Genomic DNA, 72,089 nt, shown 5'->3' with positions numbered 1-72,089 from the left:
ATGTGCTTGAATGATTAAAACTTTACTACGATATTGTTCCGATATTCTAACTACTATGAGGCTAGGGTTTTTTTACACACGAGAAATTAAAACACGTTGACCAAGTCAACCGGGCCTCGACCGCTGCGAAAATCCGCTAAAAAGCTGTAAAAATTCGGCCCGGGGAAGTTCTGCTGGGCGCGGCCGCGCTAACTTAGCGCAGGCGCGCTAGATGCAGCAGTCTGTAGCGCGGGCGCGCTACAGGTTAGCGCGGGCGCGCTAGTGTCTGTGATGGCACTCCCGTTTCTTCGTTTCTTGCTCGTTCTCGCGTGCATGTCCTTCCTCGCTTCTAGTACCACTTCCGTAGGTGATCACGGTTGCATTTAGCGTATGCAACAAGCCCTTTAAACCCCTAGATAGCTCTAGTGGACGAGTGTGCTCTCGTGAGGGTTTGTAGAAGATGTACCCACAAAATCCCAAGTCGCGGTGAATCCACAATTCTCTATTCTTGCAATTAATGCACCAAAACCAACCTAAAATGATAGAAAATCACTTCATCACCTCAACTCGTGACCTGCACAGAAAAACAATAAAAACACATCAAAAGACACCAAACACTTAAGTACAACCAACCAATTTAAGTGGAAATGAAGGCCTATAAGTGCGTATAAATACCACTTATCAATCATCTTCAGAACATGCGGTCCTACCGGATCACGTTCACCCTGCTTACAAGCATTCAAAGATTTGAAAGTATCAAACCTCTCCTGACGAGCCTGTCCCTCAAACATACGCTTAAGGTGCTCAATCATATCATAAGAATCCATATTCTCATGTTGTTTCTGAAGTTCAGCACTCATGGTCGCTAACATGAGACATTGAACATCCGTGTCATCATCGATATGCTTCTGATAAGCAGTATGCTGAGCACGGGTTGATCCTTCAGCGAGAGGTGTAGGGCGAGGAATATCTATGACATAGAGCTTGCGCTCTTGTTTGAGGACAATCCTCAAATTCCTTTGCCAGTCAAGGAAGTTGGTTCCTGTCAGCTTGTCCTTCTCAAGGACTGATCGTACAGAGAAGTTGTTTGAATTATTTGCCATTGGATATCTACAATATTTCAAATGCATAAGATAAATTAGTCTACAGATGTTTATTAAATTATGTTCAAGTGATTATAAATATATATTCAAAATATATATCTCCCACTATTTTGTTCAAATCAATAGCCCTAACTATTAATTCGGAAAGCATTTCTGTAAATCTTTCTAGTGAGCCAAGATCCATATTTCATCCATGCTTTAAGTTAGCGTGGGCTAATACTCTCAAAACATGACTATTTAGGTAGACAACATTTGTCAGTTATATCAAATATAACTCTTGGATAGTTTGGTGGAGCAACTCTTTGCACATATTTATGTAATAAATCTCACCAAACTCCATGCCTCTAAACCCACAATCCTATTGTGATGGTTTAGTTAAGTTAAACCCAATAATTCAATAACTAAGTACATTTACTTATCACGTCTTCCCATGATTGATTAAAGTACTTTGCTTTGGCAAACCTACTTCTTTCAATCTAGATCTTGACGAGTATTAATCATTGGAAGGCATCTGATTAACTTAATATTTTAATTAGGGATTTTATTAAAACGACCATGATCCTGTCATAAAGAGATCCTCAATTTTTCCTTGAATTAAATATTTCAAATCAATACTCTTTGATTGGTTGAAAACCCGACCTGAGGTGTTGGCACAACGGCTATACTTAAAAACCCCAAATCCGACGGAATCTTCCTCTCATTGAATATCGAAAATCCATAATTAATTCCGTGTTTCATAAACACGAGAATCTCATGATCGTTGTATTCCTTTTTAAAATCTTGAGTCGTTACAGATTTTATCTTGTTTAAACAAGCATGGCATGGGTGTCGTATCGAATACATACATCTTAATCTAATTAAGCATGCATCTCTATAACTACGCATACATATCATTATCTCATGCATCATATATGTAAAGTGCAGTATGTAAACGTGCATGGTTATGGCCTTTATCCTATATGATTCTTTCAAGCTAATGAAAGAATCTAGGTCAATCTATGGTGAAGATGTATAACTATTACAAGTCTTCATGCTCCTTGATTGCCCCTCCTTGTGGATCATCCTTCAATCTTCAAGTACATTACAATGAATAATTGAATACAACCTATTCTAATGTACTTACATGAGAAAACTCGAGTTACATTCGAGATTAAAATTACAAGAATAAATATCACGACATGCAAGTCGTATTTATACAACCAAAACCAAAAAAAAACATTAAACTAGGGGTCCTTAAGGCCATAACCAGCACCATGCTCAAGTAAACAAATAAGAACACATAACCATACAAAGCGGGGGTCCGGGGGCGGCAGCCACCGGGCGGGGGTCCGGGGGCGGCAGCCACCGGGCGGGGTCCGGGGGCGGCAGCCCAGGGCTGGGGTCAGCTCGGAAATTTTTGATTCCTGAATACAAGTGCTATACAAAAATCATCAATTTCGGAACAACAGATCATATCTGTTACCTTCTGCCGCTACTGCATCATATGCAGTTTCAGAAGCATGTATCATATACATGCTGATCGTTCCCCAGTGACTAGATCATGTCCATACACCATCTTGTTGAACAGTTTATATCATTATATAAACAACACATCATATGCAGAACATACAAATCGCATACTAATCAGTCATGGCACATCATAATCATGCTAGTATCATCATATCACTATATTTGACATAACAGAATCATATATGATCAATATAGCATGTTATAATCAACATATCTCAAAACCATATCAAGGCAGATTCATAAAACATGCATACATGCATCGAATACTGTAAACACATAACCAAATCAGCCCCTTATAGACGTAGCTCTGATACCACTGTTGGGTTTCGGGGCAACAAACGCAGCGGATAATCGACGTAAAATCAAAAATTCCGAAACCCTAACCCGAGGATCCATCTATAAAGTATGACTGATCATGGGGATACGAATTAATACCTTGTTAAAGCTTTACGTTAGCGAAAGATGGAGGTCCGAAACAAGCAATCACCACGCAGCCCTCGGTCTAAGGATCGCGTCTCTAAGCAGTCCACACGAACGTCTGATCGCCAAAAATCACCGGAGCCGGTACTAGCCGAATGCAGCCTCTCTCTCTCTCTCTAGCCTCTCTCTGATGTAGAGCTGCTAGGGTTTTAGTAAAAACGAATTTTTATATGACTTAACCCTAAAACAATACATCATTATGTATTTATAGGGAAGAGAGAGATATATGGGCCAAACCCTAATCGGATTTGGGCTTCTCCAAACCTAATCCGATTTTGGTTTTAATATTAAATTCGAAATCCTAATTACTTAATTAAGACCGGCTCAATTAATTAATTTATTTCGAACTTAATCATTTAATTTAAATTCAGAATTTAAATTAAAACTCCTTTAAACGTTCAAAGTGTGTGACCCTTTAGGTTATTATTACGTTGGCAATAATTTTAATATCCAATAATAAAATTATAAACAATGAGCGGCATCTAGTAATACATCATTGCTACCCAAGTAATAATAATAATTGGTGATTCAATTAAACCTTTTGTGAATAATGTACAATGTAATATAATCCCTTTAACCTTATATTATAGATCAGACTCAAGGCATGTATTGTGTCATCCTCTTCATCGTCTAATCCGAATTTCCTTGATCAATGAGTAGACTATTAAACAAATCAATATTTGAGCACGGCCATGCATTTTATAGTCTTACTCAATCAAGAGGCCAATAATATCACTCCTAAAATAGGAGGGTTAAATCCTTTCTAGATCATTCATATTTCTCATATGATTCATAATATACCCAATGTACATTTAATCATCACCCGGTCAAAGGTAACTTTTAGTGCAACCAAAGTATATTAATTCTCATATAGAAATATAATGATATCAAGTCAGAGGATCATTACATCATCATCACAGTGAGAATTTCCAATGACACTTATTAACATGTAAAAATCTCACGGTGGGTCATTCCAGTGCCATGTGTCGATACATGCACTTATGTTCTTGACTTTAGCATCACTATACCTATGATCAATGAGATGTGATCATCAGTCAACAAACATACTAGTCTTAATGCATCATTATTGTCCCTTAACAATAATACTCGACTAGGGACATTTAGGAATATTGATATTATTCTCATAATCTCATTTCTAAGTCACGTACTTAGAGATATAGAATTACATATAATATTCCAAGGACATTTATTATGCTTTCAATTTATTACGCAGTAAATAAAGACATAATAAATATTTATTCAATAATCAATATAACATAATCCATAAATGTCTACAATAGAACACAATAGTATTGTCTCTAGGACACCAATACTAACAATAATAAGTTATGTGCAATTATTATGCCATTATCATTTTTAGTTGTAGATATATTTTATTCGTGATTGCCTGTGATTTGTTGTCGCCTTCTTTTTCTCTGTAAGGGAGAAGGTGGTGGAGGTAGAGTTGTAATAGCAGCCACCGGTGCACCTGCGTTGGATAAATCCAACTAAAATGTATCAGCGTTTTGGTCATTCAACTGACCGGAAATTTTCAATTGGGTCATCCAACTCAAAAAGCTGTCAGTCACATCATTATACTCTTAAAAATTTTCATTCAGGTCACTGGCCGTTACACTCCGTTAAAAATTTGACGGAAAGCTGACTAAGCGTAGTGACTTGGCTTAAATAAATCCACCGTGGCATGTACAGTTAGCTGAAATGGCATTTTGGTCACTCAACTGACTACAAATTTGCAATTGGGTCATCAAACTCAAAAAACTTTCATTTAGGTCACTTATCATAATATCTGTTAAAAATTGAAAAAAGAAAGAATTAAAAGCTATCATGCAACACCTTTTTTCTCCCTTAAAATATCGAAACTTATTAATAAATGAAACAAATACACACACAAAAAAAATCAATAGTTTCACCCATAAAAACTTAATCTTTGTTTATCTTTTATCGTTTTATATAACTTATGGCCATTTTGGAAAAACTCCATACTTATGAATCTATCGTCATTTTATAATATCTTTTGGTCATTGTGGAAAAGCCCATCAAACATTTAATGAGTTTTTCCAAAATGGCCTCAAGATATATACAACGATAAGAGAAAAGAAAAGATTAAATTTTTGTGGGTGAAGATATTGATTTTATTTGTGTGTATTTGTTTCATTGTTATAAGTTTCGAAATTTTCAAGAGAAAAAAAAAAGGTGTTGTATGATAGTTTTTAATTATTTTTTTCCAATTTTTAACGAATATTATGAAAAGTGACCTAAATAAAAGTTTTTTGAGTTTGATGACCCAATTGCAAGTTTGTAGTCAGTTGAGTGACCAAAATGCCACTTTAGCTGACTGTACATGCCACGGTGGATTTATTTAAGCCAAGTCACTAAGCTTAGTCAGCTTTCCGTCAAATTTTTAACGGAGTGTAACGGCCAGTGACCTGAATGAAAATTTTTAAGAGTATAATGATGTGACTGACAGCTTTTTGAGTTGGATGACCCAATTGAAAGTTTCCGGTCAGTTGAGTGACCAAAACGCCATTTAACCCATTGTTTATATATGTTAATATATTCATGTATATTTGTTATGCGATCAAGATCTTCTCAACTGCTTGCTCTTGAAGATGCTTTCACCAAACTGTGTTTCGATGCTTTATATAGCCAAAATAGGCCCTCAAAAGTAAAGAGGTTGTTCGTCAGCTATCTACCAACCGCCCGTAAAAATTAGCAGGAGCATTTAATGCATTTAATATTTTGTTTCTTGATGTAATCAGTTTACTTTGTTGATCTTATTATCGTCATAAAAAATGCTAAACATAGTGAGAGATAAAGAGAGGAAGAAGGTAGCGAAATTTCTTGCTACCAAACCTAAACTATTTGTATGTGGCTATGGTAACTGCTTTATACAAGTTTATCGGTTATGATGTACACGCGTGTGTGTGTCGCGCTCAAAAAAGAACTCATCCTTAAAATAGAAATTTGGAAACATTAAGGTTCTGCTGCAGAATCCTAAATCTTAAATAGATTTGCGGGATCTAGATCTAAATACATGTTTTTTACATTTTTGTGTGTGTTCAAAAATAATTTTAAAATACAATACACAAACACAACACTTTTTGCATGTGCAGTTTTGCTGGAGAACCCTTATTAATACTAGAAGGTTTCAAGGCTAGGTGGTCACCTAAGCCCCACAAAGTGGGGCTGGCAATTTCAGGTATCGAGTTGGGTTCGTATAGGGTAGACAGTCACGGGTCAAAAATTTTACACAACCCGACCCGAAATTTTAATGGGTCAGAATACCCAACCCGACCCGCACTACCCGTGGGTAACCCGAACCCGACCCATAATATTTATTAATAAATATTTTTTTGAATAATAAATAAATGTTATTTTAATCTAAATAAATTAATTTTCATTAAAATAAATAATTTTTTTATTAAATTTACATAATAAATATTACAAAAATAATATAAATATAAATATTTTATAAATATATATAATATTTGTATTATATATTAATTTTCAGGTTATTTTGGGTCAGTTTCGAGTAACCCGAAAATGACCCCTTTTTTTAGGGTTGATTTTGAGTCAACCCGAATTCGACACGAACTCGAAAAGCTCCAACCCGAATTTGAATTTTACGAGTCAAATTTGTGTCGGGTTGTCGGGTCAGTTCTAATATTGCTAGCCCTACCACGAAGCTTTCTCCTCTTTCAAAATAAATTTTTAAATAATTTTTTCATAGGTTATCTTTATATACTTATTTTCAATATTTGACTAATTTAAACACAAATGACAAGCTAGCGTAATGGTATAAAAGAAGTGTATGTTAGTGGATGCACTAAAGTTCGATTCTACGAAACCCCATACTTTTTGACAAATATTAGACAAAAGGATTAATCAATCTTCCACAAGTTATTAGATGTTTCAAAATATTATTAAAAAAAATTAAATTGTTATATTACATATTACTCCCTTCGTCCCAGCCAATTCTTCACATGAAGTTTAAGAAATAAGCATAAGGTAGTGGAGAAGATAGAAGATAAAGGAACTCATTGATTTTTAATATATAAAAGAGAGATAGGGGAGTAAAAGTAGTGTAAAAAGGGAGGAAATGTGGGAAACTGGTGAGACCCATTGACTATTTTTAGTAATTTTTGAAATGTAAAGAATTAACGGGATAACCAAAAAGGAAAACGTAAAAAAATGGTTGGAACTGAGGGAGTATCCAATTTCGAAGAAATCCCAAAATTCTATCTTTTTTTTTGACAATGCAGGCTTATATGCCTTACAAATAAATATTTGTTCTAATAATTTTCTGGTCCCGGGACAACAGGATAAACCCACCACTAAGCTATCCAATCTGCTCCCCAAAACACTGTCTTAATTATAAACTTATAACTTTTCTCCAACTATATAATCATAATTACTACTACTTCCATCTCATTTTGTTTGAGCTTTTTTGACTAACGCAGTTTTTAAGAAACGGATGGTTGACTCATTTTCAACCACATAAAGAGGATTACTGGATATTAAATGTGTGTAGTTTATGAATGTGTGATTGTAATAATTTTAAAAAAATGCTACAAATAAAAAGTTTTATCTTTTTTGGAACATAAAAAAAATGGTTTCACAGACGGGAGTATATATATTACTCCCTCTGTCCATTTGATTTTTATACACTTTCCTTTTCGGGATGTCCCATCCGATTCTATACATTTCAAAACTTTCCCAAAATAGTAAACTTTTATAATATAAAAATCCCATCCACCCACTAGTTCAATCTATTTTTTCAAATCTATCAATTAAATATGCATGGGTCCCACCACTTTACCTACTTTTCTTTTTCTTTCTCATTACTTTACACTATTTTATACATTTTTTTAGTCTTCATGTCCATTCCAAACGTATGCATCCCGAACGTATGCATCCCGAGAGGGACGGAGGGAGTAGTATGTTACTGACGAGATTCTCTTGTTTATAGAACAAAGAAAAAGCAAAGAAAAGAAAAGTAGAAAGGTGTTATGATATGAGTGGATGACTTTTGATTTTTCCCAAAACTCTTGGCCTTTTGTTTACCCTCCATAATATGTATGACTTTTAACTTTTCAAAAAAAAAAAAAAAAAAAAAAAAATATACATGCTCTTCAGGAGGTTTATACATGCTCTTCAGGTGCATTATACATGCTCTTCAGGAGCCTTATACATGCTCTTCGGGAGTCTTATATTTAGAAGAATATATAATGAGACATTCTATATAATAAAAGGGAAGTTAAGAAAATGAAGCAAGCTTTTCAAGTTTTGGGGGCATAGCTGTCATTTTCCATCCTAATTTTAAGGTTCACATCACTTTCTTTCCTTATTATAATTAGCATATATTTATATAATTTTTATGGGTAGAAGTCCTTCCCTCTCTCCTTACTTGAAAACGACTGCAAGCAACCTGTGGTCTACTTTCGTGTATATCCACTTCACACACATAAATTATTATAAATCACATTACCATTATATAGACACGCACACATTCTGCATATGCTCCACTAAAGGAGTCATATTTTATTTTTGTAAACTAATTGAACAAAAAAATAGCAGGACTTTCAAAAGTTTAAATATGTGGAAATAATTCAAAACTATAAAATTGCACTGCAGTTCTCACCCTGTTGGTTTTGATTCGACAGTTTAACTGCAATATAAAAATGGTGACAGTGATGGCATGAAATTTGATTAGATTTCGTTGTTTTTTAGCACGCATTTTGAGATATTTTATAAAAATATAATTTCATAATATATTTTACAAAAATTCTAAATAAAAATTAAATATTTAAATTTTTATTAATAAATAAATTAGCAAACATTATATAACTATATTCTATAAAAATTTCAAAATATATGGAAACAATGAAAGTAAACTATTTGTTGGACGCAGAGAGAAAAAAAACAAAAAAATGTATTTTATTTATTTAATGAATTAGCGGAATATAATAGAGAAAAGGACTTGATTAAGAAAAAGACTAGGGGAAGATATTGCGCGTAGAATAGCAATAGATAGATGCAGAGGTGTGTCATGTGTGTATATAAAGGGGGCATGTATGTAATGTACAGGAGACCGACTCAGACCAAAGACTAGAGCTCTTTCTTCTAAGTTTCGACTAGTTAATTACTCTATTTTTCTTGGGTTTCTCTCCATCTATCTCTCTCTTTTTCTCTCTCTCTCTTTCATTTTGCAGAATATAAAGTCTAGTGCGTGGATTTGTGGATCAGCATCACCAAAATCAAAAAAGTGGATATCAGAATAATGGGGGATCTTGACGCAACAGTGTGTTGTTTGTGTGGGGATATCGGCTTCCCTGACAAGCTCTTCCGCTGCAGCAAGTGCCACAATCGCTTCCAACACTCGTATGCAAATCCCCTCTCTTCTTCTCTTACATCTTTCTTTATTTATATATGCACACAAAAACCCATCTATCGTATGTCTTGTCTCCTCTCTTTTGTTATGCTTGTGACCTGTTGCTTTTATGTTAGCTTCTCTCTCTCCCTCTCTCTCTATCCCTCTCTCTCTCTTATTCTCTCTCTCTCCCTCTCTCTCTCTCTCTTATTCTCTCTCTCCCTCTCTCTCTTATTCTCTCTCCCTCTCTCTCTCTCCCCCTCTCCCTCTCTCTCTTACTCTCTCTTGTTCTCTCTCTCTCCCTCTCTCCCTTACTCTCCCTCGAAGCGCACATAAAATTTTGTGTAGTCGTGATCCTAGTCTTCCGTTGATTTTATGATAATTTACCCTTTACGCGGGGCTGGGATATGTAGCAATTTACATATTATTATTTCTAGCATTATTATATTGAGCGAAAAAGTGTATAGAGAAAAAGAAATAGCAAATGTTAAAGATTGAGAGCAACCTGGTGATAGATGGTATAGAATCAAAGATGTGCAATAGACTATTGCTTAGGCGGGTGTGTATGTGGCAAGACACACAGTATAGTTATGATGATGTATGCTCCATTTATAATTATTGCACACACTGGCCCATCATTCAAATCTATTTAGAATAATGGATCATACATACGTTTACATGAAATAACACATCTATATTTCATTATCGTTACAAAATATTATGTATCTATATAAATTCATGTTAATTTGGGACTTGGATTTTCACCATTATTGATGGTATCAATCTTATTATGCATTTAGCTATTGTTGCTTAATTGTTGTATATATATGGATGAATCGAGGAGTTGTATTTCTTTACATTGATCTGGTGCTTTTACTCAAAAGTTGAATCACTCATGTTGATTATATAGGTACTGCAGCAACTTCTATAGAGAATCACCGGAGGCGATAGCAGAATGTGACTGGTGCCAAAGTGCGGCAAACACTTCAAAACATGGAGGTTCATCGAAAAAAGCAATGGCCAGTGGCCTAGTGATCACTAACCGTCCATCATATTCCTCAGGCGACAAATCAAAGCAGCAACACGAAGACGACAACAAGGGAAAGAGCCCGTCCCCATCGCCCAGGACCGCCACTCGCAGGTACAAGCTTCTCAAGGATGTCATGTGCTAGCTACCTAAATCATCCAATGTGCATGCTGCCTACTTAACTAACAGCTTGATCAACTTTTATGTGTGTGTACAGCTATATATATGTGTGCGTGTGTGTGTAAATGAGCCAAGTTTAGGTTATCTTGTAATGTTTCTTCATGTTTTGTTTTAACTATGCTTTATCACAAGCTGTTATGTAAATGAGCTAGCTATATTTTCAAGTAAAGAGTGTGGACAATTTTGTACATGCAATATGCATGAAATGTGTCGAGACAACGTTAATTTCCCAAAGTTGAGGGGTTGATAAGGTGTGTCACACGTAAATTTATGTGTTTGCCGGGAGATGATGATCTTCATCGATCAATTAGCATAGCTCCTTTTTGATTATCTACAAATCACAATGCTTTCTGCATTAACTAATTTTTTGTGGACCAACTTATTAAGGCCCTGTATAGTTTTTTGGGTTACGGAAGTCAGCTCATACGGTTTTTGATTTTTGACACGTTATTTTAAACAAGTGTTTTTATTCCTATGACTGGAATTATTATTTTTAATTGTTATCTTTATATATATAATTTTAGAATATTTTATTTTAGCATATCATCAATCAAGCTTGTAAATAGGTTTCCAAAAAAAGAAATTAAAAGCCTATTAATATATGTGTGAAAAAATAATTTTTTACGGCATGTTTGGTTGTAGTTAAACCATTTTTGTGTGTGTGTTTAACTAAATTTGTAATTCTCTTTAATATCTTTTAGTCTTAAGTTTGCCTAATAAAATTTCTTTTTATCCATTCCCCCACCCTCCAATATGCATTTCTTTCTTTTTACTTAAAATTTATATATGAAATTATTAAAAATAAAGCAATAAGTGTAACATTCTTAAATACAAAAATTAAGTTAGTTATTATATTAAAAATGATATATTTATATATTATTTTATTAAAGAAGGTAATGATATTTATAAAAAAATTATATTAATTTTTAAAATTTAAACAAATTAAATTTTTTTATTCTTTCAAAATCATATAAAATCAGAAATTTCAAAATCATATAAAATCAGAAATTAGATGCGAAAATATCCTAAAATTTTTCGTTCCGTTTCAATTTCTTTTTTTTTCCCCTTGACGAACCAAACGATTCTTACTCAAGAAAATAGGTTTCTTGGACTTTTTCATCTCTCCGTTACTCGTGCCGGAAAAGGGTAGAGGGTTTTATTTATGAGAAGCAATCAAGCAAAGCGTATAGATATGGGCAGCCGGGGCGGAGGTATCAAGAAAGGTAGTGGGACCTCTTTTCTTAGAGTACTGATTGTAAAAGTTGACTGATTAAAACTTATATATGTATTTTATTGGGTAAGGTTCAAAAGAGAACATTAGAGAGAGAACTCATAGAACTCTTACTTTATTTCTAATATTAGTTATGGTTCAGCAGTAGAATTTCACATGCAAAAAATGTCAATATCTATGTATTATACTTTAAAATTATTTTTGAACACACACAACGATGAAAAAATATGAAAAAAACATGTATTTAGATTTAGATTCTAAAAATCTATTTAAAATTTAGAGTTCTGCAGCAGAACCTTAGTGGTTCTATGTCTCTATTTTAAGGGCTGGTTCTCTCTTAAGCGCGACCCATATTTTACATTATAATTTTAGCAGAAATGATTTGTTAATTTTAAGTCGGGATGACAATGAGTCGGATGAGTTCGGATATCTAAAAAATCTAAATTCAAATTCAAATTATTTTTAAGAGTAAACTTCAGAATTGTGGTCAAAATTTACACTAATTTTCAAAATGTTGGTCAGAATTTCAAATTCTCATAAAGGTGGCCAAATTTTAGCCCAGCTTTTTAAAAGTGTGGCTACCGTTAGTGACATTTAAGAGCATCTCCAACGGTGTTGGCTATAATCGTTGGCTAAATTGGATCTGTAAGACATTATGTAAAATTTGCTGAATCCGTAAGACATTTTGCTTCGATGGTATTAACTATATTGGTTGGCTATAATTTAAAAATAGTATGTTATTAATATTTTGATTGTTATAAATAGAATATATCACTTTAATATGATAATAAGTAATGTATAATCTTCCTACGGACCTAAAGTGGATCGACAAATATAGTCATCCCATAGGTGGTTGGCTATAATTATAGATAACATCTGCGGATGGTTGGAGCGTGAATTTTTAAAGTCATTAGCTATAATTTTTATTTTTGGTATGCCAAGTAAGATTTTAGCCAATGGGTCTTAATGGTTGGGGATGCTCTAACGGGAGCCAAACTTTTATAAAGCGGCGTCAAAGTACCCCTTTCTGAGAATTTGGAACTCTTTTTTATATCTCTTTGTCCGTTACTCTGTTAGTGACATTTAACGGGGAACCACACTTTTAAAAAGCGGAGGCAAAGTTTGGTGTAAATTTTGACCACAACTTTCAAGTTTACTCAATTTTTAAAATCCAAATTTAAATCCAATCGGGTTTCACATGTCAAATTCAAATCCACGGGATCGGGCTCATGTTCGGTTTATTCAAAACTCGAATTCCAAAAAGCAACTAGTATCATAGTAATTTTATCTTTAATTTTCTCGCGCTTGAATTTCATTTAATTTATATTTAAGCTACATTAATATATAATAAAGTATACATATTAATAAAATTTTAAATCGTATTTAATAATTTTTAGATAAAAATCTTCATTATATGGAGGCTGCAATTTTGAATTATTTCATTAATTAAACTAAAGAAGATACTATCATCTAGGAATATACACATCCATACTTATTTATATATATATCATAACCAAAATTCAGTATATCTAAAATTGAAAAAGTACATTAATATATTATATACTTATATAAATGTGTGTGTTGGATTTTTTTCTGGGTTTCGGGTTCGAATAAAATCTGGATCGGATATTGGATTTCGGGTTCGAAATACCTAATATCCAAATCCAAACTCTTCCGAATTTAAAAATGGATAATCCAAATCCAACATATCGGATTCTGTAAAATTTATTCGAGTGGAAATGGATCGAATATCCATAAATTTTTTTTGTCAATCCTAATTTTAAGTTTTTATTTTTAGTTACCTGAATAATTTTTAGAATAAAATTCAAAGAAATATTAGAAAATGACATAGCAAGGAAGTCTAGTCATAGGATACTTGAATTAAATGACAGGAACAGTGTTAAGTGTTACAGAAATCGAGAATCAGACTTAATCAGTTGAGCTACCGATTCAGGGATTAATCAGAAATTGGGGATTAATCGGAAGGTTTAATCAGAGTGAAAATCGGATTTATTTTAATATTAAAATATTATTTAATATTTAGTTATTATTATATCAACTATTTAGTAACTAATACATTCACTATATTCATAAAGTCTATAATTATTCATATTTAAAGTAATATAGTACTACCTCCGTCCCTATTTACTTGTCACTTTGACTTTTTGCACGTAACTTAAGGTGATTAAAGAACATATTTCTACTTATTATTTTTAAAATTTTCTTTTTCTGAATTAAAGTTTATAGTTTATATTTTTATTCACAAAAAGAAAATTTTAAAAATAATAAGCGGAATTATGTTTTTTAGTCACCTTAAATTACGTGCAAAAATTCAAAGTAACAAGTAAAAAGGGACGGAGGTAGTATTTTAATTTTAATAATTTATCATATATACTTCGATTAAGAAATATATATAAGGATTAATCGGATTTCGAAAATCGAATCGGTGGCTGACCTTGCAGGGGATTAATCGGGGATTAATCGGTTGAATCGGGGATTTTTAGAACACTGGTCAGGAATGAATTAACTATTTTAATCTTTTTAGACTTAAATTGAAAATATATAATATAAAACATATAATTTTATTTCAAGCCCCAACGAAATTTAAGTTCCAGTTAGCCAGTGTAGTCGAGATTGACAAGATATACATACAGTAAAAGAGAGCAGTGGAGCTAGCTAGGTTTCTTAAAATGGTAGGGTTTTATTGGTAGGGTTTTTGTCTCTGTCAAAAAACATGTAGAGGATTGTAGGTGGAAGCTGCATACTCATTGCTTTATTTGGTCTTTTCATGGAAAATTCAATGCAATTGGGAGGGCTTTTTGCCAAAGAAAAATTCATAGTACCTAAAGGCCAAAGCTGCCAACTTTTCTGATTCATTTAAAGTATACTCCTCCATCCCAAACTAGATGAGCTCGTTGACTTCGGACACGCACTATAAAGTCCATTGACCGTATAGCTACATTATTTATTTTTGAATTTTTATTTTTCCAAATAAAAATTTAGATATGAAATTTTCATTTACAAAAGAAAAATTAAAAAAATAAATTTCGGAACTATATGGTCAATGCACCTTAAGTTACGTGTGCAAAGTCAACTAACTCATCTAATTTGGGATGGAGAGAGTATATGAGTACCAGTACGTACTATTCATTTCATTACATGTTTTACTCCCCGACTGACATGTATTTCACTATTCTGATTAAGTATTATTTTATAATTTATTATCGAACTTTTTTATGAATAAATATTTTTTTTGAAACCAAAAAAAAAAAAAAAATATTTATTCATAAAAAAGTTCGATAATAAATTATAAAATATTTAAATATTATATTTAAATATTTAAATATTTAAATTATGAATAAATATTTAAATATTATATTTTCACTCACAAAAGAATGAAAATAATTTATAAAATTATATTTAATCAAGATATTAAAATATATGATCAATCTCCGTAATTCAATATAAAGAAACTGCTGAAAGAGGGGGAGTACCGATATTCATGAGATCCTTTCCATCTCTATTATTGTTGTCTGCCTGTATCAAAGAAACGCAATCATAACAGACTAATGGTACTAGTCCCATTTTAAGACTCCTAGTAATAGTGTTAATTATAGTCTTAATCTCCTTTGATTTTGTGGGCTCACCCTTTTCGAGTTTGCTTTTTTTATTTTTACTTTTCAAGACATAAGTTGGTTTATTCGCTGGCCATAATATCTACCGGGACTTTTGTTGCCCATTGCCATTCTCACATTGCACGCAGTATCACCCACGATATTTGAGTTGCATTTGGCAGATTCTAGATTCAAATAGATCAAGTTGAATGAAGTTCAGTTCATATTGCTTAAAATTATATAATTGCAAATTCGTTGAATCATCAACTTTTTGTTTCAATCAGATTTGAAAAAAATCTAAACATTTTTTAATAAGCAACTTTTATTAAAACACTCAAGTCCAACAAGAGAATGGGTAAGTATACACACGATCTAGAGGGGAAAGCCTGAACTTGAACCTAAAACCAACAACCAGAAGCCTACAACAACCAAACCTATGAAAAGTTTATGGTTTTGTCGGTGATCGAAAAACTCCCGAACTCCCAGGAAGAGTTTGCTCTCCTCCTGAAAAGACAGAATAAAGAGATCACCTGGACTAACCTGATGCCGGACATCTCTGCGCAGGAGTAGCATAAGTCCAAACAGGGACATGTGATGCCAACTGAATCTGGCAGCTCGAAGGTCAATTTAGTGATTGTGGGGACAGAAAAGAAAGTCTATCGCTAAGAAGGAGAACACTAAGCCCAAAACTGACAAGGGCAAGGCTAAGAAACCAAAGGCAAACAACAGTCTTGTGGACAGGTTTATCATTGGAGTAAGGACTATCCTGTTAAGAAAGCGAAGAAAGTTGAAGTGGTAGCACAAGCAAATACTTTGCTTGGAACCACTGGTATGTTAATTACAACCCTGAACTACTTTCCACTTATCTGTCTAATGAGTGGTTGATTGATACTAGAGCTAATGTGCATATTTGTGCTGATATTACTCTGTTTGTATCTTATCAATAGATTCATGGGATGATAGCGACTATGGTGAATGCTAGTGCTGCTCAAGTTCTTAAAATAGGAAACGTGGACCTGAACTTTGGTTTTGGGCATGTTCAATCCCTTAGTAGAGTGCATCATGTTCCCGAGATTCATTGAAACATTATTAGTGGTAGTTGTTTAGTTAAAAATGGATTTGAACTTTCTTTACAGTGTAATAAAGTTGTTATTACTCAGACTGGTGTATTTTTGATAGAATATAATTATATATATATTCTATATGATTTTATTTCCATATTTAATTATATATTTTGCACTGATTTGGATATTTATTTAATTGATTTCATATTTTTTTACTGTAGAGAATAAAGAATTCCAAGTTGAGAAGGATTTGAGGAAAAAGAACTATTTTGGAGATATATTCTAAGGAAATTCGGATTTATTGGGTTCTACCCAATCTCTGCACTGTTTGGGCCATAACTTGAGTTCTGGATGTCAGATTTGGACGATCTTACAGCCCACGCGAAGCTCTTGGAATTCTCTTTAATTTAAAAGTGGTCCAAGAATCAAATTCCAACTGAAAAATCCCGAAATCAGAGCAGAAAAGAAAGCTACGAACTTTGATACAAAATCCTATTTGGTTTTGGAGTTTTATTTTATATTATTTCAAACATTAAAAAGACTTTTATTATTGGAGAGAGGACTAGTTTTTATCATTGTACAATGTTAGATTAATATTAGGGTTAGAGAGAGACTAATGGAGGAACTATAACTTTCTTGGATGACAACATTAAAGGTTACAAGTTTTCTTCTCTAATTTTCATCTCTTTTCTTGTTAGTTTAATTATGTATTTTGAATATTCTAGTTGCTTTAGTTGTTTATTTATTTTTGAGTAGTGTGTTCTAGGGCTCAAGGGGAAGCCATGTTTGCACTATGATGTTGGCTTGATTTTCATAGTGATTTAATTGATTGGTTATTCTAATTGATATGTTTTAATATTGATATGTGTAATCGGCCTATATCATGAATTGATTCTACGGCGAATAGGAGTATGATCGAGAGATATACTACTAGAGTCACACATACAATTAACAAAATTGAATTTGAGTGCGAGAGCATCATTGGATTTCTGAAAGTATTAATACTCGAGAGAGATTAACCTTGCTTTAATTGTCCGATTAATTGAATTACTAAAAGTGATTATAAAGTAATCATGTTTAGAGAGTGTTGATATTTGAGAGAGATTAACATACTCTTGTTACTTTGACCATTTTAATTGCTTTAGCTTAGAGCCAGTCATTGTGTAAGCATGGTCGACCTGATTGTCCTGGATTTTTTATATATTAATTTAGTGTCTTTTTAGTTAGTATTGATTTAGTGATATTAGTTAGTTAAATATATCTTTTATAATCGCTTTGATCAGGAAACAATTGACTGTAACTGAATAAAATTAATAGCATCGGTCTTCTTGAGGACACGACCCGCATTTGCCAGTCTGCACTATAATAAACACCGTGCGTTTGCGGTTAGTTATAAAATAACACATCAATTTTTTGGCAAGGGTTACTTGTTAGATGACTTGTTTTTAATAAATATGGAGCCTTTTTTGGGCGGTTTTATTAATGTTGTTCCTTCTGTTAAATGTGTTGAATTATCTGATTTGTGGCACTTACGACTTGGTCATTTAAATTTTGGTACTCTAAAGAATATGATGAACTTAGAGTTGATTCCAAAATATGCCATTGATAAGAAAACTAAATTTCAAGTATGTGTGACTGCTAAACAAACAAGGAAACCTTTTCATAATATCGTTAGGGATTCAGACCTGTTAGATTTAGTACACTCGGACATATGTGAATTTGGTGGTGTGTTGACTAAGGAACACTGTAGATATTTCATTACTTTTATAGATGATTGTAGTAGATACTGTTATGTTTATTTGTTTAAACAAAAAGATGAAGCACTTGAAAAAATTATTATATTTAAAACTGAAGTTGAAACACAAACTAGTAAAGTACTTAAACGTTTGAGATATGATAGAGGTGGTGAATATACGGGAAAAACTTTTAATGAATTTTGCAGGAACAATGGTCTAATTCATGAGGTGACTCCACCATATACACCTAAGTCTAATGGGGTGGCAGAACGAAAAAATAGAACTTTTAAAGATATGATTAACGATATGTTGATTTATTCGGGGTTTCCTAAGTACATGTGGGGAAAGGCTTTGAATACGGCTTGCCATATCCTGAACAGAGTCCCTCTGAAACATAAGAACAAGACACCTTTCGAATTATGGAAAGGCAAGAAAACTAGTTTAAAATATCTTTGTGTGTGGGGGTGCCTTGCTAAGGTACTTGTCCCTGAACACAAGAGAAAGAAATTAGGGCTGAAAACTGTTGATTGTATCTTCTTGGGCTATCCTCAGACCACTACAGCTATGAGAGTTTTAGTATTAAAATCTAACAGATGGTACAGTGGCAAACACGAGAGTTGAGTTTCGTGATGCAACATTTTTTGAGGATGTGTTCCCTATGAAGACTGGTATATCTCAAAGTTCTTCTAACGATGATCCCACTCACACATCTAGTTCCATTCCCGATCATGTGGAAAGGATGACAAATGTGGGGCGGATCCTGCTAGCAGCTCTACTCCTAATGAAGTAAAGGAACCTAGAAGGAGTAAGTGGGCACGACTTTGGAAGTGATTTTATCACTTACAATGTCGAGAATGGACCTTTGACTTTCCGGCAGGCCATGGATTCTTCGGAGTCTAGGCACCGAAAAGGCGTTGTAAAGAGTGAAATTGACTCAATTGTTTCTAACCGGACATGGGAGTTGGTTGACCTCCCTCCTGGCTTATTTGCACAGAGGCATTTGCATCCCCAATAATTAGTACAAATGGATGATCCCTTCTTCATTTTCTTTGAGGTGGAAGAGATTGCCTTGATGATGTTGCTTCATTGTTAGAGTTCAAATTAACATTCTAAAATGCTCCCCCTAAGTTGGACATCTCATGATTCCTAGATGATTGGAATTCTGATATAGTATTTCAATTGATGTATCTTGAGGAATTTAACCTGATGCTTCAACAGTGTTTTCAACGGATGTAGGGTCATCCGCTGAAATTGTTACGTAGGAAGATTCATTTATGCACCAGGAGATCATCACAATAAAGCAACAAGGAACAATATATACAATTCACAGAAACTGAAAAATAAATATATACAATATTTATGCATCAGTAAGCGAATACTTGATCAGTATCGAGTATAATCTGTATCTGATAATTGAGTTTGAGAATGAAAAAAAAAGATTGATACGATATAGCTTATTTATAGATATATACTTCTGGTTGAGTAAATCAAGTTAGTAATAGTAGAAGCTGTGTACTATATAAAGACAGATTATTAGGTCTTACGAAGAAAAGAGTAAGAAGCACAACACGAGTAATATTTGTGTAACCTAGCAGCTCTTGAGTACATTTTTCTTGAGAGAGTATTGTAACAGTTCTTATAGTGATTAATAAGAGCTGAGTTTATTTGGATCTTGTTTGTTGTCTAATCAAGCTTATCCGACATTCGATTGATCAATAGATAAAATTTCGCTTAAAGTTTATTGATCAAATCAAGGCCTAACAGAAACCTCATCCGTTGGAATATTGTTTCCATCATTCTGAATGTGTTCTTCACAGTCATCATCACTATCATAAAGATCACCTTCATCTTCATTTTTAAATTTGAGATTGTCATGAAATCCTTCATCTGAGAGACCTTGAAACTTATTATCATCAAAAACCACATGAATTAATTCCATAACAATGTTGGTTCTCAAATTGTAAACTCTATGAGATTTTCCACAAGAGTATCCAACAAAAATAGCTTCATCTGCCTTTGCTTCAAATTTACCACGGTTTTCACCTTGATTTCTCATAACATAGCACTTGCATCCAAATACATGAAGAAAGCTAATTAATGGCTTCTTCCCTTTGTAAAGTTGAAACAGAGTTAAGTTGTGCGACTTGGTAATTAGAGAAATATTTTGAGTGAAGCAAGCAGTGCTGACATCTTCAGCCCAAAAGTAGGTTGGCAATTGTGCTTCATTTAACATGGTTCTTGCAGCTTCAATCAAGTATCTATTCTTTCTCTCAACAACACCATTTTGCTGAGGTGTTCTTGGTGCAGAAAACTCATGAACAATTCCCTTTTCTTCACAAAATTCTTTTATCACAACATTCTTTGAATTCATTCTCATTATCACTTCTAATTCTTCAAACTTTGACTTCTAGATTGTTATCTAGTGCCTTGATGTGATTGATAATAATAATCCCAGCCTCATCCTTAGAATGCAGAAAGAAAGTCCAAGTAAACTTTGAAAAAACATCAACAATCAGAAGACAAAATCTCTTCTTGGAAATGTACATGATGTTAACAGGTCCAAATAAATCCATGTGCAAGAGTTGAAGAGGCTTGACAATTGATGATTGAATCTTGCTTTTGAAAGAGCTTTCCTTGTTGACAAGCACCACACAAGCCTTCCTTTGAAAATTCCAATCTTGAAATTACTCTAACCAAATCTCTTTTGACCAAGTCATTCATTGTCTTAAAATATAGATGAGACAATCTTTTGTGTCATAGCCTCTCACGTAATTGTCATACCAATCCCAAGCTAATTCAAATTCAGATTAGACAACATTCACAACGACGATATAATTGTTAAAATATCGCTAACAGTGTTGTAAATATCAAAAATTGAAATTAATTGATTGAGCTATTATTTAATGATTAATTGAGATTGGGATGAGTTGAAATGATTAATCAGGATATTAATTAGATAGATATATTAAAATAAAATAATCTATATATAATAGCACATCATGCCATATTATATTCACCGATTCAATTATTCTTTTAACCTTGTCTTTCATTGATACATATTATTAATAACTTGTAATTAATATGCATAATTATATCTAAACATTTAATGAGTCCATAATTAAACATGTAATTAATGTGTACATATAATTAATAACTTGTAATCAATATGCATCATCAAAGCATGTATAACAGAATATACACTCTGTTTCAAATTACATGTCCACTTTAAAAAAATCACATAATTTTAAAAAGTGGATTGTGAAAAAGAAAAAGGTATTAAATCATTAATTGAACATAACATGTGGTGTATGGTTGATCTTGGAAATATAAATTTGTAATATGTGAAGGAGAGTTGATTTTGGAAATATAAATTTATATTGAAAGTTGAAGTGGACAAGTATTTTGAAACGAATTTTTTTTCTAAAGTGGACATGTATTTTGAAACGAAGGGAGTAATTAATTTATAGTCAAAAAATATGCATTTCAATAATTTTTAACAAAAAAAACATTAATTAAGTTCATGGGTAAATGTCTATCAAAATCATCCAATTTTCAACAATATCAAACCAAAATATGAATATTTAGTAAAAAAGGATCCTAAATACCAACAAGATACTTCACTGTCGGAGAAGTATTAAGATGATACGTCACAACCAGTTGAATATCAAGGTGGAACTCCACCAGTAGATGTATATCATTGTGATACTAATTTTTAACTCACATCTACTATATCTATTATACGAGAACAAGTTATTCAACCTGAGCAAATTAATTCCTCGCCTCGGATATCCCAAGCCTAACCGAGCCTACTTGCCTTCGCAGATTAAACTGTGTGTCTTTATGCATTACCCATGTACAGACAAGCATCTCTCCCGCTTCATATGCCCTGTGCAGCTCCTCCCGCTCCCCCTTAGCAACTAATTAGCGTGTAATTGTATCACTACGGTCTACGGATACTCATCACCTTTTGTGTCCAGTGTCCTCATAGCAGATTAAGGTTTTTTCGTGCAAATTAGAAATTTTCCGATTTTAATTATCTCAATCCATCATTTGTTGACAATCTTTGTCATCGACAACCTTCGCTCAGGCTCCAAAGATGCATATTATTTTTCATTCAAGTAATCATAATTTCCTTTAGTTATTTGTGGCTTTCGCTATGTGTGTATTGTTAGTTTCTGAGAATAAATTTTAGGCATATTTTTTTGTCTAATATTCTTTGATATGTAACTAATGTAATCCTCTTTGTTAAGATTTTTGCAGATATATTTTTTCCTTTGTCTCAAAGTTGGCTATGGATTTTTAGATTTGAAGCTCTTTCCATTTAGCTCTAAAATTCTGGGTGAAAAGGGTCAATATTTTTACTTGTTTTGTTTTGACGGTGATCATGTAATCATCCAGGGTGTGTTATTGAATTTCATATTGCTTAATTTATACAAAAACTGTGTTGGTCACTTGTAGCTTGCTTTGAAATACTTAATGTTTCTGCCTATTTGCAGTTTGAGATACATGATTGTATTGTGGTGCTGATTAATATAATATTATGATTCTTGTCACTTCTCTCTTTGCTGGTGTGGTGCTTCATTGTGTAAAATTTTTTGCTGGTAAATTGTACAATTTTGCAATTTCAGGATTGTAGGCCTCCGTCTTTCCCAGTGGGTGTTACATAGCAAACAGTCTAGGTCATGCTCATCCTAAATTAAATCAGTTGGTTAGCTTCTTTTGCTTAAATATAAAGGAAGCTTAATTAAGTCTCTGAGATTAATGATATGGTAATTGGTAAGGTACATGTGCATGCTTACTAATCTTAGTCTGTTTTTTTTAATGTATTGATGATATGTTAGCTCAAAATTACTAGCTTTCAGAGATCATTTGTTCTGTTCTAGAGTCGACAACTGAGAATATAAGATTGTTGACATGCTATAGGACTGGTGTGCCTAGATGCTAGAAAAGACAACTTTTGATATAATATCTATATTGGGCAATGTGTAGCGCAACATTTCTGAATTATTAATGATCTTGAGGGTGAGAGCTTAATAAGACTGCAGAGTAATAATATTGCTCCCTGAATAATGACTTGCAAATTACAAGGGTATTTATAAATATAAAAAATATCCATAAAGCTATAGCACTTGCTTGACCTCTGAGAAATGTGTCTTGTAGGCATAATCAATTGCCTCTAAAGTTGGCGTATCGGTTATTAAATAAATATTTAATTAAGTACTTATGCTAACAGGTCACACAGGTCTTTTTCCAAGCAGGTAAATGGAGCAACCTCCTAGGAAATGATGCAGCCTAGAATTGTTGTTACAGAGGATGTTCTTGAACAGCGTAGACTGGCTAAACAACATAGTAACGCTGCACCTAGAATAGGTAAGCATAACTACTGTATTTATGTAACTGCCTTTACGCACAAACTGATAAATTCCTTGATTTACCTATGCATTGATCCCTTTGTATACAATGTATCAGCCGATCCATCCGGCATAGCTCCACAGACTTCCCTATAGTACTATTATTTTAACATCCATTTTTAAGTATTGGAAAGTGTCGGTGGTTAGTCCTTTGCCGCCTTATGAATCTAGTAAGCCTTAGGAATAGCTGGGGTGATTTCTTTCAGCGAACTTAGGGAACTGGTGACATTTTTCTTTGTTGATTGAACCTTTGGGTAAGAATTATTGCTCGGTAATTTATAACATCTGTCTTCAATAAAATGCTGGGGTTTGGAGGTAAAAATTGTCAGTCACGTTAACTAGAATTTCAATTATAGAAGGGGCAACAGGCTTGCCAAAATTAAGGAAATAAAGAGTTTATGTACTTGAGGTTTAGTCGAGAGATGGACAGTTCAATTGAAAAAATTTCTCATTGATAACAACTGGTCTATTAAAATTGTGCAGTTTCTGATTTTCATGGAGACCCGAGCTGTGTAGAGAAAGCTGTAAAATCCAGATTCAAAGTCTTAGCTCATAATATTGAAACAGTTGAAGAGCAACAAAGTACGATCCGAGACCACCATGCCAATTTAAGCAATTTATTGATGTCCTAATGAAAGCCAAAGAAATGCTCATGCTGGGACTCTGACTAAAACATCAGCGATGCTGGGATGTGGCGAAACACCAGAACAAGTAGTGAGAACCATGGAGAAGGTGGGGGAAGCAAACATTGATGTGATTACGTTTGAAAACTTGAAATTGTAATGGAGGTAGGTGAATAAAGGCCGTCTGGCTACAGGTTGTTGCCTCTCTGAACACATACATGTGTATTATTTAAGAATGTGTATTCACTCTTCTACTGTTATTTTATTTCCCTTTTTTTACTTTTCAGAGATCATGTTTTGTTAGTAATTCTTCTATCCATTGTTCAAAGCAAATATGCATCCTTTTGCTTGCTATCATATCCTGTTTCCTGATTGATTTATCATACATGTTTATTGGTGTTTAATCTCTCAGACACACATTTTGAACTTCTTTTCTTTTCTTTGAGCAAATTTACAAGTACATGTTTGATTCTTCTTGCATTTTCGGATGTCCGGAAGTCATCACCGAACAAGAACATCGCTTCCCTCTGGCCAGCTATGCCGTCTTAGAGAAACTGAGGTGTATGGTTCAAGTTTGAAGTTTCAGAATAACCTGAAGTATGACCATCGTCCATTGCCAAGTGATTATTATATTAAAGACAATATTATTCATTTTAAATTTATTTCATAATGGTTAAAAGTAAATTGGGTATCTAACATTTCGTATCAGTACTTGTTTAATGTTCAGGTCCAGGCACTCTTATAAAGAATACTACATCAACTGGTTCTGTGTTGCAGGTAAATTCTGTTTCCCAAAGTCATATTTTTTAACAAACTTGGAATGTAGTAGTAGGAGACACTTAGAAGATTGTGTATTTGACATTGCTGCCAAGAGATGGGAAGTCTGTGACTCAATTCTGGCATTTACTGTTTGTTTTTTCCGGACTAAAGCTATAAGGTAGATTGTGTATTTAACTTTAATTATCAGTTGGAGCATGATATAACCTTTTAACATTTCTATCGCTTCAAGTATGTGCAGAAAGGTTATAGGTTTCTCAGCCTCATTTTTTCATTCTAAGATTTTGGAAATTATCTTCCTGAACTATTTATTTATGGAAATCATAGGATAGCCAAGTGCTTGAGCAGCACAGAGATGGGTGGCAATTTGAATCAAATGTTCTAACAGTACCACCTTTATCCTACGGAGAAGCATTTAAGGATGCATATAAAGTAATTTTGATCTTGGATGACCGTGAGAAATTTACCATGCAAAGGTAACTAGCTTTTACTTTTGATATAATCTGCTCATTAATACTGAAAAATTTAAATTCATTAAAGTTCGTTTGGACACAGTGCTCAAGTTTCATGATATTGTACTACTGAAAAGAATGTGTGTGTATATATGATGTTTATGTGTGTGTATCAACTATTTCAAAATGCTAATTAATTTTTGTCTTCCAGGTCAAAATGTAGAAAAATCAGTGAGAACATCTCGCAAAAATTCAATACTGAAATAGAAATAAGCTAAATAATGATTTATAGAGCCATATAAAGTTCTAAATTATACGCGAACCCAACTCAGATATATTGGCCCTAACATCATCTTAGGCTTATTGAACATAATAGTTTTTTTGATTATAATATTGCAAATCACTTATATACCAATTAGCAGCTAAAGTATATCCACCTTACATGTAAACATGCACATTTTGATACAATGTTTTCCTATTTCTTTTAGTATTATTCTTCAGTTATTCATTTTAATCCTTCTGTAGGTTAGAAGGCTTCCCGTTGGAGATGCCATCTGGGTTTTGCGCCATAAACATTTCCGTTCTGAGTATGTTCTTGATTTCACAGTTGAGCAGAAAAAAGTTGATAGACTTACGAAGGTCAATCAGGGATAATCGCTGTAGAGATTAAAAAGTGCGGCTTTTGATATGATTCTATTTAGGTTCTGTACATGGTTCCGTATCTAAATGTTACTAATTTAGCAATGAAAATGAGAAAATGTTTTGTATTGCAGGACTCAACCTCTTAACTTGGTTATATCCTTCTTATTCATATTCAGCTAATACATGTTCTTCCTGTTAAGCTCTAATAAGCTGTGTCAATTTGAAATAATATGAGATTCATACCAGGCTCGTGCCTTGCACGGGCATTAATGCTAGTTAATGATTAATGTAGCAACCAAGTAATTAAAAGACATGTTTGCATCGGACTATAAACACTTTATCATCTGCATTGTTGGTCGGTGAGAAGAATAACAATATCCATTCACGTGTATGAGAACATGCATGTATCTCAATAATATTCAACAAAAATACGAATATTCAGTGAAGTGGACCCTAAATGCCCATAAAATATTTTACAGTGTAAGAGAATTATTACGAGAATACGTCGCAATCAATTGAGTATCATGTGATATTTCAATAAGAGTGGAGCAACATATATATTTAGAAAAGCTTAATTAAAAAATTCTTGGGTGAACGTCCGGGCAAAATAACCCATTCTAAATAACGTTTAACCAAAATATGAATATTGAGTATGAATTGACCTTGAATACCCAGCATGATCGTGCCTCAACAACATTTAACCAAAATATGAATATTGAGTATAAAGGTTCCCAAATATCCATAAAAAAAATTTAATTATAAGAAAATTATCATTGTTATACACCACAACTAGTTGAGTATCAGGGTGATACTCCACGAGTAGAGGAGTACCAGTGTGATACCCCACTGGTAGTGGAAACAACATATATATATTTACAAGTTTAATAAAATTCTTGAATTATCAGGGTGATACTTCACGGGTAGAGAAGTATTAATGTGACACTCCATTAGAAGTGGAGCAACATATATATATTTGTAAGTTTAAATTAAATTCTTGGATAAATATCCACTAGAATAGTAATTTTTAGCAATATTTGACCAAGATATTAATATTTAATAAAAAAGGCCCCAAATACCCGCTATATATTCCACTGTCAGAGGAGTATTAGGATGATATGCCACTACCAGTTTAATATCAAGGTGATACTTCATTGGTAGAGGAAATATCAATGTGATAATTGTGTCGCTCCTTCTCAGCATGAGTACCAACGCCCTAAGCCACTACACCATATTTGGCCTATTGCAAGCCCCAAATGATTAAGGTTGCATAAAGTGTTGCTATAGACTATAAATTTCCAAATCTACTGTAACAGTTTATAATGTGTTACAACAGACAAAAAAATGCTGCACTGATTGTCAACATTTTTTAAGAGATTACAAAATCGTGGGCAATTGCAATGCTTTAAGAAAAGTGTTGCAAGAGAGTTTACACTCAACTTGACCGAATTATATGTTAAGCGGGTAGTTTGAGTTTTCATTGGGCGGGTTCTTTTTAGTACCAAATTTTTTCTAACACCAAAATCTTCTAATTTCTTCCATTTCAGTCGACTCTCTCATTTCTCTCTCAGGTCTCTCTCTCTCTCTCTCTCTTATCTTCCTCTCATCTCTCGAGTTTCATTTATCTCTCTCAAGCATCATCTCAATTAGGGTTCATCTCTGTCAATTAGGTTTCATTTCTATCATTCAACTCTCTTAATTTGTGCAGATTGAAGGTTAAAGACCCGTGTGACTTGAAGGTTAAGGGTGCATCTCTCTCATTAAGTCAGCAGTTTACTCAATTAATATATATTTTGTGCTATTTGAGGTCAATAAAGCGTATATATTTTTGATTATATGTATATATTCTCACTTAAGGTTTATATGTGTATTTGCTATGTTGGGTTGTATGTATATTTGTTTGTTGAGTTATATATTTTTCCAATTTCGCTCACTTAGGTTATATCTACATTTGCTCTGCTAGGTTATGCATATCTAGTGTGTTGGTTGTTGCTTTTGTAATTATAGGTGTTAATAATCCTAATGTCAACAATTTTCCGGGATAATGAAAGCACGATAATGAAAGCATGGATGACACATAGGTCTATTGTTTTATGACATTTGTGGAATTCGATTTATCTTTTTATATAACTGTTTCCTGCAACTTTGATGTAGAGACTTTTAACTGCGTTAAGAATCTATAAGCCCTAAAGACATAACCTGTCAATCCTCAGTGACAATACTAGTGGTGAAGTGAAGCTACAGAGGTATGCATTTGTTAAAATTCTTCTAAAAGTGAGTTTTTTTTTAAAAAAAAAATCATGATTGAGAATATAAGATAAATTATAGATTTGTTAGCAATTGCTATTTTGATACTAGTTTGCCCTCTTCTGGTTGTGTATCTGGCTTGTTTTTCAGCAGATTTTGGCCGAATAATAATAATAATCGGATGTATGTCTTGAAGGGGGTAACTTCTTGTATACATAATATGCAACTACAATCTGTCCATAGAGGTATAAAACTATCTTACGGTTTACTACAAGATTATTAGTGCTATATATATATTTTCTTTAGTGTTCATTTAGTATCTAAAATTATTTAGTATCCAAATGGTTCTTATAATCATTAAATGCAATTGAAGACTGTTGAAAAATCACAAGTTTTCGTAGATGCTGAAACTTGGGAATGAGCTACGAGGATGGAAATAAGAAAACAGAGAATCCAGAGTATTTCCCCGTACCTAACTACTGCTTGTTTGGTTTAAGATATGCTGGTATTCAATACTAATATTTGACATGTACTTATAGAAATGCTGAGTATAGTCATTTGGGCTTACAATTACTAATCAAGAATAGACCAACCTATTGAGTATCGACTTTGATTTTTCAAATTGTTTAAAATTTGTCCAGCAACTAGTCAACCAAAACAAACTGAGTTTATGTTCCGCATATTCTTTTGGCTTTTTATAATTATACACATATTGTAGTTGATGCTTCAGTTTGCTTAAAGCTAATGGAGCTACAGAGTGATAAGGGTGATACTGCTCTGTATATAGCTACTGAGAAGAATCATGAGAAAATGTTTATTTATTTGCTCTAGTTTTGTGATCTCAAGATTGTTAAGATCAAGTCTAAGGCTTCTGGTTTAGATGCTTTTCATGTTGCTGCTAAGCATGGGCATTTAGGTAGTCACTTATAAATCTCTTGAAATATATATATGAATTTGTGGGTATATTTTTGTTGGTTAAGTTGTTTCATTGTGTTTATACTTGTTATGTTTTTTGTTTTGTTCTGTGTTTGTTTGATGTTGTCCATATGATTTGTTTCTTTTGTTATTAAGTTCTGTCACTTATACTACAAATAATAAATAATTATGTTTAAAGAAATTAGTGAGGGGCCATATGACTTAATTGCACCACTTATGTGTAACACTTTGGCAGTGTATATGATCTCATCTTTGCTAGTTAACTATTATTAACTTGTGGCAGTGACATATTAATCAAGGTTAGTTTAAATAATTATAAATGTATATATAATTGACATATTTTAGTTCTTGAAAGCAGCAACGTATGTAAGAACTTCCTGCAAAAACAGGTTTGGGATCTGGCAGCTAATTGTCAGCTAGTATGGGTTATTCAAGACTGTGATGCACCTGCGTACTCTCTGTGTCTTGTTGTTTGTGGTGAAACTCGTGTAAGTGTCAGTACAGTGGTATATTTATTTCTACCTAGTGCATATGTCTATTATATATGGTGTATGTATTCAACTAAATCCACTTTGTAATGTTTTTGTTTTCTCTAGTTTCTCGTATCACATTCATTTGACGGGCAACTGAAGATATGGAGCCAGCACAGAGCAAGTCCAAAATGTTTATTTCGTAGTTGGAAGTGCACTACAAAGTCTTATACTGCCGATAGTAAACGGCAGTCCTGTTAATTGGAAAAGTTTTCCAACAAGGATGGAAGTCTATTAGCTATGACGACAAAGAATAATAGAATTAAAATCTTAGCAGCCAGAGATGGCATGCACGAGTTGGGGTAGATTGAAGTGTTGGAGAGTAAGTTGGCCATCTCGATTAGGTTTTTAATTCCATTTTGGAGCTATAAAGTCTTCGTGGATTTTTACAAACTGGCTTCTTCACAATTAGGAAATCAAGGAGAACCAAGTAGAAGTTGGTTGTGTATTTGACTTGTGATATTTGTTTGGTATATTAGTTTGAACTTTAAAGGAGATTTTGGTGGGATGTTTTGACTTGTGCTTTAGTATTTTAATTTTTAATGGTTGATTTTGTAGAAGTAGGTGGTAGCTGCAAAAAAAAAAACTAAAAAAATATGCTACAATAGACTTTAAAATATTATACATAAATGGTGCAATTCATTAATATAAAAATATTAAAATGGGCATAAATAATTGTAAAAATGCTCATTAAAAAATCAAATAAGTGTTGCTTAAAAATGTTGCATGGAAAACTATGAAACGTTGTAAAAAATCAAATAAGTGTTGCACAAAAAAGTTACAATAGGCTATTGTAACGCCTAAAAAGTGATACACAAAGGGCTAAAGATGTTGCAATATCAAAGTTATTGAAAGACCTTTAATGTGTTGCGTTACAAGGAAAAGTGTTGCATTTGATGACCTATTGCAACGGCTGCAAATGCAAGCCCTAATTTTAGGTGAAATGTTACAATAGACTCTATTGTAATACTTTTAGGGCTTTACGCAACATTTTTTCGGGCTTGCAATAGGCCAAATATGGCGTAGTGAGCGCAAGGTCAAACCATCAGTTAGGATGCATGAGTATGTTTGAAGTGGGGTCACAATTATTGGCTATAATACTCCCTCCGTCCCACCCAATTCTTTACATTGGGTTTGGGCACGGAGGTTAAGAAATATGTATAAATTATGAAAAAGAGAAAGAAAAGTGGGTGAAGTGGCGGGACCCACTGATTTTTAATATATAAAGAAGAGATAGTGAAGTAAATGTAGTGTGAAAAGTTAGGGAAAAGTGAGAAAGTGATGGGACCCATTAACTATTTTAGGAAAGTTTTGTAATGTAAAGAAATGGGTGGGACGACCAAATAAGGAAACCGTAAAGAATCTGGTGGGACGGAGGGAGTAGTTTGATTGACAATGATAAGTAAAAGATACTTAGAATATTACTCCCTCCATCCCATTTTAAGTGTCCACTTTGCCAAAAAAAAAATTCCCAAAATATTTGTCATACTCTTTAACCCATGCATTTTTTACTAGTTCCAATATGGTATTAAATACAACCAACTAATTCCAATATGAAGAAAGGTCAAATACATAGTAGAAGTGATGCTATATGTAATTAATATTTATAAAAACCAAGGTGAATAGGTGTGTGAAGATAATGATAAAAATATTACATTAATTGTTTCTTAAGATGTGTGAAATTTGCAAAGTGGACACTTAAAATGGGATGGAGGGAGTATTAGTTGTTCAACTTAGGTGTTTTAAGTTATCGATTAGGTGAATGAAGTTATCAAATTAGGTGTTTTTATTTATTAAGTCACTCTTATCTCTTATAAATAGGAATTCTTGTAGGCAAGATGAGTACTAATAAAATTAGTATTGAATTTTCTTACATTACTTCCCTGAGAATAGCCTTTTCGAAGAGGCAAACCTAATGTTGATTTTTCCATTCACGCATATGAGAATGTTCACAAAATATCTGACTATAAGAGGTTTATCATGGTGATACGTCCAACTAATTGAGTATCATAGTGATACTCCAATGGCAGAGGAGTATCAGTGTGATATTGCATTCGGAGTCGAGCAACTTATATATTTATAAAATTTTAATTAAATTCTTGGGTGAATGCCCCGCTAAAATATCTAATTTTCAACAACAATTGATCAAAATATGAATATTTAGTAAGATGGGGTCCTAAATACCAAGCATACCCGTGTCTCAACAGTATTTAACCAAAATACGTTTATTCAGTTAGGAAGGCTTTAAATACCCAAAAAAATTTGACTATAAGAGGATTAAGACGATGATATGTCATAACCAGTTGAGTATCAAGATGATACTCCACGGGTAGGGGAATATCAATGTATTTCTCATGGGGTGTGGAACAATATATTTATAAACTTAATTAATTTCCTGGGTAAATTATCGGCTGAAATAGCCAATTTTCAACAATATTTAATCAAAATATGAATATTCAATTAGAATTGGTCTGCTATCCACAAGATACTCCAATATCGGACGAGTAGAAAGATGATATGTCAGAACCAGTTGAATATCAAGGTGATACTACAGTAGTAGAGGAATATCATTGTGATACTTTGCTAAGGAGGGCTCTAAATATTTGTAAAAAATTTACTATAAAAGAATTATCATGATGATACATTACAACTAGATACGTATCAGGGTGATACTCCATGGGTAGAGGATTATCACCGTGAGACTCCACTAGAAATGGAACAACATATTTATAAGTTTAATTAAAATCTTAGGCGAATTACTAGTCGGAATAGCCAATTTTGAACAACATTTAATCAAATATGAATATTTAGTTAGAATGGGCCTTAACTACCCACAAGATAGTCCACTATCAAAGTTGAATCAGGCAGATACGCCACAACCAGTTGAATATCAAGATTGATTGAACTTCATTGGTATAGGAATATCATTGTGATATTTTGTTTACATTATATTTGGGATAACTATTTTTAGCTCACATTAACGGTTAGTGCACGCTCAAAAAATAAAGATATATTTACACCCCACTACAACAAGGATCCAAAATTTAAACTCTCCATTATTGGCATTGCCATACAATAATAAGAATAGCAATATCCATACACACATACGAGAATATGCCCGTGCCTCGCATGGGTTACAGTGCTAGTTATATTTAATTATTAAACTTTTTATATTCATTTTTATAACATATGCCATTATAAATGAGATACTCCCTCCGTCCTATAATACTTTTCCTGTTTGCCTTTATCACGTTTGGCAACACACTTTTAATCATTAATATCTTTAATTTCGTGTTAGTATTAAATATAAAAGCTTCACTCTATTAAAATACTCATGAATACAAATTCAACAAAATCACTTGTGACTAAATTTAGTCTTATTAGTAACGTATCACGCTCTAAATATCTGCAAAATCGATAATTGCTAAAACAAATCAGTGACTATATATTAATAACAATACTGATGCAGATGGAGTCGATGACAGAGTAACGAAACTACACGTATACATGCTTTTTAAAATTCCAGGTATGCATCTTGTTATTACGAGATTATGAAACTCTAGGTGCACATCTCGCATAAACTTGAATCCACGTATACACGTTTCAGTCGATTATTTAACATGTACTCCCTCTGTCCCATTTAATTGTATACGTTTCTTTTTAACTGCTCGACACGCATTTCAATGCTCTTATAAAATATAGTTACGTAATTTATTTTTGAGATTTTCTTTTTCTATATAAAAATATAACATCCAAACTTTAATTCAAAAAAAGAAAATTTTAAAAATAAATTACACAACTACACTTTACAGGAGCATTAAAGTCCGTGCCGCGTCCCCGTCCCCCAATGTATACTACTCAGGGGACGGAGGGAGTATGATCTGTCATATGCAAAGTGAGATATGATGGATATATCGATACTAAGCGTCAAGTCAAACAGGGCAAATACCGTGAAATCAACAGTAACGCGCAATAGTTGCAGTGAATCTTTTGTGTGTGTACAGAGATGTGACGGTAAATTACTTCCCATGTTCCCCACATTCTTTTCACGCTCATCAATACTCATTTAAAGCATGTGTCTATTAAATATTGTTTAAATTTAATTTTTTTAAATAAAAATTTGATATATTACATTTTATTCAGAAAAAATAAGTTTAGAAAAAAAATATTATAAAATTGCGTGTAAACAGTTAACGTAAACGAACACGAATTAAATATTTGTGAAGTTATGGGCAAGAAAATAGTGAGTTGCTTTTTCCATAAAAGAGGAGGGTCGTCTCTGACCTGAGCTCAGTTTCACAAAGTCGTAAACTGAGTCTAGCAATCGTAGTCGTGTACTTTTCGATTCAAATTACAACACTTACATAGTTACATGTCTCTTTATTGTTCAGAAGATTGCTGATCAATCATGATTATTTATATTTTACATGAATTAATTACTCCTTCCGTCTCTCTAATTTCTATACATTTTCCTTTTCGGAATGTCTCATTCAATTCTATACATTTCAAAACTTTCTCAAAATAATAAATTTTTATAATATAAATTGTAAAAAATAATAATTGTTTGATAGAAATGAAGCTAATATATGAAATGGGTTATTTACCTATTATATAATTATATTTGATAATAAATTAGGGTATTATTATTTTTACTTATATAAAATATATTTTTTATATTAAAATTAAATAATATTTAAATACATCCGATTAATGTTATAATTAATCCTTCCGATTAATCTCCGATTTATCGATTAGTCTCTCAAAGGTACCCCACCGTCCTGGCCGGCTGCCAGTTTTTAAACAGAGGTATAAACAACCTAATAAGTTACTGTACACTATACATCACTTCCCTCCGTTCCCCTCGATTGTTTATACCGGGGACGGTGGCTCGGTACGCTTTCTAATACTCTCATAAAATAAAGTTTAATAAATTAATTTGATATTTTTTCTTTTGGAATAAATATTTATTATCTAATTTTTTAAGTAAAAAAAGAAAATTTTCAAAAAAAAATTGTGAAACTATATTTTATTTAAGCCTTAAAATGTGTGTCGAGTAATACAAAAAAGTGTAAAGAAATAAGAGGGACAGAGGAAGTATATTTTATGCGTGTGTGTGTCACAAAGTCAAAATAAAAATTTAGAAAAATCGGAATCCTTAAATAAAATATAATTTATTGGTCCCTAGATATCGCCAAATCTAATTAAAATACACCCCTTCCACACATAATCCCATACAATCTTCTTTGTTTCTAATTTGAGCCTGCAAAGATTTTATTATTTTTCTCAATATACTTTCTAATGATATAGTTTTTATTATTTTTCTCAATTATTCGATACATGTAAAATTCAGTCAAAATATAGTAAATTTGACTGTCAAAAGTCAAAATGGACATGTAAAAGGGGAAGGGGGGAGTATATCTTAATGTAATTTAAAAATTATATATAAATATAGGGTGAGATTCGAATTAGAACCCATATTAAATTAGAACTTAGAACTCATATGAAATCAATGTAAAATCAATGATCATGATCAAATACTACATTTAATATTAGTTGTTTAATATCTTTTTTCACTTGACATAGGTAATTAATGAATGCATTAAATGCAATAATTATATGTATTAAAATTTAATAATACCTTCTAATCAAATTGCTTGTTATATTTGAGATAATATACTTCCAAAGTTCTACAACTGTATCGGTATAATTGAATAATATTATTTAAAATCTTTCAACATTAATATCTTTTAACATTAGAATCTAATATATTTTGTATTTTCCTACAAAAATATTGCATTATAAAATCATTTTCTATTATATTAATATATGTTCTACATCAATATGACGTAGTAATTTGTTTTTCCTACAATCATATCGCCTTATAAAATCATTTTCTCTTATATTAATATATGTTCCGCAGCAGTATGATGTAGTAATTTGTATTTTTTACAAAAATGTTATATTATAAAATCATTTTCTATTATATTAATATATGCTCCGCAGCAGTATGACGTAGTAATTTGTATTTTCCTACAAAAATATTGTATTATAAAATCATTTTCAATTATATTAATATATGTTCCGCAGCAGTATGATGTAGTACTTTGTATTTAAGATCTTCATACATATATACTGCAGCAGGACAAACCTACAAGTAATATGATTGAATTATATAATTTTAGAAAGTTAAATTAATCATGAAATTAAATATTGGTTATATAATACATTTAACTTAGTTACCACATTAAAAACTTAGTTTATGTACTTCTCCAACACAATTTTAACCATGTTCAACAAAATATTTGTTAAAAAATATTGAACTCGGATTATATATGTGTTGAACGCATAGTTTATTTATATGTTTTCTATTGGTATAGTGACGAATTTTCAATATTTTCAACATGGATATCTTATATAACTAATAATTAACACATACGAAAAATAAAAAAAATAAAAAAAAGTTTGTAAGTTTGTACCAGAACCTTCCCCTTTATATATATAGAGTTGTAAACGAATCGAACTGTTCGGTAAGCTCGTTCGGTTCGTATTCGAGTCCGGTAAACTCGTCCGATAAGCTTACTGAACATGAGTTCAAACAACATTTTCCATCCGATAACCTTAACGAACCGAAGCGAAGTTTTAGGGTGCTCGTCGTGTTCGGTTCGTTAAGTTCGAGTTCGGCACGAGTTAGAGAAGGTCGTGTTTGTTCGACAATGAATAAGAATATTTATATATTATACGTAAATATAATATATAATATCCATAATTTAGGTATTAATTTTATTTTATAAATGTAGATTTATTTAAAATTTATATTGTATATGTTGTAAATATATAAATACAATATTTGGGTTAATTTATTCATTAAATTAATTTAAAAATAGCCTAAATATTATTTTAAAATATACATTGTTGCGAACTGTTGTGTTCGGTTCGGTTCGACATGTTCGCGAACAATTCGTGTTTGGTTCAGTTCGTTACCGAACTCGAATTCAGACAGGAAAATTTGTTCGATAAAATTATCGAACGTTGTTCGGTTTGTTAAGATTTTGTTCAAGTTCGGTAAGAGTTCGTCTGAGTTCGGTTCATTTACAGCTATATATATATATAGGGTACTGCTCCAATACAAACTACTAATATACAAACTAAATACAAACCAACGTGATTAAGTAGAATGGCAAGGGTTTCGGGATCGAGGATGGACCCCTAGATGGGTCTAGACGGGGTCTAAGTGGGGCCTATTGGGGCCGGGGCGGAGCCTAGTGGGACAATGGTGGGGCCAATTTTGGCTTTTAAGGCTGTTTGGAGCCTGTCCAGGGCCTATGAGGAGCCTTAGCAAGTCCCTAGCGGGCCCCGGGTGGATTGCGTGGGGGCGAGGGTGGGCCCCGGGTGGGTGATGACATATAGGGGGTGGTTAATGACATATAGGGGGTGGGCGATGTCATATAGGTATAGTTTCTCTTGGTTTATATTTTAATTTTTATTTTAGTGGTTTGTATTTGAGCAAATGCCTATATATATATATATATATATATATATATATATATATATATATATATATATATATATATATATATATATATATATATATATATATATATATATATATATAAAGGTTTAGTCGGTTGGTACTTGTGTCGAATTATGGGCCTATTTATATCATTAATTATACTTTTTAACTAAAACTATTATTTTTTAATATTTTTTAACTAAAAAAATCAAGTTTCTAAAAATAACATTGGACACTATAAAAATTATCCTTTTTTAACTAAAATCATTATTTTTTTTCAGATTCCTAACAAAAAATCAATTTTGTAAAAATAACACCTGCAACATACATGTCAAAAAGATAATATAATTATACATAATTATTAATATAAAAAAGATGATATGTTTCGACTAAATACATTAATATTATTTTTAATTACTTCATGTTATCACTTTAAAAGTAATATCATAGATCTATACTATCTATTTATACTTTATATTATTATTATTATTATTATTATTATTATTATTATTATTATTATTATTATTATTATTATTATTATTATTATTATTTGAAAACTGAAATATTAATAATTTTATTAGTCGGTCGAGTTTTATCAGCCGCTCGGTATTATTCAAAGGGTCTATTTAATATATAACGTGTTCTAATAAACCTTTTTATCATCAACTAAACCAAAACATTTAAAAATTTGGATTGTACGATCGGTTTGTATTTCAATTAAATTTCAATAAGACGATAAAATAACAAATATTATAAAACCTCTTCCTGCTATTGTGGTCGGTCTTGCTACTTCTTTAGTTGTCGCCCCCTACTTGCTCATTCGCAATGACTACCGGAAGGAAGTCGCTCCTCTCTCTAAAGGGGCTTATGCCCTCCACAACTTTATTCTCCTATGGGGTCTCGAGGACTTCATTTAGCTGCCATCCCTAGCCAGCAAGCTGAAAAAGTCATTTCTCCTTTCTCTCATAACGAAAAAGGTCAGCTTCATAGCTCCAACCTATACAAGAGGTTGTCGCCGCGCTTACTAAGCGCTGGTTCTAACCCGGCCAAACAACCAAAGTCGAGGACCTAGGTGAGAGAATAGTGATAAAAAGAGAGGGGGAGGAAGCTATAGAGCACCTAATTTCATTTCCAGGTCTGTTTGTTTTTTATATTGTTCCTCGATATAACCCATTCAAAATGGGATCATACATTTTAAGGTTCTTGTTCCTGCTTGAGCGAGTAGTTCGGGAGAAATGTTGCTAAGAGCTCTAAGAAAGGTGGGTAGTGGGTAGGAGAGATGGAGGTTTGGGCTCTAGAAGTCCGGAAGATCTACTTCGTTAGGATTGGGGAATGGTAAGATTTGAAAATCGTCGTCAATACAATACCTCAACCCAGGTCCTGAAAAATTATTATTTAACACAAAAAATATTTCATTCCGAGTTAAGACATCACATTCCTTTTACTAAAGGTATGTCGTGAACCAAGCATCTTTTATTCACTGGGATAAAGCTTTTCATCTTTACTTCATATTAATTAGTCAAGCACACTCACTCTAACGGCGCACCTTTTGCATGACGGCCTTATCCGAATCTAACTACTGACAATGGGTTTATGAGCCCTATCCCTGTAGGCCCACACCTGTGTAGAGTTGATTGTTCAACACCTGCGACATAAACCCATTTTTTACCCATTGGTCTCAGTATCATAGGCGACCGAACAGTCGCCCCCTAAATACTAGACCGACCTGCTATAATAATTCCATATACACCTATCGAAGATGTGGAAAACAAATAAAGTAGCCCTATGTTCGGATCTGACAATGCAATACCATAATTAAAAGGCAAAGTCGAAATCAGAATTAGCCAAGGAAGGAAAGTATGGAAAGCGGGAAGGGTCCGATGCAAAGAAAAGGGTTGTGAGGTTTAACGATTTGGAAGGCGGGGGTATATGCCCGTAGCTTTCTTTTGTCACTTCTTTCAGATCAATGAAGTTGAAAAAGTAATAGAGTAAGGGACCCTTGTTTAAACAGTTTTCACTCCAAGAACTCAAAGTCAAGCCCACCTCCTGGTTGTCATCGCTCGATCACTTTCTTTTCCACTAAGTGATTGCTTAGGGACATTAGCGTACGATCTGGGCTGTTTCATTCTCGACTTTAGATCTTAGCACCCAAAAAGTCCGCCTGTACAAATGATCTAGGCCTATATTCGGAGTTTCCCTGTGGTTGGTAAGGCGAAATGGGCCACCCTAGGCTTATATAGGGGAATCCATGGACGGTCATCAATTAGCAATAAATTAGAGTTTTCCAAAGGGTGGGGTTGGGGTCAATAAGAACCTTATTTTTTAGGAGCATTTGTCCGGCTAAGTGAGAGCCTATTCTGACTTAACCTGTCTTTTTTTTAAAGAAGCGCTTCTAGTTCTGTCGGTGCTTGAAACTTCCTATACTCATGAAATCCAGAGCAGGTTTGAAAGTAGGAAGTTAAATGATGTTGAACAGAGGTATAGTACTCATGAGAAAGAAATGACTCGTTGACCTATACTGTATATAGCCGCCTGTGTTCCCACTCTTGGACAGCTAACGATTGGAAGCCGTAAGCGTGGACACGCTACCTGTGTGCATTTCTATTAGAAAATAGGAGGTTTCCAAGTCCAGTAGTCCACAGCCAAGTAGCTTTCAACTGAGCGGTAGAACCGACACGACTGACAGATAAGCCGACGTTTTAGATGGATACTGTTGTGCCATAAAATCTCCCTGGGCTTATTTTATAGCCCATCATATTATTTGGGCTTCACTTGGGCTTATTGGAATCATTTGGTTAAGGATAATGGGCTTCGCCATAGCTGGGTGAATCATTGAATGCGTACAAGAAGGTACATGGACTTACACTGGGGGCATAATGAAGGCTGCCATCAGAATGGGGTTGCACCTGAAGGCGCTTTAGGGGTTACCGTTGCTAGGGGTTACCGCTAAGTGCGTCCTGGCTTGCAGTTACGGGGCTGCAGTTAGGGGATGCCGCTGGCAGGGCTTCCGCCGCCTGGGCAGAATGGCAGGCAGACTCCAAACAGGACTCTTCTTCCTTGTTTCAAGGGGGACGAATTGGAGACATATTGGGAGTGTATCAGCTATTATTTATCTACGAATTAAGAGATAAATACATGCATTGTGGGGATAATTACAATCGGGGAAGATAATTCAAGAATATTCGGATATATGTTGAAGATGAAGGCTTCAAGTGACCTACTTGGAGTGGGATGCCGCTGGATAACTACTGAAAGAAGGCTGTTTTATCCTAAACTAGAGGGGATAAGAGCTTATCTCTTCAGAGTCCTAAATCAAGAACTACATGGGCTTGATCCCTATAAATATAGGGTATGTAGGCACCTTGCAAAGGGACTTGGATCATTTTCACGAGTTCTACACTCTAAAGAGAGGCACGTGTAACCTTTGTGACATATATTTCCGGGCAGTTGCGGGACGGAATTCCGTAATTCCGGCCTCATTGTTTGGTTCTTTGCAAGCTCAGCCCTTAAACGCACTTGTTTCTCATTTGTTTCGTTAGTTTATGTTAACGGTAGCCCCTAAGAGCTAGCCGTGATTTTCGTAGTTGTAACAGATATCCCTATAATTGTGCTATACAGTTCTGGGGGTGTTGTATCAATTCCTCTCACAACAGATACTAAAGAAGGTTCGACCTTATTTTTTGTTTCCCTCTTTACTTTTTCGTGTAGGGTAATGGAGATACTCTAAACCTTTCATTGGTTATGGATCAACGTTCCAACAAACATACTTGTATGCATCAAAAACCCCATGTTCAAAGGGGTCGAATAGGAGTTTCCGATTAACAGTACTTGCTATTTACTTTACTCTCTTATCTGAGCTGAGTTGTCACATCTTTAAATACAAATAGGCTGAACATATGCCTTTCAACTTGTATATCGTATTTGGCCGAAGAAGCATCAGAAAGGTTGGAGTTCTTACCTTCTTGGGACTCCATGGACCTTCTCTAGTGCATTAAAAAGTAGAGCCATTGTCTTTATTATATGTAAAGTTTCTACTTACTCCTCTATGAAGAAAGGCTTTTCGAAAAGAGCTAGCCGGTTCGGCCAAGAACCGCAAATCCTCTTGAAAGAGAGGGATGCCTTTAGGAACGCGTTCGAGTTATTGGCTCATCCGAACAGCAGCAGCATTCATGAGTCTCTCGTTCAACTGTTCCTCAAAGACACGGTCGAGAAGTACCGTGCATGGTTGCCCCCCCGTCCTTTTTTTTCTCTTGGTCTCACTCAGCAAGATACGGCCCAGTCTCAGGTAGACAGTTTCTATGGGGCGTAGGTCTCCAAAAAGGTAACGGAGGCGTGCAAAGATTTCCTCAGGACGGACGGAGATTGGCCCTCGAGTGCAAAAGCAGAAGGGAGCTTGATTGCAAGACTCACTTATTGCCGATACAACGATTGTCAATACTAAGTAGCAGTCAAAAATTTGTATCCATTTTTCATGATATTATGCATGTATTAAATATATCTTGGAGAATTCTTCAAAAAAAGTTGTCCTATATGTACAAATGAAAATTAGGCGGACCTTAGCCGGAGTAGAGAATAAACCTAAAAAAATTAATAGGGCCCATTCAAGAACTTTTTTTTTTACTTTATACCGGTGTGAGACCTCCTTTTTTTTATTCCTTGTGCGAACCATTTCCAGGAATGGATTCCATTTTATAAAATCAGTGATGATTTTTTTCTCTTTTCAGTGTCGTACCAGTCGAGGGAAGCATGAGCCGCATGCGGGGAGCCCCGCATGTACAGTTTTTAGGGGGATTTGGTCGAAAGATTGGCCGGCGCCTACCCGATATCGTATTTTAACCACAGATTAAAAAAATTATAAAGAAATACAGAATAAATAAGAAAAATGGTAAGAACCTTTGAGGCATGGGGAAGAAACAACCAATGAATGAGAGAAATAGTAAATTATGAGAACTTTTCCGAAGCTAAAAAAACACAAGATCCGGGAACAGGGTCCCGGGTGATAAAGAAAAAGGGAACGTGTACGCTAAACATTCCATTAGTTATGTATCAACGTTCCAACAAAATTACTTGTCCAACTGTTGCGCCTCAACGCATTTCGGGGAGAACCAGCTAGCTCTAGGCAGTGCCTAATATGGCTTTGCTCCTGCCTCAGACGGCGTTGAGGTTCCCATTGATCGATTACAGAGGTGCCGCCCTTCGGGTGTCATATTTTGGCCGAGTTTCTTGTTTAGAAATTGGTTAATCGATAAAGATACATGTATTGGGCGGTTGGTGGCCCCCTCGAGAGTTGTAGGTCATTTGCGCAAATAGAACACCCTTTACAAGTTAAACTGGTGCTTGTTGCACCCGGAGCCGTCATGGCACGAGTTATAAGATAGTATATATAAAGGTCCACCAACCAGATAAAAATCAACTCATCTCTAACCGTGCAAAAAGCCAAATTTATATATATATATATATATATATATATATATATATATATATATATATATATATATATATATATATATATATATATATATAGAAGAAAGTTCTATGGAGACTATATTTTTTGGAGGCTTTAGAGACTTAATCACAACCATCCATTTCTTACACATCCAAGGGCTGCAGATATTTGTCATACACATTCGTTTTCTCTCCCTATCATGTCATGCACTTCTACATCAGTGAACAACAAGCAGTATTTCTAAATCCTGCAAAACATAAAATAATAATTCCATAATATTGGTGTTCAATCACCGAAATCCTAACAAATAAAAATAATAATCGCATACTAACAAAGATGTAGTTGGACATTGCTATGATTGGCACTGAACTCATTGTCATTGTCCTGCAACGAATTGAATTTGTTGCAAGACAAAATAACACTTAGATAAATCACAAATATGCGGCAAAAATTATTAATATTACATTAGTAGAAATGCAAGACAAGAATAGTGTAAATTATAAAGATAGTTTTGAATTAAAACTAAAACAAGAAATGCAGGACAAGAATATTAATAATACATTACTAGAAATGCAGGACAAGAATAGTGTAAATTATTAATATTACATTACTAAAAATGCAGGACAAAGAATATTTAATAATGTCCATAAATGCAGGACAAAGAATATTTAATCATGTCCATTAATTGTCAGATTATTTTAACGGTAGATCTTATAGTCTCTAAGGACTCCAAAGTTTTTGGTCTCCATTGAACCCAACTCTATATATATATATATATATATATATATATATATATATATATATATATATTTAAATATTATACATAAATATCTTTTATTATTATGTTATCTTAACCGTTTATCAAACAATAAGATCCGACGCTTCATATTTGTTATGCAATATTGTACTAAACAACCAAATTATCCTCCTATATGCTTGTTATATATAAAGGATATATTAGTAAGATCAAAACTGCTTAGACAAATTTGAAATAATAGGCGTGTTTTGATCCCGTTTTTCATGAATATAAGAATTTATTTTGAATAAAATAGATATTTATATAATATTTTTAATGTTAAATATTTAATAGATTTTTAACGTTTTTTAGTCGCTGAAGTAAGTTAATTGTTTCTAAAAATATTTCACATTAAGCGTGTTTTTTCACAAAATAAATGGCTTATTCTGAAAAATAAGAAAATTCAAACAAAATCAATGATTTAACTTGAATTAAAAGTAAAAGTATTTTAAAATAAAAAGGTGTTTGGCTAATCTTATATTATCTTGTTGTATTCTCATATTAACTTCTATCATATAAAGTCATCAAAATAAAATAAGTTACTCAGAAAAATGTCTCATCATATTTCAATACTTTAAATTGTTATTTTATCTCTATATTGGTTTGTGACTTATACTTCCAATAAATCACATATATTTTTTAATGTTTTTGATAATAATAATTTTAATTGTACCGCTAAATGATATTTAAATGTGTGTCAAGAAGTCAAATAAACTGTATTTCAGGGGGGAGAGAGAGAGTGATATGTACCCCCTTACTCGTTAATTGTCCAATTTTGACTATTCATAAGCTGATATGATCAGTTTTCGCCCCTAAGGGTTGGTTCAACTAGTTAAAAGAGGGGACTTGTATCCTCTTGGTCGCATGTTCGACTCCCGAGAAGGGAGCATAATTCGTGATTATGCCTCATGGACCAGAGCCTGTCGCTTAATTGGGGTTTACCTGGTTCACGTAGTTTGCAGGCTATTACGTGAGCTCGTGGGTTTACCCGGTGAGGACCCGAAGGGTAGCGGCTACGGGTTCCTACGTAAAAACGTTATGATCATTTTTCGATCGAATATTAAAAAAATGTTTTTTGTAAATGTTTCATTATATAAATATATAAATTTATCAAGTTTTAACAAGGCTATAAATTTTTAATTATATAAATATATAGATTTATCAAGTTCAACTCGAATCGTTTAAAATTCGACTCAGTTCGTTATCAAACTCGAGTTCGAACAACAGATTTTGTTTGTTAGGAAATTCGATTCAAGTCAAGTCGAGTATTATTAGTGTTCGACTAGATATTGACTCGTAATCAATTTGGACTCGACTCGTTAAATTGGAGTTCGACTTGTTAAAGCAGCAATTTTAATATTTCAATTCCGAAAATATAAATGAACATTTTTTTTGATATGTTTATAAAATTATTAAAATAAGTATATCCCAACATTCATAAAAAAAGAAATCAAACATTGATTTAGGATCAAACATATCTTAAGCTTTAGTAATTACTGTTAAGATCCTACATCATATATACTTTTTGTTTATCGATATTTTTTGATATCTTAAGCTTTTAAATGTGTAAAAAATTCTTTTTTGATGCAGGATATGATGTTTATGGGTTGGAGTGAAATTTTGATATGGTGTGTAGTTTTCACATCAAATTGGTGTCATGGGTTGAAGATGGTCTTAAAAGATCAATAAAAATGCACCAAACTCATAAAAGTTAATGTTTTATTGTGTGTCCGTGGACACATCATAGAAAAACTGAATTATCAGAAGAAAACAATCATAACACCAGTCATGGTGTCTGTTTGGTTCCAAGAAACAGTAGCTGCTTCTGGCTTCTGACTTTCATGACTTGTTTATGTAAAAAAATAGAAACAATTTTAAAAAGGGGTTAATTATCAGATAGGGCACTCACTTCACATCAATGTATCATTCGGGACACTCTCGAATTTTCGATCTCATTTGTAACATTATTTTCAGAAATTATATCAGTCTTAAAAGTAAAAAGTTAAATTCGAAAACAAATCGACAGTTTGAGATGCGTTACACATGGGGGTTTAACACAATAGGCTATAGAGATTATGTAGGCACAATTAATTGAATTTCTGCATTCAAAAAATGGCTATATGTGTATTATTAGGGTTCTTCATAACCCATTTTTTCCACCATCAATTTTACCCATTTCTTAGACGCGGAAATTCAATTAATTATACGTACATAATCTCTATAGTCTACTGTGTTAAAACCTCATGAGTAACACTTCTTAAACTAACAATTTGTTTTCGAATTTAACGTTTTATTTTTAAGACAGATACGATTTCTGAAAACAGTGTTTCAAATGAGACCGAAAATTCGAGAGTGCCCCGGATAATATATTGGTGTGAAGTGAGTGCCCAATTTGATAATTAACCCTTTTAAAAAGTTAAAAATGCTAACTTCTCTCTCAAAGTTTTCATTCTTTTCCAAACACTTTATTTACTTCCTTATTTCTTAAATCTAATTCACTTCTTTACTTTAAAACAAAAAATCATTTTTTTTAACTTTATCCAAACGCGTCCATAATATTTATTTATGCCCGGAACATCCGCACAACGTGGCATATGACATTGATATTAGTCAAGAATGAGTGGACACGTGTAGGGACTGATAAAAAGGCAAGGAAAATAAAAAGGACCGGAGTTTGTTGAAATGCTTTAAACTCAGATTTTGTGGTTGAAAATGATGCATGTTCCACATATCTACCAAACACGTGGAAGACTACCTTATCACTGACACCGCTGCACTGACTATTCCTTTTCCACCCTAAATATCCAGATTCCACCAAACTGACGACCAAGCTTCAATTCATAAATTTGTGTGGATAGACTGCTCGTAATAGTCCCCCCAGCTGTTCATCGTTCCCGCTCTAAAGATTAAAGGGCAGATACTATTACTCTACAAACCAACCATGCATGCTCATATTTCCGGAGCTAATTATAATTGGGACCTCCTATTTTTTGCTCCTCATAATTTTTGAAAACTCAAATCGGACCCCATAATTTTACATTCTAAGAACGATATGCACCCTTTTCGTTAATTGTCGTTAACTTCTTGCAACTGTTGTTAAAATACTCCTTCTGTTCTTTTTTAGTGTCACGTTTGATTTTGTGCGGGCTAAATTGACCATAGTTTAACTGAAATTTATTGATATTTGATCAATAAATAACATAAAAAAAATAAACCACCGACAATAACTTTTATATAATAAGGATTACGACCAAAAAAGTGAAATATTCTTCTCCAGAAAAAGACAGGACAGTACCATAATATATGTCAAGGACATTCTCCTACTATAAATAAACTACTCCATCCGAGAATCCCGATAAGCATAAAAAAAAATTAAGATCCTCCTGGTTTTTGATTTTAACTTGAGTCCAATATAAATTTTTTACATTTAAAACTGCAATTGAAATTGATTAAAATGTGACTTCCGATTCTCTGAATAAAAGGTTATGCTTTAGGCTTACTAAATATGGCAAGTGATCAAATAGAAACTAATGTTATTCTAGAAACTAGAAACCACTCTCATGATCACTATTTATAACTACTAATATCACTCGTTTATACGCTATTTATCACTATTTTATGCAGTTAAATTAGCAATTTTTATTGTTGATAATTGAATAAATTTACTTATGTTTGCTATTGGTTATCGATTATTGATGATCAATTATAGTTGTAGGAGTCTATGATGGTAAAAAAATGATGAGATGAGGTGTGTGGTGGTGGTAAATAATCACTAGTAATGGCAAGTTATGGTGACAAGCGGTGGTAGGTCAATCGTGGTTATAGGTGACCGCGGTAGCAATGGAATGGGTTGATAATGATGCTCGGAGGTTCATCAATGTGGTATGAGTGAAGACGATGATGATATATGTTGTGTATATGTATATTTATATATCTATATTTCTGAGATTTTTTGTATAGGAAATAGTGATTTGTGATGCACAAACGAGTGATATTTGCAGTTAAAAATAGTGATAAAAAATTGGTCAGATACTAGTTTCTAGTTTCTAGGCTAATTTAGTTTCTAGTGGGATAAACCCCTACTAAATATATTACATTTGCGTGTCTCTTTGGAGACTTGGAATACAGTGTCCTTAAAGAGTATAGTGCCAGCGACTAATTTGAATCTAAGATAATCACCAAACAAAGAAGTAAATCAACTAATTTGAATCAAGTAAATCAACTAATTTGAATCATGTTGATTTGATATCCTTTAAAAATCTAATTGACCTCTCTAAGTTAGGCAATCCTTAGCTCGGAACTGTATATAGCTGGGACAAAAAACTTTGCTTGGCTGTGGCTTATATATTTATGTAATACATGTACTACTATAAAACTATTTCATGCATTCTGTCTGTCTTAACTGCACAGCTACTTTTTTCTGCAATCTTCTCCAATCATACAGCAAAAAAATTGATAGTTTAGTATTATCTACTCAATGTAGGATTCTTTACATACAGATGTGCCATACCCAGAAGAAGATTGTGCAAAGTTTATAGCCACTCTTGGGATGATGATCCTTAGGATGATGTCCTTAGAGCATCTCCAGCAGATTAGCTATATGAGATCATAAGCTATTATTTTAAGAAATATGCATAAAAATTCACTCCAGTAGAGTCCCTACTCATCCCCTAAATGTTAGGATACAATTTCCATTTCTCATAAGTAGGGAATCTCTAACTCATTCCTCATTTCATTTTTAATGATTAAATATTCAACTCCCACTTTTTGCACACTCTTTCCCACATATTTTTTGTTATCTTTTTATTAAAAGAATTTGAATTTAATATTATAATAATAATAAAGAAGACAAATAGGGATCATTGTTGGAGTTGTCAATCAATATAGGATCTCTATTATTTAGAATTTGAATTGTTTATTATATATTTAGAGAATCTCTTTAGGACACTGCTGGAGATGCTTTTAAATTTTGTTGATTCAATTTTGACATTGAGCTGGAGAGCTTATAATCGTCATTATAAAGGTGAATGAACCGAACTTGATGATCCAAATCTGAATGTGGGTTGGTCAAGGCCATGCCGACTTTGGACATAACAGCCCACAAAGGTATAAATTCTTTATAGTGTTCGAGGGGTGAACCTTTAGGCTTTGCCTTCAAGTGTATATAAGATATAATTTTAATTTTATATAAATATTTGGATATCAAAATTTTATGTATAAAAGAAAGTTAGAAATAATTTATGAAACGATAGTTTTTATACGAGTCCGTGTATGAGGGAATATTATTTTGTTGGGTTGAATTCCAAAATTTCACTCCTTTTTTATAAAACAAACGGGATGATTATATTTGTCAATTGTACGGAAAGCCATAAAGATGGTTAGGAACCTGATTATTATGATTGTTTCATTACGTTAGTTACAATATGTTGAAATGGAAATAGCCAAAGAGCCTGGTTCACTTTATTTAATGTTTTGATTAGGATTTTTTTTGACAGGTTTTGATTTGGATTAACAGAATAAAATAGGTGAAAACAATAAAAAATAAAGGGAGGCTTTAAAAAGAATTTCGTGAACGCAAATTTTGTATGAGATCTGGGTAGAAATTAAATATGGTTAGGAAGTTATGATGAGTATAGGACATTTTTTCACAAAGTAGTTTGAGGTCTAGTTCAATTTTAAAATTGGTAGGAATGAACTAATAAGGAGAATGAAATTATTAATTATTTAACTAAATTGTAATTCAGATTTTATTTGAATCACTAATTTTCATTTATTCCAATCAAACACAAACATAAGTTGGTAAACTTCACGAAATACCCGTCCATCAAAAGAGTTGAGGGATAAGTAAACCGTAAAATATACTAAAATGAGTGCTCCAAGTATTTTATTTGTCATTTGAGTATAGGAAACTCAAAACTGTCGTCTGAAGTCCTCCCAATACAATTTTACTAAACAAGGCACAACTCTGCTGATGTTTTAGTGTATCTCCCAGAAAATTCAGAAGAAGTGTTAATGAAGGCATGAATAAGCTAATGCCTTCTCCTCAATAAGCTCTTCAGCTGTTGCATCCATCTTAGCCCTCGAAAACTCATCGATTTTGAGCCCTGACACATTACAAAACCTCAATTTCACGTACCATGTAATCACAGTATTTACAGGGATCTGGAAACATATATGAGAATTGTAGCAGAAACCACACCTTGTACAATTGACCATTCCCCCTTTTCACAAGTCACCGGGAAAGAGTAGATAAGTCCAGGCGGAACGCCATAAGATCCATCAGAATACACTCCCATTGACACCCATGTTCCCTGGTTTATGCAATTACAGGAACAATTTTGAATTGAAGGATGAATTTTTAACTTAATGCAGTATGAACTACAGGGTCATGTTATCGAAATATATAAGAAATTTAACCTTGGGAGTGCCAAGAACCCAATCACGTATATGATCACAGGCAGCACTTGCAGCAGATAATGCACTGGAAAGCTTTCGGGCTTTAATGATGGCTGCACCACGCTGCTGAACCGTTGTGATGAACTCTGTGTTCAGCCTATATAGCAAGTTACAAACAAGATTTAGAAGCTGTTAAAATTATGTTTGGCATCGAAGGAAAGGTCAGAGCAATCAAACAAGAAAAGCGAGGTGCCTACCAGTGATCATTGTTGACAAGTTCTCGCACATATTTTGTTCCTTTGTCTGTGGATACAGTTGCATGATTCACATCTGGATACTGAGTTGAAGAGTGATTTCCCCATATGATTACATTTTTAACATCACTAACATGAACATTTAGTTTCTCTGAAATCTGGCCTAAAGCTCGATTGTGATCAAGTCTTGTAAGGGAAGTGATGTTATCTTCAGGGATTGATGGAGCAAATTCTTTCAAGATCAGGGCATTAGTGTTAGCTGGATTAGCCACCAGTAGCACCTGCACAAAAAGTAATTCATTTTCTATGCCGTAAAAGCTAGAAAAGAAGCATTCTGAATTGATGAAACAGAAATCTTGGAATCAAAGAATCTGACCTTGCAATTTGATGAAGCATGTTGCTCTAACACTATGCCATAAATGGCTTTCAGCAACATTACAAATACGTTGCCAGAAGCCCATAAACTGTTGCAGCAGACCGAAAATTTTCAATGGCAACAGTTTCTGGCTGTTAGTATTTTCGGCGTTGCCGTAGCTTGCAAAGCCAACAGTTTATATCCAAAGGCAACATCTAAAATTTCGTTGCCAAAAAGGCATAATTTTGAAAAAAAATGTGGGACCCACCAAGCAGTGGGTCCATATATTAGGTCCACTGTTTGGTGGGTCCCACTACTATACTGCGGGGTCCGGCACAATTGCAACAGTTTCTAACATATAACAACTGTAAATATAAAGCAACTACAAGACATTTTATACTAACTGCAATAGTTTTTAAATTATCAAATTAAAAGGTACAGTTTGAATACATAAATTTCCTTCCATTCCAAAATCAACATCCACAATATACATCCCTAGTCCCTACTACTACTTGATGCCAACACTTAACCAAGCAACAAGAATCCGAGCATCGCAAACATTGCAAGTCTTCTTGACCTCCTTTACCTCGAGAAGTGCAGCCTGATCAAGGTCATCTGCTAGTCCCAATGGATCAGATGGACCTCCCGGGTGAAGTTTGTCCTCCAAATCCTATAAATAAAGAGATTTTAAAGTTTTTGCTCCCCAGATCTTACCACTACCAAGGCTCCAACATGATTGTACATATAGATTTATGAAAGAAATTGCATAATTTTACATATAGATTTAAGAAAGAAACTGCGGAAATCACATTTTACAGGACACATTGGTCAACTATTGTCATGAGCATTGAGAATCAGCAAGTACCTCGTCAACACCAGCTACAAACTGTTCTCTCATCTTAATAAGTTTATCATCCAAGATAGCTGTCATTGCCATGAAACAGTTCTTAGCCAGGCAATTTTTAGAGCTAACTAAGCTCAGGTCTATCATATTACATTTATATTCTCATCAGTGGAACGCATATCTTTTTTTGCATTTATATTACATTTATATTACATTGCTGATGATATTTTTAAAAGCACTAGAGAATTCATATAACACAGACACGTAGAAAGCTATTCTGAGTATACTTTATATCTGAAGAAGTTTAGAATAGAACAACTGATTCATCGAAAAACAGATATGGTTCCTATAACTCTGTTCTTTCGCTTTCAAGTTGAGAATCTAATCCGTCTAAAAGAACAAAGAACTCTTCAAGGCTTCCTATATAAAGGAAAGTGCTTAGTCCAAACAAGATCATAACCAAAGGAAATTAGCATTACAAGTGTTGGTAAATGGGAAAAGATCAAGTGAAACCTAGAAAATTAGCATCTCTGGAACTAACTTTAGTATATTGTTTAAAGATAAGCTTGTGAATTCGTGTACCTCTTTATGTGACGATTCCAGCAACTGCATTTTGCTCCCCAGGTCTTAGCACTACCAAGGCTCCAACATTGTGCTAAGTCATCTGCAAATGACATTATACATTGACAAATAATAATGCTATCAATTTACTACCCATTAAGAAATCTGTATAAAAATGACTACAAAGCTTGTGCCTAACTAAGCTACATGAATAAGTGAAGCACAAAGATACATACCGACTTCACAGCATCATATACAAATTACTATTCCTGCCTATTTCAACTAGAGGATATTGCTCAAGAAATATTAAGCTACATATCCTCAAAACACCATCATTCTGGTAACAAAACATCAAGGACAAGCACTGCAATTTTCCTCAGAGATCTGTAATATTAAAGTAGTCATTATATATAGTCTAACAGATAAAAATTAAAAGTTAAAACCATCAAAAAGAAAACAAGTGATAACTATTTCTTCAAAAAAATTTATAATCAATAACTAATGATTCACAGTCTTTCTTACATACTTCTCCCATATGCCAAAAGCTATGAACAAAAATTAAGAAATCATTTACCACTCATAAACACTTTGGCCTGAAATTCTTGGTTCCTTCTTGGGATCCAATCCACCTTTTACCACATCTTCGTATACCACCCGTCATCGAGTAGACGCCGTCGCTGCTCATCCCCACGCCGCAACACTTCCGGCCAGAGTAAAGCCGAGACCGCATGTCAATTCCCCAGCCACACACTACCATTTACCCCAGAAATCAAACAAATCTGGACGCCTCTCGTGTCCAGATCCTCCTATCAGCTATAATCCCTCCGATTACTGACGGCGTCGCCTCTAAAGCCGTCCTCCGCCGCTAGAAACAAAAACATCACCGCCGCCAAAGAATACCAGTAATCATTATCCCCAATTATACATACAAACTATACATATAGAGATAAACACACGCACACAATTAATCTCACCTCTGATTGAATCGATCGGCCAAATGGGTTTGAGAACCCTAACCTCTGTTTTTATCCCCAAATTGAACCGACTACTCTGCTTGTAAAGTGTAAACTGGTTTTAACAAATATAAAAGCTATATATAACAAATAAATGAATTTAGGAGTCCATAAATATTTTTCAAATTTAGAAAAATTCTAAAAATCCCGAATATATTATGTTTGTAAAAATAATATTTTTAAATCATTCTTTTATTTTCACAAATAAAGCTTAAAACAATTTTTTAAAATTATTTCACTTTTCGGGCTACTATTCAATTAACGGGGGATAAGTAGGCAAAGATTTGATCACGGAATTGACACTAGATAAAATGTCATTAGAGTGGCCTCAAAGTGACACCTCATAAATAAAATAATAAATATTATTTTTTGGCAACATTTCTTAATATCTATGGCAACATTTTAGAATATTGTTGTGATAGAGAAGAACAAATATACCTACTGCAACAATTAGCAACGGCAACAGCAGGCTAAAACGTTGAGAAAAGCCATCTATGGTGTAGTGTAAGGCTGAAGCTTGAGCCTTGTATATGGACACATTTTTTGACATCACATCCTTCCTCTCCATTCCATCTTTGCGCGGGAATCCACCTACCATAATTGCGATGTCAACGTCTGTACAAGCTTCAACGACATTCGTTGTAGCAACAACACCTTGTAGAATTTAAGAAACAAAGACCATCAGTTAAAGATTTGAAGATTTGCACCAGATCTTTGTTTGTCCAAAAATCTGACCTTTTAAAAGAGGAAAAGCCGCATCAATCAATTCCATTTTAACTCCATTTAAGGCCTCAGCAGCAGGTTCAATGTCAAGCAAATGTAGAATGACAGGCCGATTAGGACCCAACATTTCCCCTCTAGCAATCATGGGAACAAGAGCATACCCAATTTGGCCTGAAAATATAAAGAATTAACAAAGCAGTAGGATGAGATAATGAAACCTATGTTATTCAGACATTTCATTTTACCTCGAAATACCCGTGTTGGACACTCGACACTCGGATGTAAACACTTCGACACATACACTTATTTTAGACCAAAAGCATGTACATTTTTCAAAATTATCGAGTCCGACACATAAACACGTATCAGACACTTCTAGCCGAGTCCGAGTAGTATAGAATGAAACACGAGAAAAGTGTGTGCGTGTGTGTGTTATTAAAAGAAACATGCCTGCAGCACCGGTGACAAGGACTGTAACAGGATCCTCCTCCACCTCCAAGAAGCTCCAAACATATTTAATTATCCTCCATGACAAATACAAACAACCGGATACAACTGCAATTTGTTCTGCCAATTCCAACTTATCCATTTACAAGGACTAGAAATGTAATATATACAATTTCCTCTTATTAATCAACATTTATAGAGACCCAAAAACCATCAACAGATAGTTGAGACAAGAAGACAGCAGAATACCAATACAAAATGTATAGGCAACTGTATAATCTCTTTGAGGGAAAGAAAAGTACATGCAGCAGATAGTATTATTGCGTGCATGAAGCAATGTCTATACTATGCCGTATAATTGAGTTTATCTGTAGAAACATAAAGTATTTGAATATCGTTATTACAATTGCATGCGTGGTGGAAGATGAGGTGGAGCAGTCACGAGAAGTCTGGTAGGATGCTTTGGCATTTGACAGAGAAAGACACAAGTAATAGGATGGTTGGCGGTTTGCTCACATGAAGTATTAGGATGATATGTGTCCAACTGTGAAAAAAATCGGAAAAGAGAGGGTTTGAATTCAAATCTGACAAATAACCCCTACCACGCACAGTCTTTCTATATTATTTTTTTAGTGTGTATATATTAATTTGTGTTATGAAATATAAAGGTGGATGACTTTTGGCTCTTGGATTGACCTCATGACTTTTGGCTCTTGGATTGACCTATCAATAATGTATGTGACTTTTGACTTTTCACTTGTCTTGTAACTTATCTACCAAGGACCTATAAAAGCCACTTGTTGAGCTTGCAATGTGATGAGATGAATAATACAATCATGTCTACTTCTTTTCTCTTGTCTAGCTCTCTCAACTTTCTTTCTACATATATTTTTACATAACACGTTATCAGCACGATATGCTTTTTCATTTTGTTATATGTTGTACGGCTCCCTCTTCTATTTTGTTTGTAAGACTACTCTCCTGCTTTGTTTACAACTAGCTTTATAGCCCGTGCGAGGCACGGGCATACTCTAATTTACGTATATATTGTGTTGTACTAAGTCCAAAAATACATAACCACCTTTGTATTCTTTCCATGACAAGGACGATCCCCTTAATACTGCAGAGAAAACCCGAGAGGAGTCAACATTATCCTACATGTTCACTTTCAAAAAAAACTATTAAGAAAGGAATAAGAATACTTAGGACGAATCCAATATCTAAATTTTTTGGACATTCCAATATCATAGGAAAAAGTAGGCCACTGATAACTTGTTGGACTGGAGGCATAACTTAAATCAACTATTACCCTCTCCAAAGGAAAAGTGTTCTTGAAGTTCTTGAATAAATATCATAAATTACATAGAAATTACCGAGGATCAAACACAGAAATATAGTAACATTCTGTCAAGTTTTTTTTTTGTTCTTACAGTATAACATCTCCAAGGTAGTCAGAAATAACCGCAAGGCTAGTACTCTTAGTTGGAGAGCTTTCTGAATGTGTCATTTTCTCGACACGAAGAGTTTGCAAATCCTGTAATTTACGTTTAGCATCATTAATGTGAAAGTCAATTGCATGAAGTTCGTTAAGTTTAGTCTTTGAAAACAAGAGCGGTTCAATAAAGGTGAGATGGTTTATCAGCCAATTTAACTTGAATCCCCATCCCTGCAAGTCAGTAAAAAGAGCCCGATACTCAGAAAGCACCTCAGCATTCATCTCAACATTTTGTTGCATTCTTGACTAATTTTGATGGGATTTTATATTCAAAATTTCCAGATATTTTATCCTGTCATCAACACATGAGACTATGAGAGAGAATATGCCAGAAAATAATTTTAAGAGCAAGCCAACTGAATAAAATAAAGATATTGGTAATGCAAATTCCACAATAACAAACAAAAAGGATATAAAGCTACCTGAATGGTCACCAAGTCAATACTAAGAATCTTGGCGCTGCCAAGCTGGGAGAACATAGTTTCAATCACATCTTGATAGTGTCTCCAGACCGTCGAGCTTAATAGAAGATCCCAAAATTTAATAGCTGCAATCTCCAACTTAGAACCTTCATAAGACACCCGATAGAAACCAATAGCTTGAAAATTACACAGTTTTTGTGGCCATACCACAATTTTTGAGCCTAAGTATATGTACAGAAGATAAGCTGACCTTAATTTTTAGGTTCACCAAATGACAAGACGTCCGATATAGTGTTGGCAAAAATCAATGACAAGATTCCTTAGACCGGTAAGTGCGAGAAAGTAGTCAATCATATTCTGAGGAAAGACCATAGAGTTGTCAAGACAGGCAGCCTCCAACATGATTTGTGAACCTTGAGTCTTTTATAAGAACGATATTCAATATTGATCGTTGTTAAGTGGGGTAGAGTCCATAAATCCGCTTTCATAAAATCCTCACATTCAAACTGCATTGTAAGTTTAAGCTCTTTTAAGGTTCTAGAACTGAACAAAGATAATAAACACTAACGATCTGAGTCAACAATAAGGTGTTGAAAAATTATATATAGTGCCAGTGGTAAATAATTTACAATACTAAATACAATATAGAATGAAAGGCTATCTGAGTAAACTTTTGCACAACTGTGAACTGACAGAATTAATATAATGCAAGATGCAACTATTATATGAGGATCAGAGGATGTAAGAATAAGATAAAATGTCAGAGGTTCAGAAATAAAAATAGAAATGCCTAACTGAAAGATGTAATATGCTTCGACAATTAAGATAGTCCGCCAGAGCACAATTCTGTCTCTAGCTAACAATATCATCATCTACCAGCAGTTTTCGCTGTGATTAAGTTTTGGACAAACATAAAAATCAAACAATAACACAAGCATACAATGATATGTTTATCAAGGTAAAAAACTTTACTGGTTTTTTTAAAAACTCTAGTAGTAAAGAAAAAACATAAAAATACAATAGCACACCAAAACCCAGGAACCGACATCACCTCAAAAATTAGTAAAATATCGTCCTTTCTTAATGTTTCAGTAATACATTCATCATTCTCAATTGTGACTTTGACGCTACAATCATCAGATGCTAATTAAAATTACTTAACACAGTTATTTAATTTTGCCAAAACATAAGCAACATAAAAATTAAAAAATCATGGTAAAATCCCTGAGCAAAAATAATGCTCGGGGTATATAATTTTGGCCTAGATAACCACAAAGACCAGATAAACTGCCTTGCTAGGCAAAATCAAATCCAATCTTATTATAGTGCTTAAAAAATATGTGTTCTTTTTACATGTGTTTTATATCCTTTTGACCATAAGCGGTCTTCAATGGATGGAGAGTTAATATGTTCCCAGGATTCTTCTTGTATTCCTCAAGTCCCGACTAAACTGAATAATCTTGCCATGTCAAAGTTGGCAATTTTGGATTGCTGAGTGTTTAGATCATAACAAATAGTTTGTAGTCTGGAATCCTGGTAAGATCTCTATGTTGCAGTTTTTTCACTAATATGTCTATAAATGAGCAATCTATTACAAATTTTATCGCTAATAACATAACACGTTAATACCTATAATTCGTGGGGAAAAAAATCACATATTAACATATTTTTTTCTCATAAATGTACCTACCTGTATATACTGATAAAAAGGCATCAAACAACAAATCAAATAATAATCGTATAAGTTGAGAGTTGTAAAGAAGGTACCAAATAGTGTCAATACCAAATCAAAAAAAGATAATAAGCCCCTTGACCGACATAGAGCATCTAAAGCACTTGCAGCTAAAGCTCCCAAAGGTGTTGCAGGGATTATATGTGGATCAGCAAAGATGTCCTCACCTTCATTATCAGTGTTTACAAGCAGCATTGCAGCACCCCCTGCAAACAGTACCTGTTCTGCTTTTTTGGCTCGGCTACTCCCTCCTCTTTGACAAACTACAATCTTTCCCTTCACAAGCTCCGGTGTAAGAGAGCCATTAGAACAGTACTGAGCCCCTTGTATACCTGCAGCTGCACCATACACAGGTTGCAAGCTTTTAATATTTTTCCCGGAACACAATGAAGGCCCTTTAAATAGTTGACCATTCCTGAGTTTAAATGTGGTTGGAAAGCTCCTGTCCAGCTGAGCATAAAACAAAGACCCCTTGTTGAAATGCACCAAGTGATGCAATAGCTATGCTATGTTCATAATAAGGCTTTGCGATGCCACCCAAAGAGAGTGACAATATATTGACCCCATCACTAACAGCTGTATCATGGCAGCTAAAATATCTAAGCTTGAACAACCGAAAGCATAACAAACTTTATATGCTGCAATTCTTGCTGTGAACATCATTCCAGTAGCTGCGCCTTTAGCATTACCAAGAAAGCTTGCACCTGGTACAAGATTACCAGCTGCAGTTGATGCAGCATGTGTACCATGGCCTTCTGCATCAAGGGGAGATCTGCAATCCTCTGTTTGATTAATCTGTTCCTCTAACAGATTCATAACCTTTGAAGAAAGCTCTTGCTCCGATTAGCTTTCTGTTACAATCTGAAATTGTAAAGTTTGTGCCCTCTTCGCATTTGGCTTTCCAATTGTAGGGCACTGGAGGCATGCCAGTGTCGAAGAAACTGATGTGTCCTGGCCATATTTCAGTGTCTAGAATACCGATTATGACATCAGAAGTCAAGTTCTTGGGATGTCAGAGTCCCCTGCCAGGATTTAGGCTGAGAAAACCTGGTGAATGAGTGGTGTGGATGCTTAGCATTTCATCAGGAATGACATAAAGAAAACCGTTGATTTTGTCTAATGATCTTAGGTTTGATTTAGTGAGTGCTGCAGAAAAAGCAAAGATGGTTGTTCCGTAAACGTATAGAAGATTGGGTGGATATGCTTCTTCTTCATTATTTTCTTGAATTGACAATCTATGGATAGAGTCCATGACATATTCATGCCATTTTTTTATTGTCCGCAGACTTTTGATCTTCGACCTGTCCATGTGAACTATGTATGCACCTCTATCTTTTGGAACAGATGAAGTTACTGAAACCATCAAGGCTAGTAACAACAAGGCTGTCCTTAAGCTCATGGTTGCTGATGCATGCATACTGCCAAAAACACATATATATAGTCAGAAACATCCAGCAAGTTTATACCATAACCAAGCTTAAATTTAAATAAAATGCAGCATTTTCTATTTTATTTTCATCTCTAAGTAAAATTTGCTCAGAACATGTAAATTAAATCATCTTTCAATAATCATCTTCAACATAAAATTATATCGCAATCAATAAATTTAAAAAAAATCAATGGATAAAAAGATGAGGAAAATCACTTACGTAGAGGTCTCATACATAACATGTATAAAAATTGGTGCCTCACTTGAATCCAAGCTGATTATGAAATTTATCGTCAAAAGCAACATTTCACTAATCCAATTTCATCCCCAATCTAGCTCTAAAATAAATGTAAGATTAATAAAACCTGAATTTAAATCAAAAGTTACGACCTTTAAAAGAAATTTTAGTTATAATCCATGTATACATGGATTATAACTAAAATTTTAGTTATCTCAGCCACTGTATATAACACCACTTGTCTCTGTTACGACAGTAAGTTTTCATGATTCCAAAAAACAAAAAATATTCTAGATGTTGTATACATTGTCACCTGATACAGTAGCTGCCATAGGTGATCAGTACCTTTGGTCATGCAAAAGTGGTTGAGATGCATCAGCTGCAAAATAAAATATATTATTAGCTACCCTGAACTGTAGCTGTCAGATGATACAAAGACCATATGCTACAAAGGCCATATGCGAAGACTCGGTGCCAGCCGAATGCCAAGGATAATACATTTACAGAACTGGATTGAGGAGCAGAGACTTACTTCACGCCAATAATATATAGGTCAATAACTTTTGAACAAAAAAATAAGCATATACTTATAGTGTGCTGCCTAACCTGACACAGATTCCAGAATACTCATTTAATTTTGAATACATGTTAAAATGAAAACATTCTATATATCAACTGAACCATGCACCAAATACAGTACCCCCACACGAGATAGACCCAGATATTAAACTGAGGTACAAGGCCTGCTGCTTTAAGATCTTAAATTGCATGCGCGATATTGACGCATAGGCCTTAACTTTTAGCCAACCTTCTTACCTTTTTATTTTTATCACATCCATATTTAAGATTCAATACCTGGAGACACCAGTCTCTAAAGTCTGAACCACATGCAGACATATGAGAGAATTATGTATATAACAAGATGCAATAAGGTAAAATACCTCCGGGACAATGTTGCCCAGAAACCGCAGGTTTTCTTGCTCTTTCTGCAATTTCAGCCTGAGTTAACGCCTCTGCATGGCGCCTATCAGTCAATTAAAAACCTCACCCTAATAAATTAATAACAAGAAAAGCTCCTGTTAGGGTCCCCTTGATCTTGAATGGGAACAGAAATAAGTAATATATGTCCAATCTCGATTATCTAGACAATCGTGTAATAGATACACAAAACAGTGAAGAGAAAACATAATAGGTCCTTGCAAGAGCAGTGTCCTCCAACAAAATGATGAAATCGATTGGAATCCCTCAAAATGATTGGTCGTTCAATAATGTTAAACACAAACTTCATAAAGGCATGGCAGTCACTGCAAGCACATATATTCTTCAATATCCTTATAGGTCGTTTTCCTTGGGGATTTTTAATCAATCGAAATGCAAGAGCTAATTTCTCACTTTGGTAGCATATTGCTTCGAGTTTCTCATCTTCGCCAATTGTGCAGAACCAAGCTTTTATCAGGAATAAAGCTAGATTCTTGTAGCCTGCGTACCATTTTGTTCAACCGCAGATAAATGGCTTTTGATTCAGGATGACTTCGATCTTCTGATACAAACTTATAAAACTTAACACCACTCTCAATCCAATTGCAGGCTGCAAACGTTTTAACTTTATTGTTTTTCATTAGCGATCTAATCGCTGCAACTGCAGGCATACATATCGGAGAGCATAGCACCTGAATTAAGATGAAAACATCACCTTTAGTCTATAGCTTTCTAAACTCACACCTAAACAATTTTAGACAAACCGATAATCTTTTTTCTACAAATAACAAGAATTGCAACCACAATACGTAACATAACACTCTCATACACAAGTGAACTCAACTAAAACCCATACAAATCTTTAATGTTAGCACTTGGTATAGTGGGGACACTACATTTAAGAAACATAAAAAAACTCGAACCCGGCTTGTTCATCTCAGTCAAACCAAACCCCGGATCAAAATTGAACATACCTTTGTCACCTGGGTTGGGAAAGCCTATATTTTTTTCAACTTGAGCATTGCAGCCAATATGTTCGACAGAAGTTCTAGCGAAAGAAAATGATGAAAGAGTGCGGAATCTGCGTGGTTGGTAAGGAATCTTGAGAAAACGTTAGGCGGGGTTGATTGAAGGAGATTGATGGAGGGGAGGACGAGACGGGGGGTGTTGTGCGGCGGTGATGTGCCAAAATCAACAAAACATCCATAACAAATACATATACTAAACACAAATCACCTGGGGATATTCTGACGAGTGGGGAGAAGATGAAGATATCAAATGTCTGTAATTTGATTAACGGCTTGAAAAGAGTGCAGGAAGGGAATGTTAAAAGCCGGAAATAGAATAGCTCTGGATAATTGAGGTAGAACAGATCTGATGTGGCTGTAACGTGCCTGTATAGTTGGATACACGTGGCTGATGACATGGATTAAAATGGCTCCTCAAAAACCCATGTTGCAGTATTATATATATAATAGATGTACTTGATATTTTAAGAGGATCGATGAAGATTGTTCTTGCTACGAGAAGTTTGTTGTTCTTCCGAATTAGTGGTCTTTCAAAGACGACATTCTTGAAGTAAGGAATCTTGAACTCAAATGAATTGATCATCAAATCATAAGATTTTAAGGTAAGCCTCCCTTCACCATTCTTTTCATTTATGGTACTATACTAAATTTATATGTTTGAGTGATGCTAGTTTTGATATTCTCCTAAAATTATACTAAATTAGTTGTACATTAAAATTGAGAAGTTTTGGATATTTTTGGAATAGTCCCTTAATTTTCTATAACTTAAACTAGTTAGTATTCTTGATATGATACATGTAAGTTGTGAATTCATCCAAGTATACATAAATTGAATCATTTTAGATGTTTACATGTTTTTAAGTTTGCTTTTGGAATAGCTTTTGAAATAATCGATTTTGGATGTGGATGTTTATAGTTTTTGGAGTTAGTATAGATTGATATGGATATGCTTTAGTCTCTTATGGATTTAAATACATTATTTGGATATTTTTGGATTTGAGTAAATTATTTTGACTCTTTTGGATTTGAACAATTCTTTGGATTTCAATAAACTATTTTGGACCCTTTTGGAATTGGATAAAATATTTTGGATCTCTATTCTCGGCTCTCTTGGAATCTGAATATGTGTGAGATACTTGTTTTTTTTTTACTAATGAAAACCATGTTGCTATTTTTTCTGCCATATTATATTTTCAGTGATCATTATATATAATTTTGATGATTACTTTCGGTGGATTACTATAGATTTATATATTATGTCACTCTCAAAATATGTGTAGAATTCATGTGATGATTCTCACTTGCGTTCTCTTTCTCGTACACTACATTATTTTTAATTTGACAAATAGGATATATGAAAAATTTATATTTGTGTACATGTGATCAATTTATTATGAATCCATAAAAAAGAAATCATAATTTATTAATGTCTCTCTAATCCATAAATTGTACATGATTAATATATAGTAAGTCGTCTTAATCTTTAAAAGGTCATGAGTCATATGTGCTCCACTTTATCCTAAAATTGATTTTTCTCAAGTCATTATCTATTTCATATGAGTTTAAATTGATAGTAAGCTTTATTAATGACTTGGCTAATTTTTCTATGAGAGAGATAAAAATTCTATATCATTCTTATCTATGTATATTATGTATGACCTTACCTCTAGTCTTTGTCTATGTATCTCGGATTAATATATGATACACGGATCCTTACTTGTCCATATTTAATCTTTCTTCTTAGAGGACATCCCAAATTTTGAGATAGTCAAAACTTTATATATTATGGTTTGGAAGAGATGGCTTATGGGCACACATTATGTCTTGCTCACATATTAAATATATTACATATTCATGCTTCAAATAAGTGATATTATGTGATCTCTATGTGATATTCTTGATGTTGATAGAATGTTAATATCACTCCATGTCTTTAAATTTAAAATTGATTTAAGACTTAACATTTGTAAAAGTGATTTTTTTTTATCTCACTTGAGCTACATGATGTTGGTATTATCGACAACACCTATTTGATGTTGTTTTTAATAGATTGATTGTATATAATTACACCCAGAAGTTGCACGTAATAACAACTAGAAGTTGTCTCTATATAATAAAATTCTTTTATCATCACACATTGACGTTGTGTTTAATTTTTGTGAAATTTCTAATGGATATTGATCATATTTTTCATAAATATAATATTGAGCGAGGTCTATAAAATCAATGTTGTGTGTTTAAACACTTGATTACATTCCAGAAGAGTGATATAGTAGAATAATATTCAAATCATGAGTTTATCCTAGATGATATAATATCCCTGAAGGATGGTTCTATATAAAGAATAGTATAATATTTGGATATAATAGATTTTGATTAAATAAATATTATATTATGTCCTGCAGATACAATATTATGCAATTGATGAAATATTTGGGGTGTTAAATGCATGAGTTGATATCGTAGCAATGGTCATGACATTACAAATTCTCTAAGTCATATTCTTATTATGTGTATAAGGAATATTTCTCTTGATTGATATAAAGATGACTAGTATCAATATTTCATATCTAAAATGAGTCATCCAAAGGGGAGGATTATATAGGATGCCTCATTATAGTTTTTCTAAATATAAGATTCGGGAAGAGAAAGTATAAAGCTCCGGAAGAGCATGTATAAGGCTCTCGAAGAGCATGTATATTTTTATCTACTCTCAGAAGTACATTTTACTCCAGAAGAGCATGTAAAGTATTGATGCAATTATTCTCTCCCAAGAAAATTGAAGAATAAAATTTATATAATTTATCGCATTGAGATATTAAGGCCTTTAAATAGTGAGTCTAATTCATGACACTAAAAGTATTTTGGATAAAGATTCTCCACTAATTTATAATAAGCATAATTGAAATTGATTTTGAAGTAAACCAGAAGTTTACTTATAAGTTTACAGTTTGGCCTGACTAGCTAAGCCACCTTAATTTGTTAAAGATGCGAATAGTAATTTTATATGCACTTTTGTTGAAGAACCTGTAGATTCTTCTTCTCAGTTGTACATATATTATTTGCTTATAAAGGAAAATTGATCACCAGCAAAGATATAATTGTGATTTATCATCTTTGAGAATAAATTAATGAAGTTATGGCATGAGATGAAAATATCATATTGTTGAACAGTGAGATATTTTGTGAAATATATGGTTGTATACAAAAGTATTATCAACTCGCAGCCTGACGTATGCGAGATTCATTATTTAAAATATATGTTTATAATGCTGGTGCATCTCATAATGAGTATTATCTCAAATTAGTGATTATTTTGTATCACATATTTATCGATTCGCATCATCATATAAACAAAATTTTCATAATCTCTCCCCATTTAAATAAATTTTTTGGTCATCACAGATTTTCCACCACATTAGTAAGATCGATTCCTCAATTGGATATATATTACATATGAGTGCATTTGGAATCATCAATATGTATTTGTTGTGACTTGATATAATGAGTTTGTTTTCCCAAAATCAGGGGGAGAAAATAAATAGCCGGTGAAAGTAGAAATATGAGAATGAGTTATCATTGCCTCATCTTGATCCTCAAAACAAAGAATATGAACCAGAAGTTCATAAGATAATTCATTTTGATGACCAGAAAATATATGTCATGGCCACCGGCTACATATGCTCCTATGATTTAAATGTCGCAGAAGGACAACCTCAAGATACTACTATGTCTAAAGAACGCGTTGGTTCCATATCTTATACAAAAAAAAAAAGTTGAAAAGGAGCAATAATTGATGATGGCTAGATTGAGAAATCAATAATTTTTGAATGATCTCCGGAAGAGATTATAGACATGGCATTGAAGGATCTCCAGAAGAGATTATAGACATGACAAATTAGAGAAAATAAAAGTAATGAAAACTATTGAGATTTCGATATATTATGCCTTGTCCAGAATGAAGTGGAACCATAAATCGAATCGACGTCGATGATATTTATAGAACTTGAGGTTATTGATAACAATGAGGATCATGAAGCAGAATTTGTTAGAAAATATTGATAACATTGGCCAAAGAATAAATGATATAATTGAGGCAATTACAAAGAAAAATTATTTGGACCAGTAGTCCTCTCACACCAGAAGTTGTGAAAGTGGTGCGCCCTATGAATCATTATATCTAAAAAAAGTAGAGAGAAATTTTTGAAACTGCAGTTCACACACCCAAAGGTGTTAAGTCAGTGGGATATGTATGATTATTTGTGCGAAAATAAAATGAAATTATAGATATGTAAAGCTCAAATAATTGTATGATAACCTTGTGTTGGTTATGAAGAGTAATAGGATTTGTGGTGGAAATGATTATTTGATTGCGAAATAATCCCGCAATATGTTCAATTTAAGTTTTATACGACCCACTTGACAATAATCATCCTAGAAGGATCTTAACTGCCAGAAGCAGTATAATAAACTCTCGAGAACTATACCCTCTCAAATGGAAAAAGGATTCTGGACAAATACGTGTTATCATTGTATATCTATAGGTGACAACTCATAAAGTCTCTGGCCAGAGCAGATGGAAACTAGAATGTGTTTCTAGTTAACATTGAATTGAGTTGCACCTGATGTTATATTATGTGATAAAGTGTTTTTTGGTGTATATATTGAAAGAAGAATTACTCTTAGATGAATGATATGTTGTCATATGGGAATCCCAGAAGGATTATAAATACACGATGGTACACTGACTTTTCTGAACGCTTGAAAGAAATTCTCAGTCCTGAGGTACCGTATCTAAGTAAACTATGACATGTTTTATCATACATGGTTTGACATAATTATTTAAAGTAAGTCTCCGCTTTCGGTTAGTGTTCATTGTTAAGGGATCGCTCGCTTTAAGAGCGTGTTAATCCTGAACTTACAAAGTGATTTTATTCGATCTCCACTAACATATTCTATAAAGTTTTAAGCTAATTTTGCAGGCGTAAAGAAATAGGGGATCAAAAGTTGAATAAATTATAGTGGATATTTTCTTTTGCTATGAATTTAATTGTTGCAGGCAACATCACATGCAAGGAATGATGATTAAAGGAATCCAACAGATTTCTTCACAAAGGCACTTCCTACCACTCATTTCGAGAAATTAATACACGGGATGAGCATACTTCGACATATTTACTGATTTTTATAGTTATATCGTGACGAGGGGGAGACATAAACGATATGTTTTTATTTTGTACAACTCATGTACTCTTTTTCCTTCACTAGGGTTTTTCCCACTGGGTTTTTCCTAGTAAGGTTTTAACGAGGCATGACGTTGATACAAGTCATCCAAGGGGGAGTGTTATGAAATATAAAGGTGGATGACTTTTGGCTCTTGGATTGACCTCATGACTTTTGGCTCTTGGATTGACCTATCAATAATGTATGTGACTTTTGACTTTTCACTTGTCTTGTAACTTATCTACCAAGGACCTATAAAAGCCACTTGTTGAGCTTGCAATGTGATGAGATGAATAATACAATCATGTCTACTTCTTTTCTCTTGTCTAGCTCTCTCAACTTTCTTTCTACATATATTTTTACATAACAATTTGTATATATTAATTTATAATAAATCTAATATCAATACAAATTTTAGTTCTTAATTTCATTAAAATGTAACATAATAACATACTTTGCTTTAATTTTAGAATTAACTAGCATAGTATATTGCATAAAAAAAAACTAGCATATTATATATGTGTATATATATAATATGCTAGTTGATATATACACACACCGAGAACACTTTAAAAAAAAAACAACAACACAGAACACTATCATAACACTTTATTTTTCATAAAAAATGATTTGTTAAGATTATAATTTCATAGTTAAACACTAACTAAAATTAATATATGAAATCTAGCATTCAAACTCGTCCAAATTATTAATATGAAATACCATAAAATCTAGAATAGAATTATATATATATATATATATATATATATATATATATATATATATATATATATATATTCTTTGCATGATTTATATCACATAGAATCATATAATTTTTAATTCATAATGTTGTTAAGCATTTTAGATATTATTATTATTCATAATAAAAGATTGATTAGTTTAAAATTAGAATTTAATTCAAATTTTAGATGAGATTTTATGTTCGATTCAAAAGTGTTCTTCATTGTTATTCTTTTAGGGTGTTCTTTTGTTAGGCCGAATAAACTCACTATATACGATAATATAGTGAACACAATCAATAACAAAACACAAGTATAAGAGAATAAATCACTAAACTCTTATTCACAAATCACAGTAGCTTACAAATAATCTCTTAGTGATTTATATTTTATCATTAAGAGCTGCTAGGTTACACGAATGATATTCAATTGATAACTCATCTAGAGTAAACCCTAAGCTGTGATTATATACACAGTTTCATGATATCTACTGATTGATTTACAATTATCTGCTTCCTAAAATAATCTAATCAGTAGCTATCCTTTTCTTGTTCTGATTTGTATATCTTCCTTAATATTCTCCTTTCTTGTTTATCCAGATCCTCTCCTAGAAATCAGCCGCCTGCAAACTCTGACCTTCATATAAACTCTGGTCCAGCTGGCAGTCGTCAAACTCTGATCTCCAGATAAACTCTGATCTTTGAATCTGCACTCTAAACAAGTTAAATACTTGTGACATCATCAAATATGTAACAATCTCCCCCAACTTGTACATTAGACAGAATGAACAAGTTCTATATATTTACTGATGATGTCAAAAATAATCAAGGACAAATGCATAAAATAATTAATTCACAGAACTAATTACAACTTACAGAACCAGCAAAAGCTAACTATCCAATCAGTCTATATCCATAGCTTTCCTTGACAAACTGAGTGATCAGATCTTCTTCAATTTGTCTCAGAGTCTGTATCATCTGAGCTTTGACAGTCTTCAATTCTTCATTGTCTTCTCCTGTCTGGTATATAGCTGATCTCAAGGCCCTTGCCTTGCATCTTTTCATGGCTTCTCCCAGTTGAATAGCTCCTGGTCTGTCAGCTTCATTATTGTAACCCAAAATTCTGGTTCCAGCTATAGTTTCTATGACAGAACTATTTTTCTCCATATTAATCTCTGAACCATCTTCTTGAGTTATCTTAGGAACATACTCTGCATCAGAACTTATCCCATAAAATCTTCTTTTCTCTCGGATAGTTCTTTTCAACAGCTCAGACCATCTCTTGGTTGCTTCATTCTTTATCTCAAGCATATAGTGAATATGCTCAAGTTCCCTCAGAGATTTTACCAATAGATCAGCTTCAGAAATTCTGTAAACTCTGCCAGATTCCAAAAATATAGCAATTTTCTCTTTATCTTCTGGCCCATCATGAGTATCCATCAGAATTTGTACTGACTCTATTTTGTCAAGGTCTTTTTGTGTTACAACTTCTCCAGTCTTCTCAGTGAGAGGATATGGGTCTTTGAAGACAGTTGCTGCACTGGTCTGAATCTTCTCTTTCTTGTGACCTAGACCAGTTGTGTCCCTTGCTTCCTTTCCTATTGTTCCTTTATCTCTGATCTGTGTGAACAAAGAGCTTTCCTTGTACTGTCCTGTACCAAGGCTTCCAAACAAGCTCTTCTTCTTTGATTCAGCTGTGTCAACTTGAGCCTTGTCAGAGGTTGTCTTTATCCAGGTGGTTTTTACTTCAGCTGGATTCAGCTGATTTTCCTTCAAGTTTTCAGCTTGAGCAGTGTCAGAGGCTAAATTCTGATCAGTAGACTCAGAAATTGTTGCAAGAGTCTGTGTTGCTTCTGACTCATCCTTCTTTTCAGATGGAACACCATCTATAACATTCTTCCCTTTTCCACTGGAATCAGAGTCAGACTTTTTCTGGTAAACTCTGGGGTTATTGATGTCAGCATAATTTACTTCACTTATCACTATTCCTTTTCTTCTTGAAGATGGTAATTTCTTTGAGGAATCAGTGATCTGTTTCTTTTCATCAGACTTTGCTTTGCTGATCTTCTTCTTTTCTGCAGCCAACCTCTCTTCTTCTTTTCTGATATCTTCAATTGATACTCCTGGATTTTCTTTTTCAAATAAGTTCTTTGCAACTGCTTCATCAAAATCCAGTTGTGTAGGAGCTTTGTAGAATAAAGTTGTTTCCTCTCCCTGAATCTTCACAGTATGACTGAAGATTTTGGATTCAAGATTACCAAGCTCAATCAATTGCTCAGACGGAGCTTTTGTTTTACTGTCAGCTGGAATCAGAGGTTGAGACTTTGTTGTAGTCTGAGTCTGTTTAGAACTGCTTCCAACCTTATCCCTTCTATTTTCCTCAGCCTGAGAGTATAAAACTATTTCAGAGTTTGTTTTATCAAGCTTTGTATCAGCTCTCTTCTTTTCTTCATCCCTGTCCTCATCATCATTTGGCTTCTGTTGCTGTTGCTGGTCCATTTTACATTTGTCTTTTGATATTTTCTCCCCCTTTTTGACATCAGCAGAGGTAAGAAATTTAACCAGCTGAGCTACTGAGGAGCTCAGGTCAGCCAGAGTATGCTGCATTAAGCTCTGAGTAGCTTCAATGGATGATAATCTGTCTTCCACTGATGAAGATGGAGCTCTGTCCATTTTTCTTGAGTATGTCAGTGTGCAGACTTTGTTCTGTGCAGGTATTGACTGAGGAATGGAAGAGGAAGGAGCTGGTAAGGGAATCTTGACAGGTGAAGATATCCTTACTGGAGAGACTTCTCTATCAGACGTAGTTTCTCTGAGTTGAGCAGAGATATCAGCTATCAGAGAAGCTAAGTCAACATTTGTATCATCATCATCATCATCTGCTATAATGCTGACTGTGTGAGAACACAAAGGAGCTGTAGCTGCTTCAGAGGTTGTCTTGTTTGAGATCTCCTGAACAGGAGCTGCAACATGAGTCTCAACTCGAATCAGAGGTTCTTGATCAAACTCTGGAATTTTAGGTGCAGGTTGTTCTGGAGCTTCTTCTGATAAGGGCACAGCAGTTGTTGGTGATGTAGGAGGCAAGGTGTCCTCTGACTGAGCCAGAGTATCAGGAATGGCTTCTGACATATGAATATCAGCTTCTGAAGATGAAGTGGTCAGAGGAACTGTAGAGAGTGGTTCCACCATCACAGGATCAGAGACTGTGAACATTTCAAGAGGATTAACCGCTGACTTCAGAGGTGGATCTACAGTTAGATCAGTGATTGATGTAGGCTTAACCTTCTTCCTTGGTCTGGAGACAAGAGGTGTTGGTACCGTTTCATGATCAGAGTCAGAGTCTGAGATTTTCTGTAAGAATCTTCTCTTCCTGGGTGGAGGAGAAGATTTAGAAGGGGATTTAGAAGATCTCAACACTCTGGTTGGTGAAGATGTTACAGCTAGCCCTTTTTGGGAAGGACCAGAGGATGGTTGGTGGTCAGATTTTACAACTGGCCCTTTTTGGGAAGGACCAGAGGATGGTACATCTTGTGGCTAGTGGGAAGAAGATGGTATATTCTCATCAGAGAATAAGGAACCATATCTATCTGGCATTGCCAGCTTCAGCTTGTCCTGTACAGTTACAGGAATAGCAAAAACAAGGACTTGTGGTTTCTTACTGTCCTTTTTAATCAAATCAGTGAATGCCCTCTTGGTTATTTTAAAGGGCAACTCATTTCCTTCTTCAGGAATAGGCACATTAGGAAAACAGTAAGAGAATATTAACTGACAGAATCTAGCATAGTAAACAATGTTCATATTCTCTGTTCTCCTATCCCCTATAAATCTCAGAATTGAAGAAGCAATATCGAATTTAAGATTGTGGATCAGAGAATACCCAATTTGTTGACTAAAGATGGGTATAGCATCGAAGTTGCTGCATTTGTTCCCAAAATCTCTGGTAATGCAGTCATAGAAGAAACTCCACTCCTTGCAGAGGTGTGGACGCTTGAGCTCCCCAATCTTGTCAGTACTTCCTGAATACCCAAAGAAAGTCATCATATCCCTTAAAGTCTGATTGGGTACCGGAGAATCGAACTTGTTGTGATCAGGAAGATGGAGAGCCTTCCTGACTGTTGCTGGAGATACATAGTATTCATGACCTTCATAATCACAGGTCAGAGAAGGGGAACCGTGATCACCCCCATCATAATATCTAGCTGTTCTCCAGAAGGTGAGCACTTGAGAAGGAGAGAATGATTCCGGCTGGGTTAGTGCATACATCAATTCACTACGAGCCAGAAAGTCCTGTATCAAGTGAAACTCTGATGGGGCTTCAGAGTTATCGAGAATTGCTGCATAATTGTTGGTCACGAACTTGGCACCATCGAATTCAAATGCAGTGGTCGACATTTTCTGAAAAATGAGAGTGCAGGTAAGGTGTTTGACAAATTTCTGATGAGAAAATGAGATGAGAGTTTGAGAGAGAGAGAGAGAGAGAGAGAGAGAGAGAGAGAGAGAGAGAGAGAGAGTAGAAATCGTGTATAAAAAG

The 72,089-nt window shown here is 33.7% G+C and overlaps 2 protein-coding genes and 3 long non-coding RNA genes across 16 annotated transcripts; 2 read left to right on the top strand and 3 right to left on the bottom strand.

Moving 5' to 3' along the window:
- The first annotated feature begins 9,218 nt into the window (after positions 1–9,218).
- On the top strand, positions 9,219–10,857 carry LOC108192681 (ASI1-immunoprecipitated protein 2). Its single transcript, XM_017372946.2, has 2 exons — positions 9,219–9,473; positions 10,373–10,857. Exons 1-2 carry the CDS (start codon positions 9,373–9,375, stop codon positions 10,632–10,634), a joined length of 363 nt encoding a protein of 120 aa, XP_017228435.1. The 5' UTR covers positions 9,219–9,372; the 3' UTR covers positions 10,635–10,857.
- Positions 10,858–22,080: 11,223 nt separating this feature from the next.
- Positions 22,081–26,413, top strand: LOC135149342 (uncharacterized). Of its 6 annotated transcripts, XR_010287759.1 has the most exons (7): positions 22,081–22,432; positions 22,943–22,993; positions 23,548–23,684; positions 24,209–24,945; positions 25,076–25,125; positions 25,453–25,601; positions 26,103–26,413. It is a non-coding gene; the product is annotated as an uncharacterized LOC135149342 (long non-coding RNA). The 6 variants fall into 6 exon arrangements; XR_010287757.1 differs by lacking the exon at positions 22,943–22,993; XR_010287756.1 differs by having other exon boundaries at positions 22,943–23,684.
- Positions 26,414–49,426: 23,013 nt separating this feature from the next.
- Positions 49,427–54,617, bottom strand: LOC108192605 (malate dehydrogenase, cytoplasmic). The gene is made up of 8 exons (XM_064085539.1): positions 54,278–54,617; positions 53,840–53,998; positions 53,613–53,758; positions 50,708–50,737; positions 50,335–50,612; positions 50,099–50,234; positions 49,881–49,992; positions 49,427–49,785 (listed from the first exon to the last, which is right to left on the bottom strand). The coding sequence occupies exons 1-8, from the start codon at positions 54,414–54,416 to the stop codon at positions 49,691–49,693; spliced, it is 1,095 nt and encodes a 364-aa protein (XP_063941609.1). The 5' UTR covers positions 54,417–54,617; the 3' UTR covers positions 49,427–49,690.
- On the bottom strand, positions 51,079–53,536 carry LOC108203785 (uncharacterized). Its single transcript, XR_010287899.1, has 5 exons — positions 53,066–53,536; positions 52,328–52,956; positions 52,113–52,194; positions 51,552–51,610; positions 51,079–51,356 (listed from the first exon to the last, which is right to left on the bottom strand). It is a non-coding gene; the product is annotated as an uncharacterized LOC108203785 (long non-coding RNA).
- Positions 54,618–55,440: 823 nt separating the features above from the next.
- Positions 55,441–61,993, bottom strand: LOC108203788 (uncharacterized). Of its 7 annotated transcripts, XR_010287903.1 has the most exons (8): positions 61,543–61,992; positions 60,532–61,260; positions 59,904–59,969; positions 59,573–59,690; positions 57,959–59,341; positions 56,442–56,697; positions 56,192–56,337; positions 55,442–56,061 (listed from the first exon to the last, which is right to left on the bottom strand). It is a non-coding gene; the product is annotated as an uncharacterized LOC108203788 (long non-coding RNA). The 7 variants fall into 7 exon arrangements; XR_010287905.1 differs by having other exon boundaries at positions 55,441–56,061; positions 56,192–56,697; positions 58,091–59,341; positions 61,543–61,993; XR_010287904.1 differs by having other exon boundaries at positions 55,441–56,061; positions 56,192–56,697; positions 59,936–59,969; positions 61,543–61,993.
- Between the last annotated feature and the right edge of the window lie 10,096 nt (positions 61,994–72,089).

The sequence above is a fragment of the Daucus carota genome, chromosome 9, assembly GCF_001625215.2.
Source record: "Daucus carota subsp. sativus chromosome 9, DH1 v3.0, whole genome shotgun sequence".
NCBI lineage: Eukaryota > Viridiplantae > Streptophyta > Magnoliopsida > Apiales > Apiaceae > Daucus > Daucus carota.
This window is presented reverse-complemented; position numbering and strand designations above follow the sequence as displayed.

Bases quoted from the DNA above. Each gene is read 5' to 3' on its own strand.
- LOC108192681 (XM_017372946.2), top strand. From the start codon at position 9,373: ATGGGGGATCTTGACGCAACAGTGTGTTGTTTGTGTGGGGATATCGGC. The intron at 9,474-10,372 runs GTATGCAAATCC...TTGATTATATAG, and splicing joins CACAATCGCTTCCAACACTC to GTACTGCAGCAACTTCTATA.
- LOC108192605 (XM_064085539.1), bottom strand. From the start codon at position 54,416: ATGGATAAGTTGGAATTGGCAGAACAAATTGCAGTTGTATCCGGTTGT. The intron at 53,999-54,277 runs GCATGTTTCTTT...TTATATTTTCAG, and splicing joins CCTTGTCACCGGTGCTGCAG to GCCAAATTGGGTATGCTCTT. The intron at 50,235-50,334 runs GTAGGCACCTCG...CTTGCTATATAG, and splicing joins CTTGTCAACAATGATCACTG to GCTGAACACAGAGTTCATCA.